This window comes from Coptis chinensis, chromosome 9 (assembly GCF_015680905.1).
Source record: "Coptis chinensis isolate HL-2020 chromosome 9, ASM1568090v1, whole genome shotgun sequence".
In the NCBI taxonomy this organism is placed as follows: domain Eukaryota; kingdom Viridiplantae; phylum Streptophyta; class Magnoliopsida; order Ranunculales; family Ranunculaceae; genus Coptis; species Coptis chinensis.
In genome coordinates this window covers 65935654-66007742 of record NC_141464.1, presented here as the reverse complement: position 1 = coordinate 66007742, position 72089 = coordinate 65935654, and the positions used below count along the sequence as shown (strand labels likewise).

The following is a 72089-nucleotide window of genomic DNA, read 5'->3' as shown; positions in this document are numbered from 1 at the left end:
GTTAATTGTTCTTTGAGGTTAGTTCAATGCAGTTACAGTAAATTTATAATTTCTCGTTAATTATTCATTTAGGTTAGTTCAATGCAGTTTCATCCATTTTCCAATGTTTCGTTAATTAGTCTTTAAGATTAGTTCATTGCATTTGAATCCAGTTTCCGATTTTCCATTAATAACTCTTTAAGGTTAGTTCAAAACATCTGCATCTAGTTTCTGATTATTTATGTTTTGAGGTTAGTTCTATGTAATTACGTACATCCAATTTCTAATTTGTTGTTAAGTATTCTTTGAGGTTATTTCAATGCATTTGCATTTAGTTTCCAATTTCCCACTAATTATTCTATGATAATAGTTCAATGTAGCTGCATTCGGTTTTTGATTTTCTGTTAATTATTTTTTGAGTTTAGTTCAATGCATTTGCATCCAATTTCCGGTTTCCCATTAATTATTATTTGTGGTTTGTTTGATGTATTTTTCAAGAATTTGCTTCAAATTTCTAATTTCCCATTAGTTATTCTCTGATATTAGTTTAATGCAATTGCATTCGATTTCTAGTTAATTACTTTTTGAGTTTCATTTATTCCATTTGCATAGAGTTTTTGATTTCCCGTTAATTATTCTTTGAGCTCAGTTATGTATTTGAATTCAGTTTTTGATTTCCTTTTAATTATCCAATGTGGTGTGTAATACCAACTTCTACTAATCCATATGTAGTGTCCTTGCAAGCATGATGTAAAAAATAAATTATGCTTGATTTATTATGTGGGATCATCGAAGATTATCCAGTTCCCGATTTCCCGTTAATTATTCTTTAAATTATGCATGACTCACTATGTGGAATTTTCAAAGATTATCTATGAACAGGTGTTGTTATATTAATTATTCTGAAAAATATTTGCAAATATGCATAACTATTATATATTAATATTATATTGATCACTCATTCAAATTTCTTATAACGTGAAAACCTCACTCTCCATTAAAAAAAAAAGAACTCTCCTTTGATAAAACCCTTCAACTTCATTTTGTCGTTTAATAATAAAAGTTTGATTGAAGTTTTGTGAGATTGCCTAATAAGGCGAAGTTCATATATATTAAAACTACTTGAATAACAAGGAGTTCACAATCATACGAAAAGAGATAAGATAAACACCATTTTAAATGCAAAACTGTACTTATTGAGACATTGCCACAACATATAACCCAACTATGTTTTAAGGTTAGTTCAATGCATTTGTATCCAGTTTCTAATTTCCCGTTATTTATATTTTGAGGTTAGTTCAATATAGTTGCGTGCATCTAATTTCTGATTCCCATTATTTATCTTTTGAGGTTAGTTTAATGCAATTGCATCCAGTTTTCAACTTCTCTTTAATTATTATTTGTGGTTAGTTTAATACATTTGCATCCAATTTCCAATTTATTGTTAATTGTTCTTTGATGTTTGTTCAATGCATTTGCATCCAGTTTATGATATCCCGTTAATTATTCTATGAGATTAGTTTAATGTATTTGCATATAGTTTCTGATTTCCCGTTAATTATTCTATGAGATTAGTTTAATGATATGTATTTGCATCCAGTTTCTGATTTCTCGTTTATTATTTGATAAGGTTGCATTTGCATCTAGTTTCCGATTTTCCGTTAATTATTGTTTGAGGTTAGTTCAATAAATTTGCATCGAGTTTTCGATTTCTCGTTAATTATTCTTTAAGATTAGTTCCACGCATTTGCATCATGTTTCTAATTTATAATTAATTTTTCTTTGAAGTTAGTTTAATACAATTGCATCCAGTTTTCGATTTCCCATTAATTTAATCTTTAAGGGTTATTTCAATGCATTTGCATCCAGTTTTCGATTTCTCGACAATTAATTTTTTATGTTAGTTTGATGTATTTGCACCCAAGTTTTGATTTTCTGATAATTATTCTTTGAGGTTAGTTTAATGTAGTTGTATCTATATTCCGCTTTTTTTATTAATGACTTTTTAAGATTAGTTTAATGCTTGCATTTGCATCTATCCAGTTTTTGATTTTTCGTTAAATATTATTTGAGATTAGTTCGATGCATTTGCATCCAGTTTTCGGTTCCCCATTAATTGTTCTTTGACGTTAGTTTCATTCAGTATTATATATATTTTAATATATTTGTCATTATTGCTTTTCTATTATTTTATTTATTTTATTCATTTTATATTATATATTTTGTGATGTTATATTTTGTATAATTTAATTTTCCACATGTAATTTGTTTTGGTTTGGAATATAATTTATTTAAGCCTAACATCCACATTAACTAAATCACTATTCCGCTGAATATGTATATATATTGCATTATAGTGTTGAAAAATTATAAATTAATAAATTTAATTGGAATATGTCGTAATTATTATGGTCAGAATTGTGATTTTCGGAATCATTAACTATGAAGAAATGTCTAAATCCCACAATAGATGACACATCAAATCGAAAGGATTTTAGAAAAATTGTTTTCGATGGAAACTATTGTTTTTAGCAATTTAGGTTTTTATCTCATATTTTTTTTTTTCTTCGTAATTAGCTATATTGTTTAGGAAAAGTTGGAGACGTTGTGAAACTCTAGATGTGATTGTTTTTTCATAATTAGCTATAGTGTTTAGGAAAAGTTAGAGACTCTGTGAAACTCTAAATGAAATTGTTTTCTTATTTATATCATACTTTGTTATAATTAGTAACAGAATTTAGAAAAAATTGGAGTCTCTGTGAGTGCTCAAAAAAATAGATGGGTGAGAGTATAATTATAATACTAGCTTTCGAACCCATCCTATAAACGAGTGTCGTTATATCTAAGGAATTGGAATATGTCATAATCTGAAATTGTGATTTTTAGAATCTTTAACTATAAATAAATATTTAAATCACGTAGTGGATGACGCACCAAATCGAAAGGGTTTTAGAAAAATCGTTTTCGGTGGAAACTATTGTTTTTAACAATTTTGTTTTTTGTCTATTTTTTTTTTTGTAATTAGCTATATTGTTTAGGAAAAGTTGGAGACTCTGTATAATTCTAGATGAGATTGTTTTTCCGTAATTAGCTATAGTGTTTAGGAAAAGTTAGAGACTCTGTGAAACTCTAGATGAGATTGTTTCTTTATTTATATCATATTTTTTTATAATTAGTAATAGAGTTTAGAAAAAACTGTAGTTTTTGCAAAAAAATAGATTGGTGAGGGTATAACTATAATATATATCTAAAGATAAAGATAAATATTTATTTCGTATTTTATCTCATATTTTTTCTTAATTAGCCAAGCCACGTGACACTCTAGAAATGCTTTCTCAATTGAAAATGATAGAACTATAATATATATATAAAGAAATCATAAAATAATATATATATATATATATATATATATATATATATATATATATATATATGATTGTACTCCGCAATATTTTCTTGATAGTTGATGGTACTGGGACCAGCGCGCCTTGCTTGGCCATTTATTAACAAATAACTGCCCCTTATATTTTATCTTGTCAATCTTGAACTCGCGTGTCTTCATACCAAATTTAACTGAATAGCTGAACTTAAGAGGGAGATATTCATTTATCAAGAAAAAAGGGAGCGCGACACTCTATTTGCTCTCTTAATTACTCTTACTCCTTAAGTACAATCTGTTTTTGACTGTCGATATATTACACATGTATTTTATTTCCTTGTCCTTCAGATATATCTTTCAAATGCACACTGACATCGACAAGTTGTATATGACAAAATTACAATTCTAATTTAGAGACTTAAAAACAGGGGAAATTTTGTTTTTCAATTACGCGGAGGTTTAAGTAGTAGTTCATTTACTTGTTGAGTTGTTGGCTTCATGATCTTGAAATATAAAAAATCCTTCCCCACGTTGATCGATAAACGCTATGAGCAATTTTTGAATTATTGATTGCAATATCAAAGAATGAATCCTCAAAAGGAGAATCATAGATGGATTAATTTTCTTTAGATTATTCCACATTTTTGAAACTAGATAGAAGCTTTTATTTTGGAACAAGGCCATCTGGTTCTCTGTACTTAAAAAGCTAAATCTTGACAAGTAAATTAAACTTGTCGTACTCTATCCTACATCAAGCTGATAGGTTTAGCCAACATTTCTTTGACACGTTTCTCGGCTTTCTGGTCTTGAACACCAAATCCATCACCATGTTGATAAATGCTGTGAGCAGTTCGTGCATTATTGACAACAATATCAATGAATGAATCCTCGAAAGGTGAATCACAGATGGATTTATTTAGCTTCTTCCACATTTCTGAGAGTAGCCCTTTTATCTTGTTGCGAGCAATTAGCTCCGAAGTATTATTTTCATGCATGTAACACTGGACTGCTGATGGTACATCACCTCTCTCCAGTTCCGCCTATATATATAGCAAACACAGAGATCAGAGAACTCGTAATGATATTTCGTTCAGAATAGAGAGAGGCTGTACGTACCGATGAAGTTGCCAGGTCATTGCAAAGTCGGAGAATCATGGAAGAGGAATATATGACATCCGGATTGTTTTCTAGGCTTTGTAATACATCAGTTGTTATAGGTTGCTCTGTTCCGAAAAATGCAATGACTGCGCTTACAGTTGTTGAAGACGAAACCCATGCATTTTCCAGGTATTCTATAAGCGACGGTGTGTATCCCAGTTTACTCCACTTAGCCTCCACCAACATCGCTTTACAAAAATCTGCCCACTGTGATAATAAAGAAAATAACACCAAATGACAAATTGTATGACGTATACTGATTAGAATATATGTGATAGGTGAATATATAATCAGATTAAATACCGCTTTAGTCAGATGTGGCAAGATGTCAAGACCCTTTTCTTTGTATGTCAAGTAGACAATGTTGTTCGTCGTGTTGAAAAGAGCTAAGAAACATATTATCATGTAGTCTGGCAGCTGGTCCACAGCCTTGAGATCCCACCTGAAGGAAAGTTCGGTCAGATACTAGTTACAACATTCTAAGTTTAAATATAATATATATAACGTAGAGACCAACCTTTCCACTGCTTCTGTGAAAAGCTCGAGTTCATCCAATGAACCATAGATATCATACATGTCATCAATTGTCAGTATGAGACAAACAACCTTAGTTATCCATTCCCTACAACAGTGGTACTGAGGTTTATAGGCTACTCCAACTGACGCTAAGAAACTTTCCACCAACCTGTCTCTGGCAAAGCCCAATTTATCTGATAAACCAAGATCTTTCCACCATCTGATAGACACACAAAAACTAATTAAGTATTGTAAGATCTTTCAATCATATATATAATACAACATGACAACATATATATGCTCTTACAGTTTTACCTTGACATATTAACAAGTTCTTTCTGGTGTGTGGCTTGCAACATATTGAAGTCCAGTATAGCAAGTTCAATCAAAACTGGATTCATTTTCTCTTCTCTCTGATATGCATCAATGTAATATCTAGCCTCTAACCTAGGCATTCTCCAATGCAGGGGAAGCTCCAAGGCATGTGTCACTTCTTCAGCTAGGCTAGGGTGTATATTTTCATTCAGAAGCTTCAAATGTTTCAGAGTGAAGTCTTTGGCTTCATGTAAAGTATTTTCATCTTCGAAACAAAGGTGAGAAGCTTCGTATAAACTTAACATTCCCTTCACATCCTGACACACGCTTTGTCTCAAACATCCATTCTCATCCTTGAAGTCGTTAAACACGTCTATCATTAACAACAACGACTTAATTTGATTAGAGAAGAAAAAATGTGTGTGAAATGGCCAGGCGTTTTATTTTCTACCAAATAATTAAACGACTTACTGTTGGAACTGAAATTAGAAATTCATACAAAAAGAGATCAAATATGAAATAAAAGACCACGGTATATTTATTGTAGGGAATTGAATCAAATATAAAATCCACTTTACCTTCTGAGACCTTGTGACCATGTTGTCTGAGAAGCCTGAAGTACAGAGCTTTGGAATGTAAATCATTCGCAATATATGCTTTATTGACAGATAGGGTGCCCAGTGTTATATTAATTTCGTCCTCAAAATGGTAGGCCACCCCAAGCCTTTGCAAGCTATCTATCAGTTCCAATATAGTTAATGACTGTACGGTGTCATCAACAAGTATATCTTTCACTTCTTTTTTGAGCTGCTCGATTCGCCTAGTGCAAGTCTTCTCCTACAAAGTTTCAGAACTAAGTCATTAATTAAGAGTGATGGTTCGTGAGAGTTTATTTTTAATACAGGTTGAGGTCTGCCTTAAACATTTCTTCAAAAAAAGAAGGTTTAGTCTGTGGTTTTGGTGTACGTCCTAGGCAAATTTTGATGAATTTTGTTAAATATGAGGCCATGATAGGCATTGCGCTCATGTCCTGGCATGACACTGAGGTTTTTAGTTTGATAGTGGCAGAACGGTTTTTAGTCACTTTGCGCGTCGTCTTTGGCAGGGAAATTGGTTATAGGGCCATCCACGGAAGCAACCAAAGCCCTCAAAACACACTTTTACCTATCACATAATTCCTCCAGAAGTCCAGAGTGCGACGAATAATTGTAATGTAGTGCATTAAAACATTAGACTGGAAGGAGTTAGTTGCAACTGCATATTGGAAGAAAGGAAACGAAAATGTATGACTATTACATGATCACCTTATGATCACCTTGCAGCGACTCAATGAAATCAGGATCCCAAATGTTCCTTTGATAATTCGCTGATCGCCTAAGTCGATCAGTCTTCAGTTCATCACTGCTAGCTTTATTGCATTTAATTCGACATGTCAACTTAGGACTTGTAAGAGTTCTCATATAGACGTGCTTTCTTTTTAGCGAGTGTGAGATACAGCCGGGCTGCAGGTAGACACAGACTTGAGACATTTTAATGAATGAAGACTGAGAATTAGACTGAGTTGTGACATCTGCAACTTCATACAAGTATATATAGAGAATTATAGGAAGAAGAATCAATATTGGATATGTTAAGAGATGCATTGAACAACTTAGGAACTAAGAATGGGACCATATATAGTAGGGCCATAGTACAATCAACGTCGTGAATCTGAACACTCCGTCATTTTAATAAGCGCACACAAAACTTGTCATGCATATAATACATCTTTCGAGTGGTACACTCTAATACTCGTTATTGTCATGGCATTAAACTAACTGACATTAATGGGACGATCGGTTTTTATCAGAAATTATGAACTCCATTATATTATTAATTAATGATTGTAGAGTAAAGAATAAACTAAGGGTGTGTTTGTTATGTTATGATGTATAAAACAATCAAAATAAAGACCCGGACGAAAGGAAAATAAACATGAAGCGTGTTTACCACTTTTTTCCATAACAAAATGTTTAGTAATGAAGTTTCAAATTATTACCCCAAAGATCTCGAAAAAGGAACAATCAAAAGGAAGGAAAAAGCAAAGGCTTTTTCATATATAGGGAAATTCAAATGGAAAAAAACTAAAGTTTTGAATGTATCTTTTTGTAAGTAAGTATAACAACTATGGTCACCCACATGAAAATTTTGATGGGGAAATTAGGTCTCCCCTGTGCACAAAAAAAAATCCTAATTGGAAAGGGGATAAATAAATACCACTTATATTTTTTCATTCTTCTACTACAAATTCATTCACTTACTACAATCAGACTATAAATTATACATAATAAATTAACCATAAAATAACTCCAACAACAATACAATTATTCCTTTCCATAGCTTTTTATTGCAAAACAAACAATTAATCATGATTATTCCTTTCCCTATTGGTTTTTACTTTCCTTTACAAAAAAAGATCGTTTACCAAACACATACCATTTAAAATTATTTCCTTTCCATTCCATTCCATAAACACAATCACCACCCATTTTTTCCTTTCCTTTTCCCATGAAAATAATCATCTTAAAATTTAACAAACACAATCAAAATCGAGTCCTAAAGTTGCCCCTAAAAAAAAAAAAAAAAAAATTTTGAAACCAAATGAGAATGTCATTCAAGAAGCAATTACTATCATTGATTGTTTGTTCCAAATTCAACCTTTTGTTAGGTGGACACAATAAATCAACAACCATCAAACTGTTTTGTTTGATTATGTCATTTTTAAGTGTTGGTGTAGAATTCCTAAAATGAGTGGTGGTGGTATAGTAAAAAAAATTTTGAGGGGCGGTAGTAAAATATTTAAACTTATTTTGAGGGGGGCTTAACATTTGGTAATTGTGGTTGTATCATAGAGTTGTTAGTTTTGTTGTTTACCCATGGAAAGGAAATGGGCTTTTCCATATGAAAATCATATATATGGGTATATATACCCATATGTGACTATTATTCCTTTCCATAGCTTTTGCAAATGTCTATTTTTATCCCGTTTACCAAATTAATTTAAAATTATTTCCTTTCCATTCCATTCCATAGGGACATTACACTAAGTGTTTATGATTTATATCTAATTTAGATGAAGAAAGGAGATGATTTTGGTTAATGGAAATAACTGTTCTTTTTTAGTAAGAAGATGCCTACGTATCCATCACTGTATAAGTGAGACTAGAATCAATCCAACGTAGTTCTGGAGTTGGCTTTTATAAGGGTTATAAACAAACAACTGAGAGGACACTTGTAGTGATATGGTCAAGTGTGCCACTAGGATGAGTAACATGTCCTCACTAGTTGCACGTGCGTGGTGGCTCCGACTACTAGACTACTTGAGCTGGTATATGGGGAGAGTAGGGTTAAGAGTGTAAAGATGGTAAGAGTGTAATGATGGTGCTGATTTGAGTATTACGGCGGATAAAAGCTGGATGCTAATGATGAGAGTGGCAGGTGATGATGTTATGAGACGAAGTCGAGTGATGAGTTATTGATGCTGATCTGATGTCGAGTGAGTCATTGACGAGTGCATGAGTTATTGAGTGTGGTGTGTGTTCGTATGTTTGGAGTCGAGCCGGTGTAGTCGTTGTGTATAGACTGCGTGCACATCGTATGCTTGCTTGATAGGATGTCCCTTATATAACCTTCTCTCGTTAACACATCATTGAAAAGGGCGTGCTGACGAGAAATCCGAAAACTGTAATCATATGACAGGACAGTTATATGAATTAGTGGTGAACGATTGGAGCAATAACTGCTTATAATTATTTTTTCGTTTGAAGAGATGGTTGTGGAGCCCAAGGTGAGTTAGTGGTAGTCAATGCGTTGGTAGAGTTGTGCATGCGCGATACTAATGTTGGACCATTGGATGAGTTTATCTGGGTCATCGATATGAATTTTGAGATTGAAACTTGGCGCTCAAAACGGTTAGGTGAAAGGTTTTGATTGGCTGTGGGTCGTTGATGGGAAAAATGATAGTTTTTCATCTAACGGCTGGGCTTCATCTGGTGACACTACTACAGAAAATGTCATTAACTACTGTTATATACAGTTGTAAAAGCCTTTTAACCATTGTTTTAAAACCGTGGTAACAACCACCGTGACAAATACTTCTAACAAAATTGTGGTATTAAATATATGTTATTTACCACGGTTCTAGAGAAAACCGTGGTATTTTGATTTCCAAAACCGTGGTTAATACTCTTTACGATTTACTACATTTTATGCTTACCGTGGCTTATACAATCTCCTTATACCAATGTTCTTACAAAACCGTGGTTTATAGTTTTTATATTTTTTTAACAAAAACCCATGATTATTTGATTTTCATCAAATTAAACCTGCAGAAATATTAACAACCTGCAACCACCTGCCCATTTTCAACATATCCACACTAAATTTAAAAACACATTGTGCAATATAAAGAAACAATACATAGTGCAACAAACAATAGAAACAAATTTAGACATCCAACACGCGACGTTGAATTACTAAAAGAATTTGATAACTTTTTCAAGTCAATGAATAAAGAACCATCCAAATCTACATGTTCCATCTATATATCAAAAGAGTTTGACAACACCAATATGCAAATGGTGAGATCAATCACCAAACCTTAACTAGAAAGGGTCAAAACCTAGCTAAGACATCTCTGTTGGCTCGAGCATTATATTCCATTATTGAACTCAAGAATTTCAAGTCGAACAACATCAAATTCATTTTGTATAGCTGTATATGTATTTCTGAGTACTTAGTTTGTCATCTGCACAATCAATCATCAAAAGGTAATAACTAAACAATGAATATTAACATAAAAAATAGGATGTTGAAGTGTATAATATGACAAGTTGTACCTTATTTTCAAAGGAATTATCCAAGCTTCCATTATTTCTCTCATAAAAGCTTCATCACGTAATACCCACACTCTATATCACCGGGTTGATATGGGTCCTAACTCCTAAGTACAAACAAACGGAAAATATTTTTAAGCATATATATCTATTTTTCCAAAGACAGACCATGAATGCATAAGATTTTCTTTACCATAATCCTCTCCACTTCATTAGACCTTTATGTCATTTCCTTTACGTCTTTGTATTGTCACGACCACACGTCAAAATAAGATCAATGGAAAAATTGATTAAACTCAAGTAAAAGATAGGTAATCTACTATGGATTACCTTTAATTGCTTGGATTTGAAACATAATCTACCATCTAAGGGTATAGATCTTCATTTTAACGGGTGAGTCATGAATGTATTTGTATATACAATAATTTGTTTCATACTTGTCAATCTTCCTGTACCTTGATTTATGATGAGTGTTGGTGAGATTGCCTTTTGATACTTGATTTATGAAATTGTTGGTGAGCGGGTTGTCAAAAAAACATTGATACTTTGACGAATGCGCGAGTCATTGAGCATGGCGAGTGTTCGTATGTTTGGAGTCGAGCCGGTGGAGTCGTTGTGTAGGATCTCTTACACAACCCAATGGTGTTTTTGAATATGAAGTGCCGGAAATACTATAAGCATGTACCCATGTGATTATTACAACCTAGATTTCCTTAATCAAACCATTTTAAGTAGAAATAATTATGTTTCTAAAATCAATTCTAACACAAATAGTTTTTAGATAAATATTTATGGAAGAACTAATACCAAACAACCAAAATACATATAAATTATTGATTTAATGACCAAACCAAAAATAGAAAGAGAAATTACCAAAAACTAAAAAGAATCAAAATTTGGCAACTCATTTCAAAAGGAAGGCTCCATAATTTTTGTTCTCATTCTTTAAGCTATTTTTTTGTTTGTTTATGTTTTAATGGATGATCTCATTTTGAGAATGAGATAATGGTTTCTAAAATTTTTTACCAAAGATTTTTTTTTTTATATCCAAAATCAATTATGGAACTCATAATGCATTATTTTTCATATAATGGATTTTCATAATAGTTGCCAAACAACCCCTTAGATCATGAGTTGGTTTTATATTCTAGGAACACAATCTGGTCTAGTGTCAACCATTATGATAATCCATTAGGGCATCTCCAATGGAGAGTGTATATATACACCTCCACATAAGTGCCACATAGGTGCCACTAGAATTTTATGGCCCCTCTTACACATTAATAGTTTTCATATCTAAAATGGTATCCAATGCAACAAAGTTTAAGAGTTTGTAAAATTAAAAAATTGAGAAAAACCGACGGTCAAAGTCCGTCGCAAGGGGTTTAACCAAAAATAAAAAATAAAACGCACATCACTTTGAGTAAGGTCTGTAGTTTATTAAAACTGGGCCAACCAATAAATGACGGTCTTTACCCGTCGCAAATGTTTCAATTCTGAAAAAAAAAAAAAAAAACAGACGTGAGTTTAAGTGACGTCCGAATTTCTTTTTAATTGGGACGTTACTTCAAGTAACGCCCGAAATATTTATTAACTAATAGCCGGATGAGAAATTCTCCCACTCCCTCTATTAGCTATTAGCTTATCACCTTGGATTTACACCCCCCATTGGAAACATGTCTTTGACATTTAAAATGTAAATTTTACACTTTAAACAATTTACACTCTCCATTGGAGATGCCCTTATATGACAAATAACATATGAGTTCTATAATTGATTTTGGATATAAAAAAATTTGTTTGGTAAAATTTAAATAAAGAGATTGTTAGCAAACAATTTCGTTAAATGTAAGCACTAACACAAATTTCAATTTAGGTGCAATGCATGTCATTAGCAGAACTAGTCTACTAAATACCTTGCTATTTGTCAGTAAAAATATTTGATGTTTTATACCCTTGAGATTTCGAAAACAAGTTACTGTCGAAGTGTCAAGTGTTGGGCACAAATTTTTGTGGCCAATTCTAGCTCGAGAGTGCGCAACAAATTTTTCTGGCCCACTGGAGATGCCCTACTGGTCTCATGAAAATTGAAACACAAATTTCCCCCTCTTGCAAATCTCTACTTTACCCTTCCAATAATGCCACGGCAGCATAGCTTATCTGCAGACTCTACGTTTCCGTTTCTCCTCGAAATCGAAAAATGAACCAACTTGGTTTACACTTTGCTTCATCTAGCAAATGCAAACTTCTGCAGACCCAAAAAGAGTTCACCTTTTCTCCACTAGCAAAGGTGAAACCTGTTCGATTACTTACTTGCCAATAATCTGTTTTTGTTTTTTGATATTTTTACTGTTAAATAATTGTAGGTTGCAACGCTAAAGTATGTGAAATGTACGAAGAACCCGAGTGAACGAGATGTACCATTAAATACCAATGCCAGTGGGAAGTAAGTAATTTGTTTTTTCTCATCAAAATTCTTATGCTAGGACTTCGTTGGATCTTAATAAGTGTTGATATGCAATTCCATGCAGAAACAGTTGTTATATAGTATTATTTTCGAAACAATAATTATTTTTTCGTGGTTTGAATAGGACTAATTAGATATTTAGATTATGAAAATTGGTAGCAGTTGCTACTTAGTATAGTTTGATTGCAAAGACTAGTTTCTGCATTTTTCATTACAAAGTTGGATATTTTTATTATTTACTTTATTTATTGTTTTTTTCGGTGCGAAATAAATGTTTTATGGTGTTGGTTTTTTTTTGTTAACTAAGAATGGGAGTGAAAAAGCAAGTTCTGAAGGCTGGAAATGGTCCAAAACCCGTTCCTGGTCAGAGTGTCACTGTCCACTGTACTGGATTTGGTAAAAATGGTGATCTTGGGGAAATTTTTTGGAGCACAAAAGATCCAGGGCAGGAGCCATTCACATTTAAAGTAGGCCACGGTGAAGTAATCAAAGGATGGGATGAAGGTGTCTTGGGCAAGGCCCAAAATATCGATATCGATCAATATATCGGTGTACCCAAAAACCGATATATATCGGATATATCGGATATTTCGGATATATCCATTTTTTTGGTAACCAGTCCAAACTATTTAAAATATCGGAAATATCGGATATATCGGAAATATAATATCGGATATCGGATATATATCGGAAATATATTGGGCAAAAGTCAACCGATATATATCGATTATATCAAATTCGACATTATAAAGTTTCATATCGGCCAAAAAAAAAAAATTCGGTGGATATATGTAAATATCAACCAAAATACCGATATATATATGGGATATATCGAATTTGGGTCCATGGTCTTGGGTATGCAAATTGGAGAAGTTGCTCGTCTTCAGTGCTCCCCTGACTATGCATATGGTGCTAGTGGATTTCCAGCTTGGGGAATACAACCCAACTCTGTTTTGGTGTTTGATATTGAAGTCCTGAGCGCACGGTGGAATAAAACTTGGGGAATACAACAATTTATTTCCAGCTAGGGTAATGCACCATGACTATATTGCTAAAGTTGGACCATCTAGAAATGTGTATCATACTAGTAATTTGATGCTCCTCAGGGTTTTTACCTTATGCATTAGTTTCCCGAGTGTTGCTCTGGAGTTGTAATGGTGAATTGGACAAGTTATCTGACTGCAAACTATGTATCACAATGATGTTATGCTTGAAAAAAAAATGTTTTGCTTTTAAGAGGAGATCAATTTTTCATTCATTTGTCACAATTGGATTCGATCGAATAGCTAGATTATTATTAGTTCTTAATTCAGAAATGAAAGCATTAAGAAGACACAGAAACTGGAACATAAATGTAAAGGCTTGTTTTGTGTAGAACCTTACAAATATGACGGAATAGGGAAAAAATGGTGGAAAATATTGTGTTTGATTTGAGCTCGGATTAGCACGAGCTGCCTACGTATTAAGTTCTCTGATGAAATTGAATCAAGTCAGACGTAGTTCCTCACTGAAATTGTGTAATAAAATGGTAGATGGAGAATGAAGAAGATGATAATGGAGAAGATGTCTAGGATTCTTCTCCCCTTTCCTTGGTAAATTCACTTGTGATTTATAGCACATGACTTTTAATGTGAGACTTGAATGAGCTTAAATGGAGGATAAATTAGTGCGTTACAGAATTATTGTAACGGCTGTCTTTCCATCTGTGAGCGTTACAAGACCTGGCTGAGATTTTGATATAAGAGACCTGACTGAGGTCTTGATATAGTTATGTGATGAGTTGTGTTGGACACATATAACCTAGATGCTGCATGCATATTGCATAATACACTATAGGAGTTCACTTGAATAATAATGCATTAACGTAGGTGTTGAAGCTTTCTAAGCAATGCAATCAACAAGCTGGCATATGCTAAAACTTTGTGTCTTAAGGACTACTCATTTCCCCACACTGCCTTGTGCGCTTGGCCGGAGTCTGAAGGAGAGCAGGATATTGCGTTCTTTCTAAGCGTTGCTTACTGATAAATTGCTAGAAGAACTTGGTGTCCATGTTGGTAAGCTGCTGGGTAGAGCTCAACTTTTTGGATTCGCGTTTGATGCTCATGAAAGAATTGATTAATTACTATTCCAAAACCGTATTTATTACTTTGGATTCGCGTTTAATTACTATTCCAAGTAATTGAAAACCGTATTAATTATTTCTAAGTAATTGATTAATTGGATTCGCGTGTCACGAGATGATTAATTAATTACTATTTGCTGTATACTTAAGTTCAAGAGACTCCGAAGATTCCTTATTCTGGATAGTAATAGCTTCAATTAATAGTCCTGTGACACGCTTCTTGGCTTCATGGTCTTGAACACTAACTCCATCTCCGTTCTGATAAAAGGTATGAGCAGCCCTTGCATGATTAATAGCAATATTAACAAATGAACTTTTGAAAGGTGAATCATAGATCGATTTGTTTAGTTTCTTCCACACATCTGAGATTAGACCTTTAATTTTGTCACGAGCAACATGCTCCGAAGTATTTGCCTCGTGCATGTAACATTGGATTGCTGATAGTTCATCACCACTCTCCAGTTCCGCCTAAATCAAATATCATTTTTCAAAGAGGTTAGAAGCGGAAAAGTCAACAAACATTCCAAAACCGTATAGTCTACTTACTGATGAAGTTGCTAGGTCATTGCAAAGCCGGAAAACCATGGAAGAGTAATATATGAGATCTGAATTTCTGTCTAAGCATTCTAATATGTCATTTGTTATGAGTTGCTCTGTTCCAAAAAATGCATGGACTAGACCTACGGTTGTGGAAGATGAAACCCATGCATTTTCCAAGTATTCGCTGAGCGATGGTGTGTATCTCATATAACTCCATTCTGCCTCCACCAACATTGCTTTACAAAACTCTGCCCACTGAAAAAAAAGAATAAATTCAGCTGTACTTCTTTTTGGTGCTCAATAAATTCAGCTCGAGACGGATTACAAATTTAAAATGAAAAAAATTAAAATTAAAAAGTAGATTAAACTGATGCAATACCGCTTTCTTCAACTGTGGTAAGATGTTAAACCCGCGTGCCTTGTATTTTGTATAGACGATGTCGTTTGTTGTGTTGAAAAGAGCCAAGAAACATGTTATCATATAGTCTGGAAGTTGTGCCAATGCGGCGAGATCCCACCTGAAGGAAGCTTTTCAGTCAGATACCAATTAAGCCTAATCTCTTGATTTAGATATGAGCCTCCGCAATATTATGTAGACGCCAACCTTTCTACGGCAGCAGTAAAAAGTTTAAGTTCTTCCAATGAACCATAATTATCATAAAGATCATCTAGCGTTAATATGAAACAAACAACTTTAGTTATCCATTCCCTACAGCATAGGTACTGAGGTTCATAAGCAAGTCCAACAGACCATAAGAAACCCTCTACCAATCTATCCCTTGCAAAGCTCAGTTTGTTGGATAAACCAAGATGTTTCCACCACCTGATAGACAACAAAACGAGTAAAGTATATGATCTACTCCAGACATAAATACCAATGACAAGAGTGCTCCAGTAATTCTTACCTAGACATATTTTTAGCTCTTTTTGGTGTATGGATTGCAACATATTAAAATCCAACTTAGCAAGTTCAAGCAGGACTGGATTCATTCCCTCTTTGCTTTGATATGCATCAATGTAGTATCTAGACTCTAACCTTGGCATCCTCCAGTGCAAGGGAAGCTCCAAAGAATGAGTCACTTCTTCGGCAAGGCTTCGATCTATATTACCATTTAGAAGCTTTAAATGTTTAGCTGTGAACTCTTTGGCTTCATATAAGATCTTCTCACCTTCCAAACAAAGGTGAGAAGCTTCATATAAAGTCAGCATTCCCTTAACATCTTGACACAAGCACAGATTGAAACTTCCAGTCTTGTCCTTGAAGTCATTAAACGCATCTACCATTGACATGAAATAAAGTAAGGGTAAAAAGGTTAACATGAGAGTGAAACCAATGTGCTCTGAGTTCTCCGAGGAAAAGAACCACAGACTGCGCAACATTGGGAAATGCTTAGGTGTTCAATAACGTACAAAGAAAAGAATGAGATTATGTTTTAAGATACCGCATGAAAGTTCTCTCTCTATCTATCTAGTTATATATAGTTGGCTATTACATTTAATGACGTAGCCGAAGCGATATTAAAAGTTCATTAGAACATTAAAAAAATAAATTAAAACATAAATTTATTGATAATATTGAAGACTTTATTAGAATTTTTGTCCATGAAACTCTTTATATAGAGAACTTCATCAAATCATCTTAGAAACCTATGTACCAAAACACTAAGAAACACTTTCCTAATCTATCTATATCATAATAGTAACCTTCTAAGACTACTAGAACTCACAAACTAGACTTCTAAACACTTTTAAATTGTACTTAAATAATAAAAACGAAAATAACTTGTTTTTAGTAAATTTGGATTTACTAAAAACAATTAGACAATAACCATAGACTCTATGCTGTACATCAGTTAACGTGTGAAGCAACGTTTTACCTTCTGAGACCTTAAAACCATGTTGTCGGAGGAGTTTGAAATACAGGGCCGTGGAATGTAAATCATCTTTAGGACATGCATCTTTGTTGATGCTTAGGGTGTCCAGTATTTTGTTAATATCTTTTTCAAAGTGGTATCCAACCCCAAGCCTGTTCAAGTCATCGATCAGTTCCAATTTAGTTAATGAACCCACTGTGCCATCAATAAGCATGTCTTTCACCTCTTCTTTGAGCTTTTCAACTCGTCTAGCGCATGCCTTCTCCTACAAAGTTGAAAAAAAGTTTTCCTGTCATCATCTTAAACTTTGGAATATATATTCCTTATGTTTGAATTGGTCATTACGACTAAACTAGGATAACGTACTCAAAGTTTACACCAACTTGTGAATCAAATTATAACAAAACATCTTCCTGTTTAGCAGAAGTAATTAAAATGCCAATTGAACAGAACACATAACAGTATAATGTCTCAAGTATATGTCACCACAATGATACAAACGGAGAGTAAGTAAATCAGGATGCCAAATGATACAAACGGAGAGTAAGTAATAGTCACCTTATAATCAGTCTGCAATGACTCGAGCAAATCAGGATGCCAAATGTTCTTTTGGTATTTCCCTGATTGTTTGAGTTGATTAGTTTTTTTTCTGTACTGCTATCATTACTACTTTGAACATGGCAAGTCACCCGATCACTGGTAATATACCTTTGATTGATACTGTTACTTGGTGGCAACAGAGTAGAACTGTTAGTGTGGGCGACGAAGAATTGAGACATTTTAGTCTTCAATGAACTTCAACTAATTATTATATATACACTTATATATTTGATGTATCAGAACTTCATAGAAGGTCTACTTATATATACACTTACGAAGAAGAAATATCAGTAGTATTCCATCAACGTGAGAAATAAAAATTCAAGCAAAGACAAAACGTGAGAAATAAATTCATGGTTAGTTGACCATTTCACAATTACGTGTTATCGTACACTACACAATGACGATGTGTAGCCTTCATGGAAATCGCCATGGAAATCACGTTAGGATACACCAAAATCTTCGATATTTTTTTTCCGAAGACCGGATTGCTGTACTGAGTACTGACTATTGTGAAATTCGGGGAGAAGCAGTGTTTAGAAAACCGGACAGGACCCGTGGTTGAACCGGGGTTGACAGGAACCCGTAAATTTTTGGTTCGGTATGGTAAAAACTGGAACTTTTTGTTGGACCCTCCCTCTAAGCTAAACCGGGGTTGAACCGTTAGTGTGGGCAACGAAGAATTGAGACATTTGAGTCTTTAATGAACTTCAACTAATTATGATACACATTTCATGTATCAGAACTTCATAGAAGGTCTACTTATACACTTAACTGAAAAATAAAAATTCCAGCCAAAAAACACGAGAAATAAATTCATGGTTACTAAATCTCTTCTTTTTCATGTCTCACTATCAGGTGTCATCGTAGATTACACAACTACGATTGATTCTACACATTAATTCTCCACCATTCATACAAATCACATTAGGATACACAAAAAAAATCGATCTTTTTTTACCAGAAAGTTTTAGAATTGGGAGACAAACAGTATTTAGAAAATCGAACTGGACCGATGGTTGAATCGGAATCCGATAGAAATCGGTAAATATTCGGTTCAGTGGTGAAAACTGAAATTACCGGTAAACCGGTTCGATTTTAAACTAAGAAAAACTGGACCACCAAAGTATAATTTGTTTTTCTTGAAAATTTGTTAGTGTTAGGGGTTGAACCTAAGTACTTAGCACCTAAACAAAGTAGTCCTCAACGTGCTATTATATGTTTCTTGTAGAATATTTCTATTTTGATTTATAATACCAATTAATACTAAATTAAAACATATATTTATTCATTTTTTTTATAATTATAAAATTTATTAAAATTTTTGCTAAATAAGTATCAATAGACCATTTCAACCCATTAGGACAAAGTACTTATTACCATTTCGGTTTTCAAAATATTGGGACGAAATTGTTTTTTTTTTTTTTTTGTCAAGTCTAGCTAGCAAGTTCGCAACCAGTCATAAATATGACAACATTTAGATCCGTGGCGATCTACCACTTAAACTGGCTGGCAGATAACCCAATCTAAAGCAAGTACTAAGAAGAATTCAATGCTCCATTTGAAAAAAAAAAGTTAAACTATTGAACTTGATTAATAATTTAATAGTACGAGGTTCCAACCCCACCCCCCTTTGCGTAATGTAGTATTCGATTTGGACTTCCTGTCACGTTATTGAGACAAGTTAAACCACACAGATGGTGACATGTGTCTGAACTCGGAATGACTCATTGGTCATTTAAACACGAGGATCATGAATACCTATTTGTGACTTTGTTAGCAAAGCGTGAATTTGTTGCACACGGAAGCTGTTGACACTCTCTGATATCCAACCACGTATCAATCTTATTTTACCACTAAAACCATCAAAAAATACAGACGTAATAGATAAATATCTTCAAGTTTAATTCTTTTTTTAACATGCTAATCTATTCTTGATAAAAAAATGAATTAAAAGATAAATATTTTCAAAACTGAAATTGGAAAAAGACAATAAAGAAAAGTTTTTCAAAACTGAATCCAAAAAGTAAGTCTTCAGCTTTCTAGTAGTATTCACCACAAAACACTTTTGTTTTTCTCCTACGTGTAGTTGTAGTTTTTCTGGAAAGACTAAAAGTCCCTTTCACCAAAAAAAATTTTATTATATAGAAACTTTGAAAATATAAGTGTGTGTAGTGTGATCCCATTTAGATTTCAAGCCTTATCTCAAATAAAGACAATTCATTTTGTAAATACTTGATATACTAAAACACTTTTAATATATATATCTTTTAATAATGAAAAGTGACTATTAACAAATCTATATTTACAATAAAGCCCATGGATCTTACAAGAAAGTCTTTTTCTACTATTATTTAAATTTAAGTCCTTCCACCTCACTTGTATTCACAATTAAACAATTGGGAATATGTTCTTCACTGTCACACCCATGTCTAATTGACCCAATGTGACATTCAACATTAATTGAGCATTAAGAAACTATTTCTTATACCGGCCGAGTTTGAGCTCAATTAGTTATGTCACAATTTTCTAATACATAACTCAGTAGAGTGGTAGATCCTTTATTAGAATACGTGATTCAAGACATCCTACATTTATTACCCAAAACGTTAAGTCTAGTCTATGAATATACATTAGTTTTTAACGTCTCAAATTAATAAATTTGAGACACAATGAATTTTCACAATTTCTCAAGTTTAGGGAATAATTGGTAGAGTGAGATTTGCATACTAACCTTAATAGTGAATTGAATTTATAGTGTGTTCTCACTTTGATCCCTCAGTGTCAGTCATGTAACTACACCAATATACAAACTTAGAGTCATACTCAAATGATTGAGATATCATCATCCTATCATATAGCAGTTATGTATATTACAGTCGTATAAGTGAAGCATCCGACTTCACCCCTAACTGTGAGCAAATAGATACAATCAAATCTCCCGCATATGACTATTCATATGTTTGATTGTTCTAATTCTATTACCTATGGAACTTATGATTTCATCATATGATATTAATTCACCCATATGTATAATAATAATATTTGTGTATTTAATCATCATGTATAAACAATAAATGTTTATTAGTTTTGTAAATGCCAAATATCCCAACAATCTCTCACTAACCTTCAAAGCCATTTAACAACTATTCTAAGACCCATATTATCTATATAAATGTTTGTATAAACATATAATAATATATAGTGTTTGGTCCTCATAGACTATTTCATTCCTAATGAATAGTGTATCATATACATATGAGATCAAAAACATAGTCATCTTACCTTCAACCTTTTTGTAAAACACAAGGTTCTTCCTCACATTAGTCAAAACTAAACGATTTGATTGTTTGATCAAAGTTTACATTCCAACTCCTTGAAGCTTGTTTAAGTCCATACACGGACTTTTTCAACTTGTAGGTACTGTAAAGCCTCCAAGTTCTAAAACGCGGTCTCTGCATCCATTTGCCAAATCACATAGTCATAATGAGCATCAATCACTAGAAGGACTCTAATGGACTTTTCATGGCTACTGGCGAAAAAAATTCTCATAATTGATACCCTCTTTTTGAGTAAACATTTTCTCCACCAGTCTCGTTTTAAAAGTCTCTACCTTTCTATCGGCTCCTATTTTCCTTTTGAATAACCACTTATTCTTAATAGGTTTAATATTTGGCAGTGGATCAACAAGCTAGTTCCCAGATATTGTTGGAATACATGGACTCCATTTCCGATCTCATTGCTTCAAGCCATTTTCTCAAATCAATGTCAAAAATTGCTTCAACTCTGTATAGTTCATTGGATCTACATCCTGATCATCTGATATAATAGAGAAAGTTTCCCCTAAAGGGTTAACTTTTCCGGAGGTCTAATTGCCCTCCCCACTATGATGAAGTATTGGAGTAGGTTCGTGTAAACTTCGAACTTCATTTGGAAGGTTTTCATCTAAAGTAGGAGTTACTTGATTGAACATAACCAGAATATCTGCCGGCCATTTTTTTTAATGACCATTTCACTACAAGGTTTTAGTTTCACAATATAATCTTCCTCGAGACACTTAACATTTGTACTCACAAACACTTGTTTGTTCTCTTGGATTATAAAATAAACCACCTCAAGTTTCTTTTGGATACCCAATAAACATACATACTTCAGTTCTTGATTCTAACTTGTCTGTTTCCTTTTAGTACATGCGCAGAACAACCCCATACATGTATGTGGTGTAAACTAGGCTTTCGCCCAGACCATAACTCCCTAGGAGTTTTAGGAACTGACTTAGAAAGAACCAAGTTCAAAATATATATCGTTGTTTCTTAGGCGTATCCCCAAAAAGATATAGGTAGAGAGTTGAATAACAACTCATCATGGACCGAACCATATCCAATAAGGTTATATTTCTTCTTTTAGCAACCCCATTAGAAGCTATATCATTTGCTTTCAAGCCATCTACTTCAATAAAACAATCAACACTAAATAGAAAGTAATTTCAACTACAAAGTTTTAATACATACAAATACAAGCATATTACGATATTGTTCTATAAATGCACCAACTTCATTTGAAAAATAATTAGCATTATAAGTCCGGCTCAAAATTGGCAATTGAAAACGCCTCAATTTATTATATAAACGAATATTCTAATTAGAACAAAAAAATAGAAAACTAAGACAAAATGGGTTGACTATCATTAAGCTACCTTTTCTTTACTTGATCAAAGAACCATTGCTTCTAAATAATAAATACAAATTACAGAGAGAACTAGAATTGTACATTTGAATGAAGAGGAGCACAAGGGGTGATGTTTTGAAATGATTACCAACTCCCACAATACAACGGATAGTTGTAACATAAATAGAATAATCATTTCAAAACAAAATGGCTAGGTCAATTAGTAGCATCCCTGTAGCCTCTCACAAACCAGACGGGTCATCGATCTGTCCTACATGGCCTGAAATATTGTAGGTATATTTTTCAACCAAAGCACCATCTCCTTGTCTAGGGAAGATTTATTCATAACGACATCTAGCATCGGACTACCAAAAACTTGAGGGGTACTCTTAAAAGACCATATTCTGTCTTTCGGCCACGGTCTCACTCGGTGCTTCTTCTCGAAAAAAGGGTATTGTGAGCACACTGATACAAACACACACACAAAAGACAACCATACTTCTGACGCTCTAAACATAACTCTACATGCTCATATATTAGCACTCCAACCCAACACCTCATCAGGGCATCAAAGATTTTGTTAGGCCATGCTTACGTTATATATAGACGTTCCACACCATTTAAAAGAACAAGTAACAGAAAAGCATTAAAGGTCCATAAATCCAGGGGAAATTGTGTTTATTTTTTGGGCTATTTAGCTTTTGGACCACTTTTTAATTAGATAATTTGCAGTTGGTCACCAATTGATCTTTTATTTGCGTTTAGGCCAAAATTGACGGTTGACTGCGTTAACCGTCTTATATATTCTATCTATAATTTTCTAGAAATGGCTAAAATCCGCTGCACATGCCATACACATGACTTATTTGTGGACCAAACACAAATATTACTATTAACAATATGACCAAATGCTAAAAATTCCAAATAATTATCAGACACTTGACAAGATCTAAGATTTGATTCAATGACCATATAAGAATCTTTTTGCGACCACAACTTAACCAACTTACATCTAGCACCTAAGCCAAGGTAATTAACATAGACATGCAAATACGACCGAAAAGTGATAGGCGGAAGCAAAACAAAATGCATATTATTTTTTGCATAATTGTACGAATTAAATAGTCTCGATTATTAAACATATTTTTTTGTGGTAGGAGCAAAATGAAACTTCACGAATATTATTATGAACACGTACGTTTGGGGTTGTAATAATTTAATTGCTATACTTAGAGGTTAGAAGGTGTTTGATCTTCATTAACTTTTATACTAAAATAATTGCGAGGTATTGTTCAAATTGGACTATATATCTCAAGCCTAAATTTGAACAAGATTCTTACATCTATATAAAAATGACCGTTTGTAGAACACCTCATACAATTTATTACCAGTGTTAGTCATGGTGTTGAACAATTTATTGTTGATTCAATCGCTATCATTAGGTATAAACTGGAATATAATAAAGATTGGTAAAAGAGAGTGAATATTTGAGTGACTAATTTATCCAATTAGAGAGTTTTTACTTTCAAGGAGACAGTGGTGAGCTTATGCTAATGGGAGAGGTGGAAGAATAGAGTGGTATAATATATAATATAATTTTTTTAAGGGTGAGTCTATAGGCGTAACAAGGAAATAATATTAGCAGCTAAAATTATTGTTTAATGGTACCAAGAACAAAAATTGTACACCCCAATTAGCGGCTAATTTTATGTCAATTTAGAGTTGGTTATTGTATTTAGGGTACGGTCAACTACCAATTACATGAAAGATGCATCATAATTAGAGCATACAATCAGAATTAGAACAAATTTAGGCCCTTTATTAAATGTCCAAGTCTTATCTCAAAATTAGGATTTGGCCCCAAACTTTAATCAGAATTATGGTTTGGTCCTAAGGGTAAATGTGTCAAACTGTCAATATATAAAATATAGATGAGCAACCGTAAATTTTGGCCCAAATGCAAATAAACGATCAACTGGTGACAAACTGCAAATTATCCAATTAAAAAGTGGCCCAAAAGCTAAATAGCCCTTCTTCTTCTTTTTGCTTTTCCGTTTTTTAGTTTTACTTTCCTGATAATTTAGTTTGGTGCATATGGAGATCACCACCCACTGCCAAATAAAATAGTAATTCAACACGCTAAAACTAACCATTCTTGACACCATAAATCTTAGGGTTCTGGAGCCATAAACTCGTTGGCGTGATGGCTTGTTGGCTTTTGCATAAAATGAAGCAATTTCAGGCATAAACTTGTTGGCATGATGTCTTGTTGACAATTCTTCGATTGGAGCAAGGCAAAGTAGACACAATAGCTCGATTATTCCATCTTTTCTTTTGACAATCCGACACAAAATTCTTGATGCAAACACGAACATCAATCAATTTTTTAGAAAACTTCACGTATCAGACTTTAAAAATAAATTTCTTTGGAAAATGGAGACATACCATATTTTCCTCCTCTTTAACAATTAACTCGTATTCGAGTTCGTGCTCAAGATAAGAAACATTGACAACCTCTTTAGCAACAAGTAATATTATCTCATGCAAATCAACATCTTCTCCTAAAACTTTTGCAACATTAATCTTCTCTTGAATATTTTTCTCATCCCCAAATTAAAATAAATATCTATTGTTCATTCTCCACAATTTGATTTGATACTAGAACAATTGTAAGCACTTGAACTTCATCTTTCTGGGGAGTAGAATATAATGTATTATACAATCACAAACTTCAAGAGTGGATGCAAAAAATACCTTTTCACATGGTGGTAGAGATGGAGATGACTTCACACCATAAGGGCCATTTTCTAATGAAGCAAAATTTTCATTTGTAACACATATATCCGTTAGTACCTTTCTAACGGACATAACTGTTAGGTTCTCTGGTATCCGTTAGTATAATTTCATTTTTTTTCCCCAATTATTATTACAAAATAGTTTTAATGTTTGGTGACAATTATGTCCGTTAGGAAACAACTAAAAAAAACATCCAGATGGGGTATACATGGAATTAACGGAAAATAATACAATTAAATAAACAAGAAATTGGGCTAGAGAGTCTCATTTAAAAAAAAAAAAAACAACTCTAAAGCCCTATCCATAATTTTTTTGGGTTTTAATACCCCCTACATTGTTTTTATTCAGCCATAAGTGTTTTTATAGAAAATCTTTAGAATCTAAGCTTTTGACTCGAGACCAAAAGCCACTGTTATTTTTTTTATAAATTATTCTCTTTTTTCACCCTTCCAAGATAACTACTTGTAGATAAGATAACTACCAGAATAATAAAGATTGAATAAGATAACTACTTTTAGATAAGATAACTACTAGAACAAAAAGAGTAGATTTTGGGTTTGAATAGAATTTAGCAAAAAGTGCCGTGTATTGCTCCAAAAGTTAAATTTGACACTACCTGTTTTCATCCGAATGTGGACGTTATAAACTTATACATTTTAAAATGCAGATGCACCATGTTATAAACTTATATATTTTAAAATGCAGATGCACCACGTTATAAACTTATATATTTTAAAATGCAGATGCACCACGTTATAAACTTATACATTTTAAAATGCATACACACCACACATTTTAAAATACAGATACAAAATGCATTTGATTATTTATTTTGTGGGTTTGATTAACTACTATTAAATGAAACGGGTTGGTTTAGAGTTTATTGTTTATAAATTTAGAATATAGGGATTAGGGTTTAGTGTCTTAAGGTTTAGGCTTTAGGCTTAGGGCCTAGTTTATAGGGGTTAGGGTTTAGTGTCTTAAGGTTTAGGGTTTAGGCTTAGGGTCTAGTTTATAAAGATTTTGGGTTTAGTGTCTAGTGGTTTGGAGTTTAGACTTAACGACTAGTGTCAAATGCCTCCACAAAATATTGGAGGCATAATATTTTTAGTTTTTTCATTACCGAAAAGCTAGTGTGCGCAGGGTGTACTCAGCGTATAGCATCTGGGCCACTCATATAGGCACAAGTACTGGTGTATTGCAGCAAAGAAGTATTGTCCAAGGGCTCTCATTCCTGCGCACTCATACACTCTGATGCACCCTAGATGCCCTCTTTTCATTATATGCATTTTTAAATGTGAAGGCAGGTAGTTATAAGTGAATTTTTTGTGTGAAATTTAATTTTTTGTTTTGTATCCCACTATGTTACTCGGTAGATAGTCGGTTATGTTTGTTTTCAAGTGAGGATATTTTCGTCTATTCCTGGTAAATTTGGATAATAGGTGGTTAGTTCCATATTCTGGTCAAATTGGGGTATTAAATTCTAAACAAATTTAAGAGGAGTCTTAGGACTACTAAATATTTATAACTAAATCCTCTAGACTAATTTTCTGATTAAATAAAACAGTTTTGCACTTTTGCCCGATGATTTCCCATGCTCGTCTCTCTCAAGTGTTCAAGCCTCCATCCTCTGTCAAACCCTCGCGGACGAAGATGGAAATGAACCAGGTACGATTTCTCTCTCAATCTCTTGATCTATTTTCTTTCTCTTCTACCTAAACCCTATCTAGTGAATTTTCGAATTTTTTTGTTTTCATTGTGCTCCAAATTAGGTTTATTTAATTGTCTTCCTGATGAATTTGGTGAAATTATGTTTTGTGTGGAAATTGTAATATTGGAATTTAATTATTTCGTTGGTTTGGGATTTGGTTGTCTAATAAAATATCAAATGAATTTCTTTATTAATTTAATAGTTTTCCTTGTTTTTTTTAAGTGAAATCCATTTTCAGATATGGGTTGGTTTATTCCCTGTTCATCTTGTTTTTTTTTTGGTGAAGTGAAAAGCTTCGGGGACATTGAACCTTTACTATATTGCTAAATAGCTCAACAAAAAAGTGCAGTAGTACTTATGGAAACATTTTCAGATTCTCGAGAGCAACTCTTTGGAGTCTGCTATGATTGAAAAGGTTGATAATGATTTTTAATAATGGTCTTGTCGTGTTTATTAAAGGGTTTTCAGTGTGTGCTTTCTACTTAAGAACATATACACTATAGTTGATAAGTTTCATTCTGCTTAGATGATTCACGCTTAATGCCTTTTTCAGCATGCTTTCTGAATATTTTTGTCCCCATCCTTGAACCATGAAGTGATCTACAAGACTATTCTACTACTTTAGCCTTGCCTTTTTCTGAACAAGCACCTTTGCCAATTAATTCTTATTCCGCTTATTCTTAATAGTGTTATTATGATTATGAAATGGTCTATACTAAGTAGGCAAGGAATTCAAGACAAATTGGATGAGAAAGTTATCATCATATATAGTCCGTTCAATGGGGTTTCCTTAAAGCCCTGAAATTGAAATTAAGGTATTTTACAATCTCTTCATTTTGATTATTTTATATGCACCAACGACAAAAGTTGTTGATGGCCGTCCTTTTACCGGTTATTGCCCCGCTTTTAATGGGGTTGTTTGTAATCTTTGCAGGTTATGAACACTAGTTCCTTTTATTGATTGTGGTTTTGGTTATTGTGGGATGGGGTAGTTTGTGGTGCTTTACTGATAAAGGTAGATATTTGTGTATAAATGATTCCTTTCTATGAATTGAAATTTGCACTTCAATTTTGTAATTTGGAACCAATGTTGTTAAACAATAAATTTTGTCTATACCTATTCCGTACAAGATTACAAGGTACATTATTTTCTTAAGATACTTGTAAACCATTTGCCAACAGTATGGAACCGAGAAGATGTATAGTGATTATAGGTGAGAAGACTAGAGCGTACTTTTGACAAGAGTGATTCTCCTTCCTTTAGGCTTTAGAAAGCAACTTCTTCTTCTCCAGAGCAAAATTTTCTAATCTAATCCTTATGTCAAAGGAATCCAAATTGCTGGTGATTACATAAATAGAAGAAGCAATAAAATGTTTTGTAAAGTGTCTGGCTTCTTTTGTCTGAGCAGTAATTTATGTTGTTGTCGTTACCATATAGGCTGGAAAAAAAAATAGTCTTAAAGGTTTACTTTTCTATTTATATATATTTTTTTTCCGTGATACTCATTACCTACATTGAAGTTTTCTCTTCATTGTGGAGTAGGTGATCTGTCATGAAGCTTTCACACATATGGAGGGTCAGAAAAAATTTGTTCAGATTGATCAGAATGATTTATTTCCTTATCTCCTTGTCAATATTGGCTCCGGTGTCAGTATTATCAAGGTACAATGCACATCGTTATCACAGTTTGATCTATAATCCAAGAGACATAGTATACTTGTCAACCTTGAGCTGCTTTTTAGGTGGATGGAGATGAAAACTATGAGAGAATCAGTGGAACAAATGTTGGGACTAAGGAGGCTTTTAACGAAATGCAAGAGGTACTTCTCTTATTGGTTCCTTTAAACTCTCAATTTATTTTTATTTTATTTTTTCAATTTTCTTCTTTAAATGCAGTTCTAGATTTATTTACTTTCTTTGATAAGTTAAAGAAGACTTTTCTCTAAGATCTTCACATCCATTTCTTGTTCTAACTTTAATGAATTGCTGGAGTTGAGTCAACGGGGAGACAATAGGGAAGTAGACATGCTTGTTGGAGACATCTATGGTGGCCTGGACTATTCCTAGGTATATGTACTATCTGTTTCCAATTCTAATCTCACTTTATTATTTTCTTAACTTAAAATGATATTTATATATAGGTGAAATTGTAATTTTGACTTTAGTAACCCATTCTGTTGGAGTGCTACCTACTTCAGAGTCTTGCTAAGGGGGTAAAATATTGATAACTCTTTTGTTAAGCAGATGAAAAAAATATAGCATACAATGAAAAATTGAGAAAAAAGTGAGTTGGGGTCAAAGTTAGTTAAGAAACGCGTTGAAAAATTGAACAACATAAACTTCTTTTTTGTGAAAACTTGAGTGGGCATTGATATGCTTATGGTTCCAGTTCAAAGTTTGCATTTTTTATCGGAGTTTCTTATAGTATGCAATTATTAGGAAATCAAGAACATTTAGAAGCCAAAGTGAACAAGGTTCCATCACCAAGCTCAAGACCGCGGCACACTGTATGGGCTGAGAGGCTGGAGGGATGACCTACGCCAACGAGACGTCATAAATTCTAGTCCCAAGTTCTTTTTCCTCTATGGAAGGGAAACTGGTTTTGTTCTTCCATTGAAAGTGGAATCACTTGCACTATAAAGCAGTCTAAAAATGTGAGAACTCTTTAGATCCAGCTTGTGTAGGTACAACACTTAGGTGCCACACTTTCAGTTTATGCTCCTATTCCAGGAAAACTTGTTGAAAGACTGTTTGGGATGCTAAGATATTTAAATAGGACAGACATTTATCTTGGTGTATCAAGTTTTGGTCCCACCTGCTGGCTAATTCTAGGTGTTGATGTCATTTCTCAGTTTGAAATAATAGGATACTAATGAAATAGTCAGCATAGGTGGTGTGGAATAGCTTGCTGCGATCTTAAGACATAAATAGCAATTCTGAATAATCCAATGCAGTTGACAAGGTTTTCAAATGTCAAAATCGTATTTAGAACATAGAGGTTCTGGAAGAATATAGATTACCACTCCTTTTCAATTTATTTGATTTTTTCAATTGGGAAGAGTTGGTAAAAGACTTAATTTAATACGAATAGCAATCCCATGTATTATACTTATATCATCTTGCTATGAATTCCTTTTCCTGGATATGCTACGGTCTGTTCTAATAGAATATTGAAATTATGAGTGACTTCATGTGATAGATTGCCTACTTGAATGCGCTTAGATTTGGACTGAAGAGGATATTGTCACACCCCGAATTTTGACAAAATCGAAAAAACAATATTTGTTCCCGACTCTTCGATTTTCAAGGTGTGATGCACTCTCCACTTCCAAAAACTCATAATCTATTTAATTATTCTAATAATTTGAAACCAATAAAAATTTTAAATAAACAAAAGTCCTCTTCATTTCAAAAATTTACAAATATAATTAAGTTACAAATTTTCTTTCAACAACTCTTTAATTATAATTACAACTGAAAATACAAAACAACATTATCTCAATTAAAATCTATTGCACCTCAAGAGAAAACAAAACATATCCCTCGAATGAGGCGCTTAACGAACCACAAGCAAAGAATCCACCTTCTTCAACACTAATCCTGTCAAGACTTATCAACTGAGTCCATTTAATGAACACACCCAATAAGCAAACATGCAAATCGGGTTAGCATTATAAACAATGCTGGTATGAGTAGCCCTCAAGTACAAAATATATTTATACATATATATATACACAATCCATAAGGCAGTTAGTTCCTCTACCGAGGTGCCTTAACTTCCAACGACTAATACAACATTCTTAAATACAATAATTAAGGCAGGTAGTTCCTCCACTGAGGCACCTTAGCTTCCAGTTCAATAATAATAAGACATTTAGTTCCTTCACTGAGGCGCCTTAACTTCAAAACCGTACTAGATCAATTGTATCCACTACACCATAACAACATTTTTGTGACATTGGGCTTTTCTAATTAGTGACGCCAAATTGGCGTCAGGACTCTTGTGACAGCATATTGGTGTCACTAAAATGCTAAAGTCGTCAGGAATTATTAGATAATTGTATCAATTAAATTTTGAGGAATTATACTAAATAAAGTGACGGCAAATAGGCGTAAGGATTTCTAAGAATACAAAAATTACGACCGAAGGGACCGTGTTTTCTCTAGTATAAATAACAACTCGAACACTTCTCTCAAATTAATTCCCATCTCTCCCCCGAACTATCTCATCTTCCTCTCAATTTCCCACGACTAAATCGTGTCTACCTCCAGAAAAATACAAAAATCCTATAAAAGAAGGATGACAAAACTCTAAAATCAATTGAAGTGCGCCAATTACTTTTTAAATTTTTTAAAGTTTGGGCTGAGATTGGTTGATAGAGTTTTATTGTTTCATTGATTGGTATCTGCAAAGTCGAAGATCTTTTATACTTCAAAGGTTAAATCTTTCTCACCCTTTTCATTTTATTTTTTAAAGTCATCACTTTTACCAAGTTTTGAATGGTATAAAAGGAATTACAGATGGGGTGTTTCATTTGGTTAACTTAATTGATGTTTACATCAAATTTGAATTGTCCAAATTGATATTCTAGCACACCCTGAGTCTCGTCTTAGGAAGAGTGCATGAAATCAATTTTCCTTTTTCTGGAAGATAGATGAAATCAGTGAGAAGTCATTAAATTAAATGTGAGGCACTTCAAATAAAGTTCAAAGATTTCATTTTTGTTCTTTTTAAGTGGCTAGTGGATTTTGTAAGCTTTTAAGTTTGAAATTGGTTGCCCCTTTTTTGGCTAAGAAAGTCTAGTACACGAAGCTTGCCTTCATACTTATTTAATTTAGTCCCTCTTTGCTTGGTGTTGCACTGAACTAGCACATCCTTGTATGTGTTAAGATCATTCCAATTATAATAGGGATATCTTGTTTCATCAACTCTACTTGTTAGTTTTTGCTAGGTTTAACTCTATTGTTATTTTCAAAGAATGGTTGCTTGGAGTCTTTGACGCAGATCAGGCCGTGGAGGAGGAGTTGGTGGTAGTGGTATTGTTATCTTCAATTCACAACAGCCATCACAACCAAATGCTACGGCCAAAATCTGTTTTTACGGAGGGATCCCATCACCCAGAACTCACTCAATTTCATGCTTGGACAGACCTGTCAATCGCCAATTCGAATCAAATGCAATCAGTTAAGCAATCATTGATATCTGGAATTGGATTTGCTTATGTTGGATTCTCAGGGTTTCGCATTCAAGCAGGAATTAAAGGTGAAGAAGAGCATGATGCGGCTTCTAACAAGCTTCCATCTGTTTCTCGCCAATTAGAAACAAGAATGTTGAAATTAAACTTTTTGCCAGGTATAAACATCTAATGCCCAAGTCTTGAAAATTCAAGTAAATATATTATTTACACAATGTATATTATATTGCAGAATTCTGCCTTTTGCTGGAGTGTAATGAGGTAGAAGAAATGCACTTCTGTTGGAACTTGAAATGAGGAGAAAGGGAATGCAAGGAGATTTCGGTTTCTAATTCACAGTGGTCTATCTATCGTGGGAAGAAAATTCTATTTGAAATCAGGTGTTTCTTTCCTATTTATATGGTCCTATAGTTTGAGAGGACTCTATGAGCTTTATTACTATTTCAAATTTTTATTGCATTGTTATTTAAGTACTATTTTAATTTAGACCTTGTTATTTGCAATTGCATGGGGGTATTTTGCTGTCATGATAACCTGTTCACACATTACACTTAGGCTTTTGTTGAATTTTAACAGAAAAGGTGATCTTTACTACTGTCATATATATACTTAATTACAGCCATTTGCGAAGGTTAATTAAACTATTTTCCCGCTCAGATTTTTGTACTAATAATAAACTATTTTTCTTTGTTTTTGTGACAAAAGCACAATTTTTTTTCAGTTGATTTTACTGTGAAGTAACCAGGTTTGTCTCTCATAAAAACACGATTTTTCTTCCTTCAAAACTTTATTATTGTGGTTTGCTAATTACAATCATTTATGAAGATGATACTTTATTGATAGTTTTATATGATGTGTTTTTTATTTTAAATTTGCCCACAGTATGTAGTTATATGATATTTTACGACGATGTAGTCCAAATAATAGTTAATCTGGAATATTATATTATAATTCTACGTGAGGGGCATTTGGACATTGAAAATAGGAAACTCACCGTGTCTCTTAAAATATCTTCCACCAAAAAGCTAAATAGGCATTAAGTTGTGGATGAAGAACTAAAGAATGTTGTCGTAGATTTTGCAATGGCAGGTATCATTAGCCTTTGGAATCTCTTTAAATTTGGCGGAGGGCCTAGTCATTCCTTTTTATTTTCATTTGTCTGGGCATTTAGCTGTAAGTATTGTTATGCTTGACAATGTAGTTAATGGTGTTTATCATGTCATGTCTTATGTACATGAACACCATTTTTTGTTGTTGTCGGATTGTAGTGCATGTAGTTAGGTTTTAATTACATGACTGAATCCATTTATTATGTTGTGTGTGGCCTCCCCTAGGTTGTTTATTGATTCTAAACAAGTGAAGATTCTGGAAGAGGTTTTGGACCTTTGTACAATAGTTATGTAATTAACAGTTTTATTCTTGCACACTTAATTTAGATACACAACCCTGGATGCGATGATGTGTAGCCTCGTACTATTTCTTATTTCAGTTCTATATCCATTCTTGCTTCTTTCTAACTCTGAGTAACTAACCCCTTTGGAACTGTGAGATGTCCTTTGGATGTAGCATTTTAATTATTCTCTACTCGCATTTTGAGCTTCCTCTTTCACTATCATTGCAGCACTCTAAGACACTCAGAAGGCAGTGCTTTCCATATCAAAAACTCCGTCTGAAGCACATGTACTTATTGAGGTAATTTTTTATTTACTACAAAATATGAATTAAGAAAAGCACTTTGAGGGTAACCGCCTGAAACTAGTTAAATTCTGAAATAATGTTATTTCAACAGTATGCAGTCAAACTGCACCTGGGCTCTAGCTTACCCATTTTGACTCGTACCCAGGGGAGCTTAGTATTGCCTAACTCTCTTGAGGCTCGGCGAGGGAATTCTGGTATGATCTAGACTCTGAATTTGTCACGTCGCTCCAATTGAGAAAGAAAGAACAAGGACTTGACGTTAGTCCCTTCACTGACATCAGGTTTGCTTCTTAATTCTAGGTGCTTTCTTCTTCATTTTTTTAGTTTGTTTCTGCTACTGTAGCGACTAGTATCTTACTTACTAGTTACCATTAGTCTGGCTAAGCCAATATACTTTGGCAGCAAGTTTGTTAATAGCGTTTGTGAAGCCCACTCTTTTGTTAATAGAGTTTCTTAATAGAAGTTTGTTCAACAAGATGTTGCTAGAAATTTTTTGGTATCTCTTTTTTAAGTTTTTTTTTGTTGTAAATATGGAGGCCCCGGTTCTTTATTGTTGTTTTGGGACTGGGAACCATTGTATTATTGCTTTAAGTCGAATAAGTATAATGCATGATTTTCTGTTGATCCTACCTAACGTAATATGTTTGTTTCCTTATCAATGGGTTCTAGTTAAGGCGAAGTTCATGTTGGTAGTTGCAGATTTGGGACTATTGAAATACTGGTTTGAAGGATTGGAATTTATGGCTAACTACAATATCGCTAAAATCTCTATCGTATTATCAAATTGAGAAATTCTAACTTTGCAGGCTTATTATTTCGGTGTTAAGTTGAATGATATTGTTGCAATATTCTCATTTCTTGTTGATTTGTTATTGCCTTTGGTGTGAGGTTTTAATCATGGATTCTCAATGACATAAGAATGTAACTTAAGCATGCATCAACAAGAAGCATAGCTATAACACCAGGATGCAGTAGGATGATAAAATGAAGGGTGCTGATAAATTAAGCTTTCCTTCTCAAGTTGTCCTTTTGTCTCCTAGTGATCTAGCTTGTGAATTCAGGTATGCTTTTCATCCTTCATAATACGCTATATAGTAGTGTAGGTTAACTAGTTATTAACTTCTTGCTCATGCCAATTATTTATCTGATTGTAGTTGTAGGTGATGAATGCAAATAAGATAGGAATAGAATGGTCTACAAATCCAAAAGCTTGCTTGGAGATCCCAATTTGATGCTCGTGCCTTTGTCACGCGTAAGATCAGTCACATCAATATGACAAACAAGCCCAGATGGCAAGATAGCAGGAGGCCCATCTTTGAGGGTTCCTGTAAGGCCGCAAGTACTTGACTTTCAGTTGATTGCACCAAGCTAGGCGACATCTCATCTAGTAAGTTTTGCCTCCTGAGAACTAAGCCTAGACTTGCACCTCATCTAGATAATAGTTCATATTGGGAGTTGTAGACTATGGACTGTTGAAAACACCAGCGTAGGTAGTTGTTCTTGTTTAGATAAGTGCCCTAAGTGTCCGGGCCACCTACATGTATTCACTTCTATTGTGGAGCTTGCTGGATTAAATTTCACTGGTGAACCAACGAGGACATTAAATTTCACTAGTTGTTATATTGGTGCAGTATGATCTCATGGGAAAGCTGCGATCATTAAAGCGCTATTTGCTTCTTGATCAGGTGTGTATGAATCAAAATATGGGATTGAAAAATGATATTTATTTGTTCCATTTGTTATATATACTTCAGTTATTTTTAGAATATTTCTGCTAGCTACATTATTTTTTTTATCGTGGATGTGTTCTTTAATTAATGAAGATCATTTTAGTATCTGTCCATAATTTTTTTCAATTCTTATTCATCAGATTATCTTAGATTTTTGTAAAGTTGTCCACCCTATCTAGTCCTAACACATCTCTACATATAAAATAAATACGAAAACCCACTATAGGGTTGTCTTGCTTGAATGATACACCCAAGCGAGTTACAGTAAACCTTGGATAGACTTTTGAAGAGTTATGAGATAAATAATAGGATTCTTTTGGAGAGTGCCAGAGTCGGGTTACGGTACCCTTTGACTTTGACTTTGGTTACTCTAACCGTCAAATGTTATGTTTTTTTGTCTGTTTTTGCCAACCACCATTCCATAGAAATGACAGATGATGTTGGCCTGTGACATTTCCTTAGTGAGAGACTTAACGAATCTAGATCCCCTACTATGGGCCACATATAAGGCATTAGAAAGGGTAGCATAAGAATATCAGAATGAATTCTTAAAGTTAAATTGGAATCCCCTCCTCCACCCTCACATGACCAATTATGTTATCATATCTTTTCAGTTGTTATTATTTCCATTCCCTACCTTTGACTGTTATTTTCATCTATTTCACAGGGTGATTTTCTGGTTCATTTTATGGATATAGCTCGAGAAGAGCTTGCTAAAAGGCTTGATGAGATTTTTGTCGAGAAGTTACAGGTTCGGTTTACTTCGTTTTTGCTAATTATGTTTTCATAGGCAATTCTTGTTAATACAGTTGTGTATCGAATGGACAACTTGGTTCTAATTTTTCTTTTAAATGGTAAATTAGTCTCTCCTGGAACTTGCTTTGCGGACCATAGCTGCTGCAGCAGATCCTTGTCACAAGGACCTCACGTGTTGTGTGGTAAAAGACTACCCTATAACATTTTTTGCATGTTTGGTATGGCATCCAGTTTCATTGGTTTCCATCTAATTTTGCAGGAAAGATCCTCACTGCTTAAAAGGTTGAGCACCCTCAAAGATCTTGATGTCAATAGACTTGTTTCGGATAGTAATGGTTTAGAAGAGCCAATAAGCGTTATTGGCCTGGAAACATTTTCTTTGATTTACAAGGTTTTTAATTAATCTTTCGGTCTCTCGTTTTTTTCATCGTGAAACCTGTTATCCCTTTGGTAAACCATAGTGTCTCATAACCCTTCCTTCAAGTCTGTGACAGATACTTGGAATTTCCGGTTTTTATGATCTTAATTTTAACTTATTTATTTTCTTTGTGTATATGGTTCTTGGATGGTGATGCAGGTTCAATGGCCCCTGTCCCTCACTATCTCAAGAAAGGCCCTCACAAAGTATCAGTTGATTTTTCACTTCTTGTTCCATTGTGAACATGTGAACCGCTAACTATGTGGGGCGTGGCAAAATCATCAGGTATGGCTCTGGCATAATCATTTAACCTCGGTCAGAAGATCTAATATCTGTTTGTATTTAATATAGGTATAATTTTGTAGGGAGTTCATACCCTTAAAACACGGGGAACTGGTATTACCCGGTCATCACTGCTTTGTTACAGCATGCTTAAATTTATTAATAGTCTTCTCCACTATTTGACCTTTGAGGTGAGATTTATTTCTCTTTCGTATGCTGTTTTTGAGTGATTACACTAGGAGAACCTATAGTTGGTCGAAAAGTACTGTCACGTTGTTCATTGGATTTGGTAAAGCGATGACGATTGGTTTTTATCCGCTATTTTTTTTTTGCTATTATGGTGAAGCCATACTTCATGGCTCTGGTCCTGAAACAAGTGTCTGTTTTTATATAGAGAAATTGGGCGATCAAAGTGAGTTTTCAATGTTTTTGCGCATTTACTTTAACTCTCTCTTGTTTTTAGGTTCTTGAACCGAATTGGCATGTGATGCATTGTAAACTACAAACTGCAAAGAGCATAGATGAGGTTTGATTTTGTTCCTATCAAGGCCGGTCATAAACCCCTCCCCCCTCCTCTCCAAACCAATGTCTGTCATCTAGTAATGATATTTTTTGTGGCAGGTTATCCGATGCCATGATTTCTTCCTTGAAAAGTGTCTGAAAGAATGTCCGCTTCTTTTGCCTGAAGTTCTCAAGGTCAGTCATGTGATATGTACCCTACTGTGTATATAATCAAATTCGTTCAGACAAATATATTCGAGTCCTTTGTGTATTTGTGCTTCTCGTAAGAAATGAACTAGTTCCCTCCCAACTGTTTCAGCTTTACACGTTTACTGTAACTTTTTAATATAAAATCCACCTAGTTCTAAATGAAACCAAAGAAATTGATTTTTCAAGGCTTGGTCTTGTCATGGCTTGTTCTTTGGCTTATCGTTGGTGCACCTCTCATTGGTTTTTGAGAGTCTAGCTAGGGTTGGATATGCACAAGATACATATTGAACATAAAAGCTAAGTTACATTGACGTGGATCCACATGTCTGTATCCAACGTGGCAAAATATCAAAAATTGAGGTATAACACATACAACATGTGTCTAACACGGATATGTGGATCGATAAACACGGATTATTCTTATAAATATGACGTGTCCACGTAACATATCATAAAGTTGTGAATTTCCTGGTCAAAAGTGTAGAAGTAGTTATTCTTTTTACTTAATTATCATATTGAGTGTATGTTTGAAATATTGTTGTATATATCTCTCGTTACATTTTAAGGTAGAAGTCTATCTAAACTCTTTTGTTAAATGAAACAGGTAATACTTGTGGCATTTGTTTGTTGCCGACCTTGAAGGATGGAGGTGATCGATATTGCCACTTGGTCACTTTCTAATAAGAAGACTTTCTTTCTAGCTAGTTGTAAGCATAATGTAATGTACTTTTTCGCTTGGAAAATTGAAGTACTTGGTGTTTACATGTGATTTGTATTGTACTTTTCGCTTAGAAAATTGAAGTAGGGTGTTTACAAGTAACTTGATAATTTTGAGTGATGGAATGAATGTTTTATTCTTGAATGGGATTGACGGTGTGATTGTGTATTTTATGGAATGGATTGTTTTTTAAAAGAGTTGTATCTTGGCTAGTTCATATAGTAACTGGTGGTCGCTAAGGCTAGTTGTATCTTGAATAATAATAATAATAATAATTGGTTGCTATACATCCAATTCCTGGATGTATAGCAACTATTTTTTTTTTTCTAAAATAAATTTTGTGACGCCAAAACGACGTCACAAATATTTGTGACGTCAAAATATAGTGACGCCATTTTGGCATCATTATTTTGGCTTCACAAATATTTGTGACGTCAAAATGGCGTCACAAAAATAATTGATGCCAAATTGTGACACCATATTTGTGACGCCAAAATAGTGTCACAAATTATTTGTGACGCCAAAATGGCGTCACAAAAAAGCTGTTTTGGTGTAGTGAGCATGAATAATTAATTCAACCCACCCTTCTGCCAAACTATTGTAAATGCAACATAAATTATAATAAATCATTTATTATAGATTTAACGTACACTTTGATATATCATCACAATTATTGTTTAGAGTTTCTTCAAGTGTCTCTAGAATCTCGTCGTCTCTATGTCTTACCTAGTTTCCCTAGCTATTACAATCGCTTTCCAACGCTGAACATGTACATCCACATGCCTCCCTCTCACATAATAAACCACTCCGTGCGTAGCTACCATAAGCCGGATATCGCATACTAGGTAACCCTCACACGAAAGCTATTATGTGAGTACTGCCACTATTCGGCATAAAATATCGTGCGTCTCATTCTAATTTTGCAAATGGAATAATCAAGCCATTATTCAGCTACGCCAGAAGGGCCATTCAGATTCATTGAAACGCTAGAAGGGCCAATCAAATTACTTACGCTAGAAGGGCCATTCAGATTTATTGAAACGCCAGAAGGGCCAATCATATCCCATACGCCCATCACAAGGGCCAAATCACATGAGTTGTGGTAGCTAGGTTCTAGAATTTTCGTTACGTAATTTATTCAGGTGTCATACATTAGTATCTCATAACTATTTCACTTTATCACGTGCATGTCAAATACATTATTGCACTAAGCCACCATATTTAGAAATATCATATCTCAATACATCTCATAACAACTTTCAATCTTTCACGTGCTAAATAAATTATTGCACTAAGACACAATCCCGTGGAAAATATCCACAAATACTATACTACCTCATAGTAGCATCTCACATATATAATAATGAAGTGTTTATATCAATTTCTCAAAGATATTGCATTCAATAGATATCCTAACATATGATATCATTTAACATAACAACAATTTTCACATACCACATAATGTCACAATTTCTCCAAACGTACCGCATAACCTTTTTTATAGCGTTTTAGGAATATTATGTCTCCTAAGATTTCTATCTAGTCACGTGTCAAAAATTGCACAGTATCAACGTCAAATCTTTCTTAGATGATGATGAACCAATTTATGCAGGCTTCCACACCATTTTAGTATTTGATTTGTCCATACAATTTACAACATAAAACGTAGCACAATTATACAGTCAAAAGTCCACAATCAAAGCCCAAAACCAAAACCCAAAAGTCTAAATATTTAAAGGCCCCATTTAGATCTATATTGAGTTATATGGACCGGCCCAAGACCAAATTAGAAACTGGCCCAAAGAATTAATAGATTTCGGCCCAACAGCAACTAAAAATGAAACTTAAACTAGCCCAAAATACTAATTGGTTCGCCAAAAAGAAAACCAACCCAATTGTTTTCGCCCAACCAACAAAATAGAACTGCCCAACCAAACAAAACACATTGGCTTTGGCCCAAGCCCAAGCCCAACCACACCAACAAGTCGTCTTCCTCACCGACTCCAAAGAACCTCCTCCACCACCACCACCGGATCAGCCACCATCCTCCACTCGCCCTCCCAACCTAACCGAAAATAATACTCACAACCGAAAACCCCTACAACTTTAATTCCATCAAAAACCTCAAATCATTTAATCAATCATCCTCATCAAAACTAGATCTATAATTATCGACGCCAGTAACAACTTCTTCAAGCTTCAATCTTACCCCTTTCCAGCACCCATTCAAACATCAATAACCAATCACAACAAAAAAAAGTTCAAACCAAACAATCAGGACGTTTTCTCTATTTAGGCTTGGCGATGCCATTAATGCCTGATGCAAAGCTTTGACAGCCACACCAAATTTCAATCCCGACAGCAACCAACCACCGATTCTAAACCTGACATCCTCCATAAACCAACAATCCACAATCAATCAAAAACCACAACTACCAAAGTTCAAATCATATAATAAAATAACTATAATGGGCGATTTCGGGGGCTTTAGCAGCCATTGATAGCCTATAAGCTTCAACAAATAAAATTCCAGAGTTTTACAGTCGGCCAAACAATATGCTAACCCTTAAAACAATTCTACAGGATGAAAACATCAACAGTAAGCAGAACAAAATATATACTGAGCGAAAGAAAACTCTGAACATATAGTTTCAGAGAAAATAGAAAAACTATAACTACTCACCTGTATCGCGAAAAAGTATCTAGAAAATATCACGCGAGAAAACCAACCCCAAGCTAGCTAGAAGACGCACGAATCCGCCATGAAAATCCATATGACCCAGCAATAAAAATACTTCCTATATTCATTTTCTCTTCTTCTTCTTCTTCTTTTTTTTTTTCTAAAACAAACACAAAACATTTCCATATTTTCTCCCATAAATTTCAGAATTATTCTTTCCCTATTTCCTTATTAATAAAATCTTTGTACATTATTTTAAAACTTAAAAACTTTCATATTAAATCATTTTCAAACCAAACAAACTATTTTCCCTCTTTTTTTCAAAAAGTCAAGCCCACATTTAATAGCCCGTTGACCAAGAAATAAATATCAAATTCCGAAATACTAAATATTTTTACGAAATAATGTAAAAATAATTTGGGGTCTTACAGATATTCTTTGGCGGATTTTTTATAAGGGGGCATGCTTATACCATGGACACCAGGTTATGTCAAACAAAGAGGAAGTGGATGTCATTAAGGGGATAAAAGTTTTTGAGTTGTAGGTAATCATATAGCTGAAGAACCAATTTGTTTATGTGTACTTATGTTTTTTTTTCCACTTCTATTTAGTAATATTTCAAGTTGTTCATCTGTTAAAGGACATGTTTATTATAAATTTAGTTTGTTCCTTATTCATGTCAACACAAGCATATAAGGCCCAACAGGGGATATATAAGTCCATACGAACTTATGAGCTATACACGAGGTATAGTTATTGATTTGTGCTTTTCTATCTCAGTATTCTATCTTGTGTTCATCTTGTAAGTTGTTAAAGCGCATGATACATTAGTTGATGAATGAGAAGCAATACTTTTGTTGCAGATTTGTTAAATGCTTAACACTTTCTAGTTGTGTTATGATGCCTTAATTTTTCTTTTGCATTATGCCATTAATTGTTAATTCGAAAGTTAAGTTCATTGGAGAGAATGTTAAGGAAATATATGACAAAATGCTTAAGTTAGTTGAAGGGAAATATTCACCTCATAATAGTGAGGTCATGGTTGCTTGAAAAAGTACGCTAATCGAGATGGCATTGCATTTTATTTTTTCCAAATTTTATGGAAGACATGGAGATTTGTGAGCTAAATTCCTCTAATTGACTATGGTATGCTTCTCAAGGTATATATCACTATCTTTTGCTTTATTTATGTAATAGTTAGATTATCACTTTTATTTTCTTAATAGTATCACGCACCATTTTCTTCTTAAACCTAGTACAACATTCATCATCTTTTAAGGTTGGCTTCATATCTATATGTGATGTATTGTTATAAATGACAAATTATATGAGAGCCACTTTCTATTAAATGACGAGTTAGACTTGCTTGTTAAGTGTTTTATACTATTGTGTGTATGTAGGTCTTGTGGAATCGACTTTTAATGGAATTACATGCAACAATCGACATGAAATTCTGGTTTTGGGAATCTCTGAGTTTTATTCAATCATTGTACTATTTACCATTTGCTAGTTGGTTTTTGTACAATTTGGTATAACCTGTGGATGAATAGAATGTTTTGGTTAAATACATGAGTTTTGGATGAATAAAATACACTAGAAGTATTGTTTGAAGTTCATCATTGAGGTTATAGTATATATATTTATTAAATTATTTGAATGGTAGAGTTGGTGTAATTTGTGGATGAATATAAGTGGTTTTAAATTGTTATTACTTGGTTGATTTTTATTTATTTTTTATAAAAGTTGTCTATTTTGTAAGATTTGGTAGAGTGTACAGTGGATGCCAACCCAAAGTCACGTGGAGTACTAACTGTTTCTTGTAGGGGGTGCAAGTATCCCCAAAATTAAAACTGATTTTTTTTTAAAATATATCAACCATTAGTAACGGATATTTTTGTTACAAATAATAGTTAGTAAATAGCACGTCCATTACTAACGGATATATCCGTTAGAAATTACAAATTTAATCGGCTACCAACAGCTATTATTCACAAAAGAATTTTAGTAACGGATATAACCGTTACTAAAATTATTATCAGTAATGGTTATATCCATTACTAAATTTGGCCTAAGTGAGAGTGACGCCCCAAAGCTAACGGATATAACCGTTAGTAAAAATATAAGTAACGGATATAACCGTTAGTAAACGCCTTTTCTGGTGTAGTGATCTTAGTAACATAAGCTCGACTTTCAGAAATCACTCTTTTACTTGTGTCAGAAAGTCATTGTCTTTGTTCCTCTTGTTGTCTTTTTTCTTTTTCTTGTTGCAATATACAATAATTCTCTTCATTTTCTTGTTGTTCAGCAACTCTTTGTGCACATATTTGTTCTTCTATAATTCTTTGTGCATAAAGTTGTTATTGTCTAATACTTTCTTGACAACGAAATTCATAATTTTGAAGTGCTTGAGAATATTTTTTATGAGCGGCTTGTAAGCGAGACAACTTGTAAGAACAATCAAGATAACCTTTTTCATACCATAAACGATCATAGTAATCATGGTGAGGAGATTTATAATACTCAAAATTAATATCTCGAAGTTAGTCTTATAGTTTATATATTTTTGTTTCGATAACACAAATTCGAGCATGAAGTTGTGGATATAACTGAGAAATTTTCATACAATTTTTTTTGGGGTGGTGGTGGTGGTTTAATGAAAACAATGGTTGATAAAAATTGTTGGTAGTAGGGTGATGGGAGTGGAAGATGAAAAATGTGGATGATAGAAAATCAAACCTGAAAATGTAGAGGTTGCACTATGGTTGGTACGTTAGAATTGATTGAAAATTCCTACCTTTGACTTCTTGTTGTGATCTTCAATAGGGAAATATTATATCAACACTATGGGTGGTGAGACACAAATCCTTCAATAAAAATCTTCAATCCCAAGATACTCTGAACATAAGAAACCCAATATTTACGTCTTGGGAACATTCTTCAACTTCGAACTAGATATCAACCCTAGAACGCCGTCAGAATCTGATACAAATTGATGTAGTGGAAGCGATATAAATTGTTCATTAGAACATAAAATAGATAAATTGAAACATAAGCTTATTGATAATATTGAAGAGTTCATTACAATTTTCATCTATGAAACTCTTTATATATATATATATATATATATATATATATATATATATAGGGATACAGCCACAAGTATCAGAGCCACATTGTGGACACAAAGTGAATCCAGACCACCGATCTCGTGCATCAACAGAACTGATCCTATGGACATAGTCCATTCTTCTCCAAAAAACGAAATTCCAGAAAAACAAAATTTCAGAAATCAGAAAAACAAAAAACACGAAATAGGGGTGGGATAAAAAATCGAATGTTTACCTTCTTCTCCAAAAAAATCAGTGTTTACGAATCAATCTCCAAAAAAAATCAATGCGGCTACACTCTCCGAAAACAATTAAGGTTTGTGTTTACCTTCTCTCTTTTAATCTTATCTCCAAAAAATAAGTGTTTCACTCGAAAACAATGTGCTAATTAACCATTGTTGTGTTGAATTAAGGTGTTCATTGACGAATCAATCTTCGTTTCAAGCTTGGTTTAAGTCGGAGCAACCTTTATTTTCACAGGTTTGTTTCTTCCATTCAAACAAGATTTTGTTGTTCATAAATTGGGATTTTGCTTCTTTTTATGGAACTAATTGGTTGCTATGGGTTTGTTTGATATTTGTTTTCTTTATAAACATTTAAGTGGGATTGAATTATTAATTGAAGATATTTTGTTTGTTTACTTGATTGGATTTATAAGAGATGAATGATTCAAAATAAATAAATCATTAAATCAAGCAATGAAGTTATGAACGGTGAACTCTGTCAAAGTTCGGTGAACTCTATCAGAGTTTTGAACTCTTTCGAGTTCGAGTTTTGAACTCGTCAATTTTGAACTCTTTCGAGTTTAGAGTTTTGAACTCTTTTCGAGTTTTGAACTCGTCGAAAGTTCGTGAACTCTTTCAAAGTTCGAGTTTTGAACTCTTTCGAGTTCGGTGAACTCTGTTTTTGAACTCTTTTCGAGAGTTCAGAGTTTTGAACTCAAGTATAAGAGATGAATGATTCAAAATAAATAAATCATTAAATCAAGCAATGCAGTTATGAACGGTGAACTCTATCAGAGTTTTGAACTCTGTTAGAGTTCGGTGAACTCTTTCAGAGTTCAGAGTTTTGAACTCTGTCAGAGTTCAAAGTGTCAGAGTTCGGTTTTTTTAGAGAAGGTAAACACTGCTTTGAACTCTGTCAGAGTTTGTGTTTACCTTCTCCAAAAAAATGCTGGTCTAATTTGAACTCTTTCAGAGTTCAGAGTTCAGAAAAACTGTTCGTATTGTTCTCTGCCATTTTGAAAAGGGATTGAGAGTTAGCTGATGCCAACTTCTAGGAATTATTTTCTCAAAACCGTGGCATGTACTCGACATTTTGATGTTGTTTTTGGTGTTTATCTCATGCATGTACTCGACATTTTCCCTCTCCTACCTTTTTGAACTTGACTATCTCGATCGTTGGAGATGTGTCCTATCCAAAAAGGTCGTTTGCTGCTATTGTAGGAGGCTCAAAAGTCTCATCCAAGATTGGTGTGATAGAATCATTGCTAGAGAAAGTTGATATTCTGCTGTTAGGTGGAGGAATGATCTTCACATTTTACAAGGCACAAGGAAACAAAGTTGGATCCTCTGACAGCTTAGTTCGGTTTAATATTGTAGCTTGGATCCTTTGAAAGCTTGGACCCTCTGACATTTTATATTGTAGCTTAGTTCGGTTTTAGCTTAATTAGTTCTCTGACAGCTTTTATATTGTAGCTTAGTTCGGTTTTAGTGGTTGGTTGGAAAGTGGTAGCTTAGTTCTTTGATATTGTAGCCTAAAATTGTTCGGTTTGATTGGTTTTGTGCTTAGTTCTCTGACAGCTTATATTTAGCTTTTATTCTCTGACTTTGGTTGACTTTGGTTGAGAGCAGGATTCATAGGCTGTTCTATTTAGTTTTGTGAGGAAAATGGAAGTTCATTTCGTTATGTGAAGTTCTGTCAGAAATTTTGTTCATTTTAACCTGTCAGAAATTCTGTTATGTGATTCAGAAATTCTGTCAGAATGCCATCTATTCCCAAGTCCAAAGCATGAATGGGAAAGCAACCTCCCAACCTCTAATATGAACAAATTAAGCTATATCCCATTTTAATTTTCACACAAACAAGAGTACAAACATTTACTCCAAACGCTTAAGTTGTTGGCACGCCACGCCATTGACAAAAAGCAATACACTACACTTCTACCCTGCTTAATACTCTCATTTTATTTTTCCTTTCTCAACTTATTGAGTGCCTTATTGATGCGACAACTGAGATTGCATTTTCTTAACAAGCACTTTAAATTACATCAGAACTCCAATGTACATTTACCTTATACTGAACTCAAATGTACATTTACCTTATACAAGCATTACAATTGATTCTAATTCTATAATAATATAGCTAGAGAAAACTAAAATGCTCATTAACTAAGAAGCCACAACCTCAAAGGCAAGACGAGATGTTTGCTTCAATTGGGATTGACGGAGAGCCTCTTTTTGGGCCTAACACAACATGCCTTGATCAGCAGATAGTCTTCCTTCACCACACCATAATGAGGGAGCCCACCAATGGGAGTAATATCTTTCTCAGTCCTGATACAACAGAAACAAGATTCAGGGGTTAGTGAGAAAAGGAAAAGAACGAGACTAAAAACCATCGTCATAACTCTGCTCTAGCTGTAATGTCGGCAACTTTTATACCATCAAGACCAGAAACTTTCTCTAAAATCGATAACCTGCAATCATCTAAACGTTCCCCACCAGGATGGTTCAAAATATCCAAATTATTAGTCTATAATCTGATCTATCCAAATATTGTGGACATATATCACAAAGCAATGGTTTGCTATACCATAAGTATGTTGCTCAGAGATTCATTGACTACTTCAACAACTCATCTACTCCTATCAGATATGGGTTATTATTATCTAATTAAAAGCAAAATAGAAATGCACATTTACTATTCCAAGATAGATAAATTAGAAACATATTTCTGTTTCAGTAGTTTGGGGGCTAACTTTTTGAAGTAAAACCTTGAAGAAGTGAAAAGAACAATCCTAAGAATCAGTTAATATTTCCATATGAACATTTCTAACAATCACCAAAAAAATATAAACACAAACATATCAAACCAGAACAGTGGGAAATTAAGCGAAATTTCAAATTTTCTCACTTGAATATTTAAAACAGCAATGATCATCTGCGATAAGCTTCAACTTAACGGATTCTCTGTCAAACACAAACCAAAGAAACTCTCTTTTGAAAATGAATAAGAAGCTCATAAACTCAACTAAAGAATTTACAGACACTCATTTCAAAATTTCTCACCTTAATACCAAAACAAAAAACAATCCAATACAAAAGGCTCCACAATAATCTGACTTATATACCCTATTTCAAATACAAAGAAACAAACAAGTAGCCCAGAAACTCAAAAAAAGAAGCTCTAAACTAGTAAAATAACAGACACCATCCTCAAATTTCCAACTCCAAATCATATATTAGTAAACTTTTTCTCACCTTAATAACTAAAAACAACACCAGCCCAAGTTCCAAAAACTTCACTGCAATCTTTTATTTAGTAACAATACGTTAATAGAAAAGTACCATCATCGATCTTTGATTTAGTAAAAATCAAGAAGAAGAGAAATAATCAAAGCAGATTAGTGAATTTTTAGCGGGTACAAAATCTGGAAGCGGTGTGGTTTCCACCCATGAGGGCTACACGAGTGGTTCTTATTCTTGACCATAGAAGTAACAATTCTTTCATTCTCTGGGCCTCCATTTTTGTAACCTCTATCATAGACTTATTTTCTTGATTTTTCTTTATCCCACCATTATTAACAAAAAGAAGAAATCAAGAAAATGTCTGACAAAAAGATCTTACAAAGGAGGAGAGAAATTACCTCAAAGAAGCACACAGTCGAAAGAGAGAACCCACTCGTGAATTTTGGAGAGAAAGTGTTTCAGAGAAAATTTCGCTCGATCTAATTTTGGAGAAGAAGGTTCGATCGATTTTTTGTTTATTTCGTTTTTATGTTTCAAAAAAATTTATTTCCCGAAATTTCATTTATTTCAAATTTGGCTATCAAAGACTATCTCATATCCGTTGGATTGGTAAGAGATCGCTGGTGTGGATGACCACATGCCTAGAATGTGGCTACAAAGTGAATGTGCCTCTATCCCCACCCATATATATATATATATATATATATATATATATATATATATATATATATATATATATATATATATATATATATATATATATATATAAAAAATAAAAAATAAAAAAATAAAAAATAAAAAACCTCCATCAAATCATCTTAGAAACCCGCTAAAACACTAAGAAATACTTTCATAATTTATCTATATCATAATAGTAACATTCTAAGACTACTAGAACTCACAAAACTAGACTTCTAGACATTACTAAATTAGGGCTTAAAGAATAAAACGAAAATAACTTGGATTTACTAAAAAACAATTAAACAATAAACATATACTATATGTTCTACAACATGTTTTGATATAAGTGACCTGGCTGAGGTCTTGATATAGTTATATGATGAGCTGTGTTGGACACGCGTATAATATACATTGGTTGTGTATATTAGTCCCTCATATAGCTCCCTCTCATTAGGTCATTCCAATTATGTGGGGGCGACCTGATGAGAGAGTAATTCCATACGTGGGAAGCACGCGGGGCAAGAAACTAATTAAAGATGCAAGTCATTCTGCTTTGACAACTACTACTATTGTTAAGGTGATTGGGATCAGTTTTGGTGCCAAAAGAATATGTTGATGTTCCCGATGGTATTGAGCCTCTAGCAAAAGATTGAATTGACATGAATTGAATTTAACTCAGAAGCTCTTGTTTGATTGATCCTTGAAGAAGATATTGATCTTGCAAGAAATTGAATTGAAATTTCCAAATAGATTTGGAGTGTATAGCTTTCGATGATCCGATCCATTTGCCGATCGTCAAGTTGGTTTGGTGATTCTCAAGACCTAATTGACCCTAGTGGCATAGGTTCTCAATTAGTCAAGATTGTAACTTCGAGAGAGCCGCTCGATTCAAATTTTTGTATTGAATTGATTCTAGATGTATAGGTCAGCCTTCAATTAATGAGAAAATTGTAACTCAAGGGGCTGCTTCGATTCAAATTTCTATACTTAATTAATTGATCATAGAAATATAGGTCCTCAATTAGTGAGAAGATTGTAGCTCAAGAGAGCATTATGATTTGTATTTCTACATCAATTGATACTAAAAGTATATATAGGTCCTCAATTAGTGAGAAGATCATAGCTCAAGAGAGCATTCTCGACTTGAATTTCTACAATTGAATTGATCCTAGAATTATAGGTCCTCAATTAGTGAAAAGATTGTAAACTACTATGTCCGAGTAGTACCAGATTTGGAGATCGCGCATTTGGATATTGGTTGATAGTTAACCTTCCGGGGTATTACTATAGTTGATAGTTGGCGGATCAGTAAGCTAGCCCCAATTTAATTTGGAGCTTGACCGACCAGAAAAAATGAGCTAGCACCAAGGAGTTAGTACAAAATAATTATTACACATCAATATCAATTGTAATAATTTTTGGAGATATATGTTGTATTGAAATGACTGACATGGCCAAATGGCTGTAGCTAGCCCCAGTTCAGAAATGGTTGAAGCTAGATAGCCTAAGTTTGAAGATGTTGTAGCTAGCCCCCAGTTTGGAGGTTGATTGACCTACACTAATCGAACTAATACTAAAAAGGAATTAGTACAAAATAAATTAAATGATAATTCTGGAGATAAATCAAGAATTGAGCTAAAAAAGTTGGGTTATATGTTTTACAGCCCAGTGTGATGTAAGTAGCTTGCAGCTAAGAAGCAGGGCTCTACTTTACAATTGGAGCGACCTGCGGTGGATTAGGATTTGATCGATGTCACACCCCGAATTTCGACAAAATCGGAAAAACAATATTTGTTCCTAACTCTTCGATTTTTTAGGTGTGATGCACTCTCCACTTCCAAAAACCCATCATCTATTTAATTATTCTAATAATTTGAAACCAATAAAAAATTTTAAATAAACAAAAGTCTTCTTCATTACCAAAAACTCACAACTATGATTAAATTACAAATTTCCTTTCAACAACTCTTTAATTATAATTACAACTGAAAATACAAAAAAACATTGTCTCAATTAAAAACTATTGCACCTCAAGGGAAAACAAAACCTATCCTGAAATGAGACGCTAGCGCAAACTACAAGCAGCAACCAACCTTCTTCAACACTAATCTTGTCAAGACTTATCAATTGGGTTCATTTTATGAACACACCCGATAAGCAAACATGCAAATCGAGTCAGCATTATAAACAATGCTGGTATGAGTAGCCAAAAATACAAATCATACTTATACATATATATACACCAACAATACGACAGTTAGTTCCTCCACCGAGGTGCCTTATAATTAACTACAACATTCTTAACTACAATAATTAAGGCAGGTAGTTCATCCACTGAGGCACCTTAGCTTCTAATTCAATAATAATAAGACATTTAGTTCCTCCACCGAGGTGCCTTAGCTTCAACCCGTATTAAATCAACTGCATCTAATAATAAAATAGCAAAACTGCAACTTACTCTATACTTACACTGGTGTAAGCCTAATCACAGAGTGGGTCACACCTGCATAAATAATCAATTCAACCCACCCTTCTACAAAACCATTGTGAATGCAACATAAATTACAATAAATCATTTATTATAGATTTAAAGTACACTTTAATATATCATCACAATTATTGTTTAGAGTTTCTTCAAGTGTCTCTAAAATCACGTCGTCTCTATGTCTTACCTAGTTTCCCTGGCTACCACAATCGCTCCCCAATGCCGAACATGAACATCAACATGCCTCCTCTCACATAATGAACCACTCCATGCGGAGTTACCCTAAGCAGGATATCGCATACCAAGTAACCCCCACACGAATGTTATTATGTGGGTACCGCCACTATTCGGTATAAAATATCACGTGTCTCGCTCTAATTTTGCGAACGAGAAAACCAAGCCACTATTCGGCTACAATTGCCCTACACATGGGTCAATCAACATCTTATCCACCCAATCATATCACATACGCCCAACACAAGGGCCAAATCACATGAGTTGTGGTAGCTAGGTTCTAGGATTTTTGTTACGTAATTTATTCAGGTATCATACATTAGTATCTCATAACCATTTCACTATATCAAATGCATGCCAAAATACATCATTGCCCTAAGCCACAATATTTAGAAATATCTCAATACATCTCATAGCAACTTTTATTCTTTTACATGCCAAATAAATTATTGCACTAAGCCACAATCCCTTGGAAATATCTACAAATATTATAAAGACCTCATAGTAGCATCTCACGATATATATAATAATGGAGCTTTATATTTATTTCTCAAATATATTGCATTTAATAGATATCCTAACATATGATATCATTTAAATAACAATTTCATCATACCACATAATGTCACAATTGCTCCAAACGTACCGCATAACATTTTTTTTTATAGCGTTTTAGGAATATTATATCTCCTAAAATTTCAATCTCATCAATGTATCGAAATTGCACAAGATCAACGCCAAATCTTTCTTAGATAATGACAAACCAGTTTATACAGGCTTTCACAACATTCTACTATTTGATTAGTCCATAAAATTTAATATATAAAAAATGTAACACAATAAACAGGCAACGAATAAATAAATAAAAGCCCAAAACCAAAGCCCAAAAAGTTATAACAACTTAAAGACTCAATCGGACCCATTTTAAGTTATATGGACCTACCCAAAACAAACTTGAAACTAGCCCAAAGAAAACACTAATTAGTCTCGGCCCAAGCCAACTAAACAACCTTAAGCCCAAAAGTTTATAACCCACCCACTTGGAAACATAAAACCAGCCCACATAAAAATGAAAACCAGCCCCGGTTGTCTTGAAATGATAAAGATGAATGCATTTCAGCTAAAACGTATCGGTAAAATAAGCCCGAATATGCATTGACTATTGCAAATTTAATGCGTCACTCGTAAGGATCACTTTCCACTTCTATTAAATCGATCGGATGCTTTCGAGCGTTTAGCCGGTCATGCCTATTCGCTTTCTTGATGGTTATTCGAGGTTATTTTCGGATAGTCAATCGACCTGGCGATCAAAGAAAAACGGCGTTCACATCCATTTGGTACATTTGCATATAGGCGATGCCTTTTGGCCTTTGCAATGCACACGGGTACTTTCAACATTGCATGCTTCATATTTTTGTGATATGGTTGAGCGGTTTATGGAAGTATTCATGGACGACTTCTCAATTTATGGAGATTCTTTTGATAAAACATCTATCAAATCTTGAAAAGGTCTTTACGTTGTGAAGAGAAAAACCTTGTTCTTAATTGGGAAAAATGTCATTTCATGGTTACTAAAGGAATAGTTTTAGGACATATCGTTTCAAAGAGGGCCGGAATCGAAATCGACAAAGCTAAGATAGAAAAAATTGCTTCACTTCTATGCAAAAGCTTGATTCGAGACATTGGCGTTCTTAGGACCGCGGGTTTCTATAGGAGATTTATTCAGAGATTTCTCAAGGTTGCTAGAACCTTTAACCAATCTCCTTAAAGATGCGCTTTTTGATTTGGTTTCAGTTGCAAACAAGCCTTTGAGGTATTAAAACGCATTAACTACAACTCTATAATTAAACCACCTAATTGGTCTAAACCTTTTGAATTAATGTGTGGCCAGCGGCGACTATGCTATTAGGTACTAGGGAGCGCCGCCGAAGATAAGCGATTGTCATTTACTATCGCGGTAAAACCCTTAATGAAGCTCAGCGTAACTATACCACCGAGAAAAGTTTCGCCGTTGTATATCGCGTTAGATAAGTTCGTCCTTACCTAGTGGGTTCTCAACTATTGTCTACTTGATCATGCGGCGCCGTTATCTCTTAGCGAAAAAGATGCAAAACAAAGGTTGATCCGATGGATTCTCCTTTTTGCAAGAGTTTACTCTTGAAATTAGAATAAAAAGGTAAAACAATGTGGTTGCAACCATTTGTCAAGACTTGTCGGTGGCGTTGATATTGATCTTGAACCTATCGTGATTCCTTTCGGATGAACACTTGTACTCTATTTTTTTTAGTCCCGAGTGCGGACATAGTAAATTAGCTTGGGATTCACAGGAAGTTCCTTTATCTTGGTCTCCGTAATGGCCGGAAAAAGTTTTATCCTTTGTGAAATTCTATTTCTGGGATGATCCTACCTTTTCAAGTATTGTTGGACCACTAATCGCCGTTGCATTCCCGGTTTGGGAACACAGCGATGTGTTATCCTTACGCCATGATCAATCTTGTGGTGGTCATTTTAGTGGTAAGAAAACTGCGGCCAGGTTCTCTGATGTGGTTTTATTGGCGACACTTGTTTAGAGATGCACATGGCATTGCAAAGCATGCAATCGCTTTGCCAGCCGGTTAGGGTGCATTACTCAATGATATGATGCCCTTAAATCCCATTCTAATTGTGGAAATCTTTGATGTATGGGGCATCGACTTCATGGGTCCATTTCCAAATTCTCATGGCTTCTATATACATACTTGTAGCGAGTTGACTATGTGTCAAAATGGATTGAGGCATTGGCATGTCGTTAACTAACGATCATAAAAGCGATGCGTTTTGTTTGTAAAGAAAATATTTTCTCTCGATTTGGTGTTCCAAAAGCTATAATTAGTGGCGGGGAAAACATTTCTAAAAAAATTTTGAATCATTAGTAAAGAAATATGGAGTCACTTGTATGAAAGTGGCAACTCGTATCATCCTCAAACCCGTTGGTCAAGTAGAAGTCTCTCGAGAAATAAAATCCATTTTGGAAAAAAGCGTCAATCCGTCTAGGAAAGAGTACGGTCTCTACGATTATCGATGCCTTGTGGGCATCTGAGCGGCTTTTAAGACACTATAGGGATGTCTCCGGTATCGCCTCGTTTTTGGAAAACCTTGTCATCTGGCGGTTGAACTTGAGCACCGTGCTCATGGGCCATCAAAAGCCTCCGATTATAACACTTTGGCGGTGAAAAGAAAATTATAGTTAAATGAGCTTGAGGAAATTGAATGATGCCTATGATCTCTCAAAATCTATAAAGCCAACATGAAAAGAGTGCGTGACAAGCACGTATATGCGAAAAAGAGTTCAAAGTCGGTCAAAAGTTTTGATGTACAACTTCGAGATTACACATTTTTTCGGAAAATTAAAAACTTCGATGGTGCGGTCCTTTCAGCTGTCTCTTTGTCACCCCCTTATGGGGCTATCTCTGTGAAAAACTTAAATGATAGTAGCGAATTTCAAGTAAATGGCCAAATATGTAAACATTATCATGAGTTCTTTCTCTCCGGATGTCGAAGAGACTCTTCTAAATGATCCGATCTAAGCGGACTAATAGATTACATTTGGTGTACTTCTTTCCATGTATTTAAGCGGGGAAAAGTATGCCATTAGGGTTAGGGTCCTCTTCTATTTTCTTTTCTAAAAATCCCAGAGTGTGTGGTTTACGCAGCCTTAGGAACCTTAGTGCCTAAAAAACTACTGCCGAACTTCGGTATAAATGTCTTCGATGTCGAGCAAGCGTGCCTCGGGGAAAACAATGGGTACCAAAATTTCAACTCCTTCTTTCTCCTCCGCTTTTCTATTCTCTTCCTCATGAACTCGACTCGTCATTTGGTCCAAATCTCACCGTCTCGAATTGGTAATGGTGGTAGTACTTTTGCTTTCGAAAGTGACAAGCGAAAAGGATGGGGTGGTGTATGGTATCAAACTCGCTACGTCGAGGTCTTGATCTTTTATCGAGATGAGCGGTATAAGGTATATTATTGTCGACACCAACTCAGCCGGGATAAACTTAGGTCGTCGTCCGTTGCTCCCCACGGGTTGGGATTAAGTCTTGAGGATCGGCGTTAAAGACTCACATTAAATCTTGAGGATCGATGTTAAAGACTTCGACATGTATATACTCCCTTTGTTTTATTAGTACCGAGAATGGTGCCCAAAGAGAGTCGTGATATGCACCATGAATTTCCTAGTTAAATGCGGGCAATGGATTCCACCGAGGCCACCCCGGTCCCGGTTTTCTATGTGGTTGTTTTGAGGCGGTTTGAGTATACCATATGTACTAAGGGTAATATTATTATTAGACCATTGCCGCGTTGGTCGAGGATGAATGCCGAATCACGAACCACAGGCCCCAAAACATAAAGGATAAGCCCGCGATCCGGCTGGATTGGGTTTGCCCGAGCCGACATGAAAGTTACTTTTGAGTTAAGCTGTTGTGATATGTTGTTTTATTTGGATTTCGGTGTTGTTGACCGTTCTTTCCGACTTGTACATTTGTATATAAAAGTGTAAATAAATAAAAACCAAAGATTATTAAAAAATAAAATAAAATAATGTTTGAATGTGATTTTTCATATTCTAGTGGATGGCATTTTTAATACTGATCGTTTCGATATCTCATCCGTTCAATTTGGAGTTGAAGCGAATCCGAATTTCCGTTTGAAATTTGAACATTTCGGGACATAAGAGGAATTTACGTAATTCATTTGTACTTGGGCCAAAATTTTAACCCGACCTAAAATCAAAAACCTGGGTACAAAGCCACGCACGCGGGGCACCAGCGTCCACCCATTTCTTCTTCCCAAAAATCGGATCTTGGTCCCCCCTATCCGGCTCGGCGGCGTACCGGCCGATGATGAATTGGGACGCGCCGGGACAAACTCCACCAAACTTAACCCCGCTTCCTCCGGCACCACCTCCTCCACCTCCTCTTGCTATTTGCACCATCAAAAGTTAATTTTTACCCGCTATGGCGGCCGCGAAGAAGAATTACGGTTGAGAGAAATTTCACAAATCTCATAATTAGGGATGTTTCACCCATTTTTCGATGAGGAAATTGCTAGTAGAGATGGGGAATATCTATTACATCGAATCCCAGCTCAATATTCTGAAGAATTGGTGTTGAAATTTTATAACAATGGAGGTTTCGGGGTGGCGAATTTTGGATTACGGTTGCGGATGGGTTGGAGCGTGAACTTCACGCCGAGTTGATTTGAATACTGGCAACGGTTCGATTAACTCGATAGCCCGACCACTGTTATTGTCGGTATCCGACCACGAGGGATTTGATGTTTGACACTTCTACCGAGGGGAGTACAACGCTGGTTCGTTCGTGTACCGGCGTTAAGCTCGGGCGTAACCAATTAGGCGTCAACTCATTCGATGGGCGCCTGGCGTCATTGGAACTTCAAAGGCGTTTGGCGTGAACAAGACTTTCTTGCACCCTACTGTGGATCCTACAGGAGAGGAAGCACACTTTCGTATGGTCCATTTCACGGGCCATATTCTTACGACCCCGCGTCAAGCGGTCGGCTCCTCTTTTGTGTACTTGTTACTTTCGGCTTATGCTTAACTTAGGGTTCGATCTGCTACTCCTTTCATTGAAACAAGGTCTTTCGAGAATTTTTGGAATTTTTGAAACTTGTGTTTTAGACCATTGGGACCCGGTAGCTAGAGATGACATTGAGCATGATAACATACCTCCTCCTCCTCCTTCACCACCGTGACTTTTTAATGAAGATACCATGCGTAGAATCAATACTCCTATGGATGCCTTGAGGAACATGAATTCTAGTATCTTGGCGAGGATGTTTCTTCACCAGGAAGAGATGATTACTTCCCGAAATGACTTCCGGCAAGAAATGAGAAATCGCCAAGGCCAATTCCGGATAATGATGATGGCAAATCGGCAATTCAAAGATCGATTCTTTCCGATCATAGGCCACATTCGGACCGGTCATTTCGGCTGAAGTTAAATGCGTGGCGAAGGCGTAAAACCGGGTTCATCTTCTGCTAACGGGAGGATTCATATAGTATTTGTTTATTTCCTTTGGTTTAGAAATGACTATGTCATTTATTTCCCTTATGCATTGCATTTTATTTTTAGTGCTAAATTATTATATATCGGTTGATTTCTCATAATTTTGTATCTCGAACGGTTTGAATGAGAAATTATTTATCGAATATAGTACCTTCAAAAAATATGAGTTTGCTCCTTGATTCATTGGGCCTACTCTCAAAGCCCAACGGTCGGAACCAACGGATGATCAAACGGTCGGATGCCCAACGGTCAGAAATTAAGTTATAAATACACTTCTCCTTTCGACTTTCACTCATTCCCTTCTCTCACTCTTCACACATTCTTCTTCACAAATTTTTCTTTTTTAAACATAATGAATAAAATAGAAGCGATGGGAAAAATAACGCGAATGGGCTATCACATTAATTGTGATAACGGTGTTTATAATTATTCTCTTGTTACTCATGCACAAATGATCCGAAACATCTAGATCTATGTAACCGTTTTCTTTTCTTTTCGATTTTCATTTTGTATATTAGTATGGTGTGTTAAATAATTCTCAAACATTTATGCGGTTCGCATTAAATGGAGAAGTTCCATATTAAATATTTGTGTATATTAGTTGTCTTTTCCTCTCTAAATATATATATATATATATATATATATATATATATATATATATATATATATATATATATATATATATAATAATAAAAAAAAAATAATTAATTAATAATAATAATAATAATAATAATAATATATAAATAAACAAACCATAACAAAGAAAGGCCATCCAAAACTCACCAAAATAATTAATGGATACACATAGTGTTGGAGAAAATCGCCATACGCTACAAGGTACACATAACACTTGTCACACATGCACTTTCGATTATTCTATCCATATTCTATTCTTGAGTTATGATCATAATTTCTGAAATTACGTGTAAGTTTAACTACCCCTCGTGAAACTTTTCTCCATATTTTCTAAACATTAAACCATCTCATTAATTGTATTTGGATATCGACATGACAAAGACTTCTTGTGGATCCCCTATGATCTTTGTTCATAATCACATGGGTCATTAAATACACTTGGACTCAGTTGGTATAGCCTCATAGATTGCCTATAAATCTCTTCTTTTTTAAGCCATTCTTATTCATACAATTTTCACTATCCTTCCCTCGATGAATGGCTCAACCAAGAAAAATAATGGCAGAGAAAAGACTACCTAAAACTTTCGAAGAAGGCCGGTTTTTTTCCTTATTTTGACACTGAAATCATACGTCGGCGGATGGGCGCCTCTTCTATATCATCCAGCCACTAGTTATTCCCTTGGTGGTTTTGATGTTCTACCAATTTAGCGGATATGAAGATGGAAAATTCTACTTCAATGCCTATGGACAACGATTGGAATTGAATAAGGAAATGATCTCCGCCATACTTCAAATCCCACTAAAACCCGGGAGTCCCTTGTTCAAGAGTCATCATTCGATTCAAGAAAAACTTTCTTTAGCGAAGCTCTCAGATCTCATGGCGGCGTCGAAAATACACATCACATGGTTCTTCAACGCTCTTTGAAACGTAATCAACGTGTTGTGCTCCAATGGTTGGGACATAATGTGGTAGGTACATCACACAATCTCCGAAGTCACAAAGCCTCAACTTCACCTACTTTGTATTTTGCAAACTCAAAGAGATGACTTTTGTCCGATCCAACACCTCGGGAACGTAATCACCAAGAAAACAAGAAGGTCGGCCAGCTCTACCCACTTTGGTTACGCAGATTATGATCGTTGGGGTTATCCAATAATTTCTCTAGAGACACCCCTTCAAAGAGCATATATAAAGGTACTTCAAACAGATTACTCCGTTGGTTTTGGACCCACGATACTCGATAGATGAAGCGAGAACACCCCAAGCTCAAATTCGACCATTTATTTGATGAAAATGCCATCTTTGAATATTATTAATCCCATGGAAGGCATTAAACTTCTTCATCGGGGTTTGAGGGAACTACACGCCGTCGAGAATATCATCATCCACAACTCTTGGGATTTCCAAGATCGTCAAGCAACGCATGATGTTGAACGGGGAGGAGATCTTGGAAAATCATTCTCAATTCTTGCAAAATCATGCTCTCTAATGGAAAATCAAACTATACTCTCGCCCGACCAAGGGGACATTCCGATCGATTTCGGCCAACAAATAGAAGACCTAAACAGTTTGGTGCAAAATATGCATCTCCAAGAGCAATATAAGAATCCATGATATTACTAAGTCAATAAGTATATAATCATCTATGTTATTACGTTTTTCCGTCTTACTATGTATTTTGTCTTATCTTTTTGTCTTCTTTTGTATGCAATGCTTAATAGGATTGTCATCATTTCCATTGTGACTAATATAATTTTAACATGTGCTACAGGAGGGTCTATTTTCTTACATTTCATTTTTCCATCCAGTTGCCGGTATCGTTACCCATTTCTTTACTTCATCCACCATGGCATCTTCATCAAACATTGCATCTTCATCATCCATGGTACCTCCCAAACTCATTCCTGAGCAATCCTTTCAGTCTATGATGGATTCCAATGCCTATGGCCATCTCTTCCATGATTACATCACAAACATTGGGTGGTCTTCCCTAATTCTTCAACCTGACCAAACTTATTCTCCGAAGTTTGGCTGCATACTTTTATGCTAATATGGATGACACACCGGATTCAACCATGCGCATGGTTTCTACTTAGACGGGTTCACAATCCGAAGTTGGTGACACACCTCGTATCTTTTCGAACAACAACTTGCTCTATATTTGGACCTTCCATACCACGAACCCGTCGCTGCATCTTGGCGAAGACATCTATCATAATTCTTACCGTTCCTTTCGGTGGCAAGCATTTAGCGACTCTTATGGTGATGGTCTTGAGATCAAACGAAAGGAGATAGCCATGTGCCATGGCCGAACATCACCATTCCATTAGCAAGCATGACCATGAACATGGGGATTGCCATGTTATTTGTACTCCCTAAACATTATGGGAGATTGGCATTTTTCTATTGCCAATGAGGTCGCTTACGTTGTATTCAATTACTAGCTCGGGGTCATGCATTATTTAACATTTTAGGTTGTGTTATCTCCGGCTGAAACGAGCTCGCGACTTTTAGGATCGGTATATACTTTTACCCGGTCACCGCTTGCCGGATCATGAAGACACATTTCCCACGGTTTGCGGCCACTTTTCATGATGGGTCAAGGTAGATTCCATGTGCCCGACAAAGCGAATCATTAAAACATTGAGGTTTAGGTCAATGGAAGCATCCCGCTTCGATACCTGAAGCATGTTCGATGTTACCCAAAGGACGAAAAGATGAAGACCAATTTGAGGGAATCCGGAGACAAAGAATGGGCAGAAATTTGGCAGACTATTATCTATTGGCGCGATGCTAAGGAAATGCATTTCCTTAAAGAGGACGCCAGACCTTCACATCCTACTGGATGGTAAACTTGAGTTTGCCATTGTACATATATCTAGCTAAACCTTCTGTTTGGTGTGCTATGTATCGTGTGCTATGTTTAGTGTGCTATTGAACATTTTCTTATTCTTTCTGAATAATATATTATGATCTCCAACCTTTTTGTTCCAGCAATCTAGCCCTAATTTTGCTCACGGTTCTCGTGTACTTTCTCTATTTAATTATTGATCCTTCGAGGACTAAGCATCATTACGTTTGGGGTGCTTTAAACCTCAGTAGCAAAAATTAGGCATCTTGTAGCCTATATATAGTTTTATTTTTCATATTAATAATTGTACTTAGTGACAAAGTCTTGTTTCCTTTTCAATGATGAAAATTGTCTAGAAATCTCACATTAGTATCCCAATTAGGATTTGTTTTAAGTAACTTTAGATAATAATGATGCAATAGTTTATACATCTTTTCATGAATATTCATGTATTGAGTATCATTGATTGTACATAGCATTAAGTTTAAGGAACCAACGGTTAGTTACTTAAACTATAAATCTGTGAGAATCTAACCAAAAGCCTTGATATGAGTGATTTGTGTGTGATGACACGAGGAGTAGTTTTTCGATTAGAGGAAATTACGATCTACTTACTTGATCACCACCCGAACCCCCTAGAATTTAGGCCTTCTTTGGATCGACATAGCTAAAAATTCTTACCCACTACAAATTTTACCGCTAGTCACTCCAATCGAAACCGTTCATCAAACCTTTCACTTTCACCAAAAATTCCTTACCCATTTATTAAACCAAATAAAAGAACCTACCTAAGTGACGATGAGTATGAGAAATAGGATGAAATGTGGAAAGAATAAAGAGAAAGACTTGTCCCAAATATAAGTCAGTTACTTGCTTCAGAAAAGGAAAATAGAATCATGTTCTTAAGCCTTATATATATATATATATATATATATATATATATATATATATATATATATATATATATATAAATCCTTAGTATCCAGAGGCTTAAGAACAAGGTTGGAAAAACTCAGTTAGAAGAAGGAAAGGAAACAAGGATTTCTCTAGTGTAAATATATGAAGACCCTATTCTCTCATACTCGTAAATTTTGATTATCCATTTCCATTTTCTTGTACACTATCACCTAAGCCCCACAATACCTAATAAAGACCTCTAGCTCAATTAGGAGTAGGGTGGTGTGATAATAAGTAGTAGACGTGATTGATCGACATCGGCTCCTCTGACTGTCATTGAGATGTAAGGAAACGTGTGCCCACTGCATTTGCTGGCGGAGTTAACAAAACCTGAGTGGTAAAATTTTGAGTAGAATTGTGTTTGACACATACACAGCGAGAACCCATTTAGGTACAGCTCTCCAAGGGATCCGAAACAACTCGCTAGTATATTTCAATGAAAAGTTCACCGTATGAATAATCATATGTAGATGTTTTAATTATTGAATACATATTAACTTGAGTTTCAAAGAAATCAATCCTCGTTCCCTGCTAAGGAGATGTATGGATATTTGAGATCAATTTAGGAAACGAGTTTACATCGAAGTCGTTGTAGTATAAATGAAGTTTGTGAGTATCTTTTCTCGAAAACTCTCCGCGAGGGCTATAACTCGTCCACTAGGGAATTCCTAGTGGTTTAAAGCCTTGTTGCATATGGTCAATGCAACCGCACTCTGCGAAACGAGAATTAGTTAGGACTACACATTTTTGGCCACTTTTCTATTTTAGTGTCTCTTCTTTGCTTGAGGACAAGCAAAGTGTTGTTTGGGGGTAATGTGATAAGCACCCAAAAGTGTATTATGAAACCCCATTGAGACATATAAATTTGGTTAAATATGTGTTTAATAATCATGAAATAAATATGTTTTCATACTTTTGCAGGTATTTGCAGTAAACATGGAAATATTGGTTAAACCTGAAATAAAGCACGAGGAACGGCGTATATATGAATTCTTCCAAATCCACACAGAAGCATCAAACTTCCAAAGCTCCTACCTCTCGAACCAGGACTCCGAATGCGACCGCGAGAGATGCTCGACAAATCGGGCGATGAACTCTACGCATAGGCGGGAAATTATAACACGCCCAAAATACCGGACCGCCATCTGCATTACGGACCCACTACGCGGGCCACAAGATTGATGAGTCATCAATCATGGAGCATGTCAAGACAAAGATAACAAATTATTGGTGCAAAGTTGACACCTTGCATGTAATAAATTAGATTAGGTGTTAATAGTGAAAAAAAGGCAAGGTGTCACTTTGTTTTAATGTGGTAGATAAAAATGAATCAATGTGATTTGATAATTCACGTGGGAGGAAATGAGATTTCTCTCAAATGGAGAAGAAATTAGACAAGGGTGGGGGACACTCCATTTACTCCCTTGACTTATTTTCCTCACATGGCATTATTTTAGTTCCTTAGTGAAAAAAATGAGAGGTTAGTTTTTAGTTTTATTAGAAAGCTTGTAATAGTTTTAATGGAGGAACACTTGTTTCTTCTAGAAAATAAATAGAAGTGAGTTTGGTTGTTCATCTTTCTTCTCTCTCTCTCTCTCTCTCTCTCTCTCTCTCTCTTTTGTTTTTCTTAGTTCATAAATCCTTGTCCCAAGGATCATGAGCTAACTTCCCTTTTGGGGAGTTAATCCAACTCATGTGAGGGTAAACCAATTTTTGTTGGTTTGGTAGGTTTAGGAAGAACAACTAACTCTACATCCTATCCCAAAATGGTAGTTGGTGTAGAGTTTAGTTAGGAATCAAGCAATGAGCTTAGAGATAAGTCATTGTTTGGTTTCACTTGCTAGCATGTATGAGCTCTTTAGTGAGCCATGCATGCTAGGGATCAAATCTATTTTCCATTAGGGACTTGTCTATGAGTCTAGGAAGAGTCAAAACCTTTTTCAAATCAACACTAATGATAGTTTCACATGAGGAGGATTAACTCTCCACCTTCTCTTTCAAATCTCTATTTCGGTATTAAGTGAATATTTTCAACGTTAATGTTTTCTTAATGTTTATGTAGGAATTAAAAATCTAGCTTAAATATTATGACCTTACTCCTTAGTTTCCCTTTATTGTAAATTCCAATTTGTAGTTGTTCTAAGCTTTAGTTTAGTTCGAATCTTTATTCCAACTCTACGAAACGAAGATCGTGAGTAAGGAACCTTGAGTGCTTTTGCATCAATTCTTAGAGATCAAAACTCTAAGTAGTAGTAACAAGCATTTATCATACTTAACAATTCCATTATTTTTGGATAAAGTTGGGAATTGTTCAGTTAAAAAGGCGTCTTTAGGTATGTTGGTTTTACGCCTAGTAGTGCACAACTCTTTAAGAAACTTAGCGTGATTAGGTAGCTTTTTAATAGCTTCGAGAAAAGGAAGGTTTATCGTTAGATTCTTGAAAACGCGTTCCTAATCTCCTCAAAGTTTGTATCCCCGGTTAGCATGGCTAATTTTTGAGGGGAACGGTGGTTTAGCTCTATATTTAGCGTATGGCTCGACTTTGATGTGTAACCTTGGCTTTCGTTTCTTAGGTTGTGGTTTAACCGGTACCTCATCGCGGTAGGCTCTTGAGTTTCTATTTCGGTATCTAGTTCGATATCCGGTGTAGAGTATCTTGATGGGGTAACTATAGGCATAGTTACTTTGTTATCAACCACTCTTCCCGAACGGAGAGTGGTGATGGCATTCAGGTCACCGACTATTATCATTTCCGTACTAGTATTACCGTTTACCTCAAAGGCTGTGTTTGTTGTTTTAGGGTTTGGTATAGCTTGTCCTGGAAACACGCCTTTTGGTTGGGCTTTTTCTTGGGCTAGCTGTTGTATGCCCTGATTTATGGATTGTAAGATCTGTTGGTTTGATTGAGTCATTGATTGGAAAAGTTGTTGGGTAACTTGTATAAAGGCGTCGATACGGTCCGGTTGTGTAGGTGTAGTAGTCACAGGTGGTGCGACTGGAACTATCTCACGTTGATTATTTATGGGTGGGTTTTGATAGTTACTATTGTTAACTGGAACGAGACCTCTATTGGTATTATAACTATTATAATTATTCTGACCTTGTGCTACACCTTGTCTAGGTGGAGCTTGATTATAGTTGTTTGCTTGCCTAACATTTTGGTTATTAAAGCCTAGAGTTGTAACTTGTTGATTGTTTTGCCAACTAAAGTTGGGATGTTGTCTCCATGGGGCATTAGGAATAGGATAGTTATTAATGGAGCAAACATTATCTTGCTCTAATTGTTGTTGTTCATAGGCGAGAGGACAATAGGAGTCGGTGCTTTCGGGACTCAAACAAAATTACATGGGTTGGAGTTGACATTCATGACGGGAAATAGGCTGTTGTTGAATAGAAATAGCCTCTACTTTTTAGTTAGAGATTCGATTAAATTTTTAAGTTCGGATCGGGTTTCATCTCAAACATACCGCGCGCCTTAACTGTTGAAGAAGAACTAGCGAGGGGGGGATATCATCACTCCCCATTGTTATTAAGCGTTTAGTTTGTTCTTCTAAAATTTGTAAGCCTCCGGGCTCCTTTACTTAGGAAACTACCCCCATTCATTATGTCAAGGACTTCTTTATGGTGATGTTGAAGTCCTTTGAAAAAGGCACGAACTAACGTGTCTTTTGCTAGGTTATGGTGTGGACACTCTATAAAGCGGTCGGTGAAACGATTCCAAGTCTCGAGAAAATGATTCATGAGGGTTCTGGCTGGAAGAAATGAATCTTGGAAAGCATCTCATCCGTCTTTAGGGGTGGGTAAAATGTTCCATAAATAGTCTGAACAAGTTTAGCCCACGAGTCCATGAGTTAGGCGCTTTGGCGCTTAACCAAGACGCCGCCTTTATCGGGCTAAGGTGAAGGGAAATACCCTCCGGTTTAATTTGTTCCGCACCAACCGTAGGATGATGGAATGTTGTAAGGACTTGTTCAATCCTACGTGTGTTGGTAAGGTTTTCATGGCCTAAACCATGGAAAACGGGTAACAAATTAAATATGTTTGGGGATTCAAAATCCCCACTAGGTCTGCTAGAACGATGCAAGATTTAGGGTCATCGCCAAAGCTTTGTAGAAGTCGGAGAGAGGAGTCTCTCTTTCTTCACCATTATGTCGTATGGTTGGTGGGATAGTAGTTAGAGGTGTTGTGATTGGTATACTCGATATGTTTGTTTGTTGACGGTTAATTACGTTCTCGGTGTTTTCTCCCACCGGACCTTAATCTCATGCAAGTCTAAGTCTAAACACGAAAACAATCCAAACAATCTTGATATTTAGTATGAACCTCTAACGGAGATCACGAGGTATGGAAGAAAGGAATACCTGATAAAAGCGTCCTTGCTTCGCTTATGAATAGCGTCTTGTTTACGTGTTCAAATTGTAAATAACAAGTTAGAACACCAAGAACTAAAAAAATCGGGTTCAAAACAAACCTGTAGAAATCCGCAAAATTTTTGCTTAGAAGCGCGCAGTCTTTCGCATAGGAAGCAAGGTCGGCTCCTAGTCCATGAAAGAAGCGAAGGGGTCGCGCTTTGTATGGTAGTCGGTGCTCGAGGTCCGTCCAAGAATCGAAGGCTGGTCGCTGACTCAATATGAAGCGCGGTCGCGGGTCCCTTATAAGGTGCGCCTTTATAGGCGGTCGTCGCTTATATATTTTAAGCGAAACTTTTCAACGCTGAAATGGACAACCACGATGAATCAAACAAGGGTGGGTGGGTTTAATGGGACTTAAAAATGACTAATTCTACTATGAAAACAATGCTAAAGTGCAACTAAGATGGCAGCGGCGCCATTTGATAATCCATAAAATTGAAGTAGTCTACCTACGAAATGAACGATGAAACTCAAAACGTAAGTAAACTAAAACTATCTTATGATGCTATATGTTTATCAAAGTTTCCTACTCTCAATTCTATCGAGATAGAGTGGAGTAACAAATTCGTTCCACTCCTAGTGCTCTAGCATGTAATTGTTTTCTAATCTAATTAATCAGTCTTAAGTCAATGAGAGCTTTACGAAGGTGATATACTACGATACTTACTGAATTTGATTACTTGAATTTAACTACGAATGCTATGGAAATATGATTGTGTTTGAATCTAGATAAAGGATTAGAGGGGAATTGAATCCACCTTGAATCCAACTTAATAGCCTAGCATAGATTCTTGTATCTCGATTCTTACGTTCTTACGGCAAGAAATTCGAAGTTCTAATCCCTAGTGTTCATGGCATTTCTACCGAGTACTAACTAGCATGTGAGGTCGTCCACCCATTCTCATGGCGAATCACGACCTTCTAGATTGGAATAGATTCTACAATGCTTCTACACTATACCACCAAGTTTTCATCAAGGCTTCATCAACCCCTCTAATGGAGATTTTAGCCTTGAATCATTCCGCAATCATTCCCATATAAATCTAAACTACACATATTATCAAGATTCGAAATTTACTAATCTAAACTAAACAATGATTAAATTCTAATTAACAACTAAGAAATGGTACCAATCAACAATTAAAACTAGATCTAATAGATTGAAATAACACAATTCAAAATTGATAAAATAACTATTTTATTTATCTAATCAATCAAGAACAATGATTCAAAGACTTAATCTAAAACAAGAATTGAAAATGGAACTAAAACTTAATTTAATTAATGAAAACAGATCTAGAATTATCTATATTATTTTAGGTCTAACTAGCTACTATTAACAAAGAGCTAAGCTTTGGTTTTTATACTTTCAGATCCAAAAATCGTGCATGGGCTTGGAGCCATGTTTTGGGCCAGAGAATCAGGCCCAAAACCCAATTCTTTCAGTCTAAAAAGGCCTCTTCAGCTGCAGTTGGCTTCAACAGACATTTCGTCCACTTTTGCTCCTTTGATTGGGTCAAGGCTTAGACCATTGGAAAGCTCTTTCCGAGCCGGTCGTTTTGACATAAGGTAGGCCCCATTCCGAGGTCTGAGTCCAAAGATACGGCCATCGGAAGTTCTAATTGTGACTTTGTCTTTTTCGCCCGTGTTGACTTTTCAGCTTTTGACCGGGCTTTAGGAAGGCTTTGTCTTCTTGAATCTAGGTCTTTAATCACGGAACTCCTTAGTAACCGACCTTTGCTCCTTTATCTCGCTAAAGTGGCACATTTCTGCACATAATGGACTTTGAAACCTGAAATACATAAAACACGTGTCGGTGTTAACTCTTAATTATTACTCACATAATTGGTCTAAAAGTATGACTGTTACAGGGTTAAAACTACAGTTTTGGGCTCTTATCACAAATCACATAGTCATAATGAGCATCAATCACTAGAAGGACTCTAATGGACTTTTCATGGCTACTGGCGAAAAAAATTCTCATAATTGATACCCTCTTTTTGAGTAAACATTTTCTCCACCAGTCTCGTTTTAAAAGTCTCTACCTTTCTATCGGCTCCTATTTTCCTTTTGAATAACCACTTATTCTTAATAGGTTTAATATTTGGCAGTGGATCAACAAGCTAGTTCCCATATATTGTTGGAATACATGGACTCCATTTCCGATCTCATTGCTTCAAGCTATTTTCCTCAAATCAATGTCAGAAATTGCTTCAACTCTGTATAGTTCATAGGATCTACATCCTAATCATCTGATATAATAGAGAAAGTTTCCCCTAAAAGGGTTAACTTTTCTGGAGGTCTAATTGCCCTCCGACTATGATGAAGTATTGGAGTAGGTTCAGGTAAACTCGGAACTTCATTTGGAAGGTTTTCATCTAAAGTAGGAGTTACTTCAGATTGAACATTACCAGGAATATCTGCCGTCATTTTTTTAATGACCATTTCACTACAAGGTTTTAGTTTCACAATATAATCTTCCTCGAGACACTTAACATTTGTACTCACAAACACTGTTTGTTCTCTTGGATTATAAAATAAACCACCTCAAGTTTCTTTTGGATACCCAATAAACATACATACTTCAGTTCTTGATTATAACTTGTCTGTTTCCTTTTAGTACATGCGCAGAACAACCCCATACATGTATGTGGTGTAAACTAGGCTTTCGCCCAGACCATAACTCCCTAGGAGTTTTAGGAACTGACTTAGAAAGAACCAAGTTCAAAATATATATCGTTGTTTCTTAGGCGTATCCCCAAAAAGATATAGGTAGAGTTGAATAACAACTCATCATGGACCGAACCATATCTAATAAGGTTATATTTCTTCTTTCAGCAACCCCATTAGAAGCTATATCATTTGCTTTCAAGCCATCTACTTCAATAAAACAATCAGCACTAAATAGAAAGTAATTTCAACTACAAAGTTTTAATACATACAAATACAAGCATATTACGATATTGTTCTATAACAGACCAACTTCGCTGAAAAAATCAATTAGCATTATAAGTCTGGCTCAAAATTGGCAATTGAAAACTGCCTCTGAATTTATTATATAAACAAATATTCTAATTAGAACAAAAAAATAGAAAACTAAGAAAAAATGGGTTGACTATCATTAAGCTACCTTTTCTTTACTTGATCAAAGAACCATTGCTTCTAAATAATAAATACAAATTACAGAGAGAACTAGAATTGTACATTTGAATGAAGAGGAGCACAAGGGGTGATGTTTTGAAATGATTACCAACTCCCACAATACAACGGATAGTTGTAACATAAATAGAATAATCATTTCAAAACAAAATGGCTAGGTTAATTAGTAGCATCCCTGTAGCCTCTCACAAACCAGACGGGTCATCGATCTGTCCTACATGGCCTGAAATATTGTAGGTATATTTTTCAACCAAAGCACCATCTCCTTGTCTAGGGAAGATTTATTCATAACGACATCTAGCATCGGACTACCAAAAACTTGAGGGGTACTCTTAAAAGACCATATTTTGTCTTTCGGCCACGGTCTCGGGGCTTCTTCCTTGAAAAAGGGTATTGTGAGCACACCGATACAAACACACACACAAAAAAGACAACCATACTTCCGACCCTCTAAACATAACTCTGCATGCTCATATATTAGCACTCTAACCCAACACCTCATCAGGGCATCAAAGATTTTGTTAGGCCATGCTTACGTTATATATAGACGTTCCACACCATTTAAAAGAACAAGTAACAGAAAAGCATTAAAGGTCCATAAATCCAGGGGAAATTGTGTTTATTTTTTGGGCTATTTAGCTTTTGGACCACTTTTTAATTAGATAATTTGCAGTTGGTCACCAATTGATCTTTTATTTGCGTTTGGGCCAAAATTGACGGTTGATTGCGTTAACCGTCTTATATATTCTATCTATAATTTTCTAAAAATGGCTAAAATGCCCTGCACATGCCATACACATGACTTATTTGTGAACCAAACACAAATATTACTATTAACAATATGACCAAATGCTAAAAATTCCAAATAATTATCAGACACTTGACAAGATCTAAGATTTGATTCAATGACCATATAAGAATCTTTTTGCGACCACAACTTAACCAACTTACATCCAGCACCTAAGCCAAGGTAATTAACATAGACATGCAAATACGACCGAAAAGTGATAGGCGGAAGCAAAACAAAATGCATATTATTATTTTTTGCATAATTGTACGAATTAAATAGTCTTGATTATTAAACATATTTTTTTGTGGTAGGAGCAAAATGAAACTTCACGAATATTATTATGAACACGTACGTTTGGGGTTGTAATAATTTAATTGCTATACTTAGAGATTAGAAGGTGTTTGATCTTCATTAACTTTTATACTAAAATAATTGTGAGGTATTGTTCAAATTGGACTATATATCTCAAGCCTAAATTTGAACAAGATTCTTACATCTATATAAAAATGACCGTTTGCAGAACACCTCATACAATTTATTACCAGTGTTAGTCATGGTGTTGAACAATTTATTGTTGATTCAATCGCTATCATTAGGTATAAACTGGAATATAATAAAGATTGGTAAAAGAGAGTGAATATTTAAGTGACTAATTTATCCAATTAGAGAGTTTTTACTTTCAAGGAGACAGTGGTGAGCTTATGCTAATGGGAGAGGTGGAAGAATAGAGTGGTATAATATATAATATAATTCTTTTAAGGGTGAGTCTATAGGCGTAACAAGGAAATAATATTAGCAGCTAAAATTATTGTTTAATGGTACCAAGAACAAAAAATTGTACACCCCAATTAGCGGCTAATTTTATGTCAATTTAGAGTTGGTTATTGTATTTAGGGTACGGTCAACTACCAATTACATGAAAGATGCATCATAATTAGAGCATACAATCAGAATTAGAACAAATTTAGGCCCTTTATTAAATGCCCAAGTCTTATCTCAAAATTAGGATTTGGCCCCCAAACTTTAACTATAAATTATGGTTTGGTCATAAGGGTAAATGTGTCAAACTATCAATATATAAAATATAGATGAGCAACCGTAAATTTTGGCCCAAATGCAAATAAACGATCAACTGGTGACAAACTGCAAATTATCCAATTAAAAAGTGGCCCAAAAGCTAAATAGCCCTTCTTCTTCTTTTTGCTTTTCCGTTTTTTAGTTTTACTTTCCTGATAATTTAGTTTGGTGCATATGGAGATCACCACCCACTACCAAATAAAATAGTAATTCAACACGCTAAAACTAACCATTCTTGACACCATAAATCTTAGGGTTCTGGAGCCATAAACTCGTTGGCGTGATGACTTGTTGGCTTTTGCATAAAAGGAAGCAATTTCAGGCATAAACTTGTTGGCGTGATGGCTTGTTGACAATTCTTCGATTGGAGCAAGGCAAAGTAGACACAATAGCTCGATTATTCCATCTTTTCTTTTGACAATCCGACACAAAATTCTTGATGCAAACACGAACATCAATCAATTTTTTAGAAAACTTCACGTATCTGACTTTAAAAATAAATTTCTTTGGAAAATGGAGACATACCATATTTTCCTCCTCTTTAACAATTAACTCGTCTTCGAGTTCGTGCTCAAGATAAGAAACATTGACAACCTCTTTAGCAACAAGTAATATTATCTCATGCAAATCAACATCTTCTCCTAAAACTTTCAAGAACATTAATCTTCTCTTGAATATTTTTCTCATCCCCAAATTAAAATAAATATCTATTGTTCATTCTCCACAATTTGATTTGATACTAGAACAATTGTAAGCACTTGAACTTCATCTTTCTGGGGAGTAGAATATAATGTATTATACAATCACAAACTTCAAGAGTGGATGCAAAAAATACCTTTTCACATGGTGGTAGAGATGGAGATGACTTCACACCATAAGGGCCATTTTCTAATGAAGCAAAATTTTCATTTGTAACACATATATCCGTCAGTACCTTTCTAACGGACATAACTGTTAGGTTCTCTGGTATCCGTTA

At 34.8% G+C, this 72089-nt stretch overlaps 3 protein-coding genes and 2 long non-coding RNA genes across 13 annotated transcripts; 3 read left to right on the top strand and 2 right to left on the bottom strand.

Moving 5' to 3' along the window:
* Positions 1-3928: 3928 nt before the first annotated feature.
* LOC147477440 (alpha-terpineol synthase, chloroplastic-like) lies at positions 3929-6896 on the bottom strand. Its single transcript, XM_086582854.1, has 7 exons — positions 6652-6896; positions 5926-6184; positions 5348-5720; positions 5034-5252; positions 4820-4958; positions 4475-4723; positions 3929-4398 (listed from the first exon to the last, which is right to left on the bottom strand). Exons 1-7 carry the CDS (start codon positions 6874-6876, stop codon positions 4105-4107), a joined length of 1758 nt encoding a protein of 585 aa, XP_086438980.1. The 5' UTR covers positions 6877-6896; the 3' UTR covers positions 3929-4104.
* A 5449-nt stretch (positions 6897-12345) lies between these two features.
* LOC147477439 (uncharacterized) lies at positions 12346-13198 on the top strand. The gene is made up of 3 exons (XR_015208293.1): positions 12346-12511; positions 12588-12667; positions 12996-13198. It is a non-coding gene; the product is annotated as an uncharacterized LOC147477439 (long non-coding RNA).
* Positions 13199-14427: 1229 nt separating this feature from the next.
* Positions 14428-20963, bottom strand: LOC147477438 (alpha-terpineol synthase, chloroplastic-like). Its single transcript, XM_086586012.1, is given in 8 exon segments — positions 14428-15278; positions 15357-15605; positions 15730-15868; positions 15955-16173; positions 16256-16271; positions 16274-16719; positions 17068-17489; positions 20952-20963. Coding segments are annotated over 8 exon segments (1848 nt in total). The 3' UTR covers positions 14428-14933.
* Positions 20964-26822: 5859 nt separating this feature from the next.
* Positions 26823-30376, top strand: LOC147477437 (uncharacterized). Of its 4 annotated transcripts, none has more exons than XR_015208743.1 (7): positions 26823-26956; positions 27687-27814; positions 27934-28014; positions 28543-28662; positions 28743-28820; positions 28993-29067; positions 29440-30376. It is a non-coding gene; the product is annotated as an uncharacterized LOC147477437 (long non-coding RNA). The 4 variants fall into 4 exon arrangements; XR_015208745.1 differs by having other exon boundaries at positions 26829-26956; positions 27723-27814; XR_015208744.1 differs by lacking the exon at positions 26823-26956 and having other exon boundaries at positions 27530-27814; positions 28998-29067.
* A 1752-nt stretch (positions 30377-32128) lies between these two features.
* Positions 32129-38711, top strand: LOC147477436 (gamma-tubulin complex component 2-like). Of its 6 annotated transcripts, none has more exons than XM_086584882.1 (14): positions 32142-32353; positions 32428-32575; positions 33817-33887; positions 33985-34954; positions 35048-35280; positions 35525-35578; positions 36291-36374; positions 36487-36561; positions 36639-36770; positions 36957-37082; positions 37163-37270; positions 37543-37605; positions 37701-37775; positions 38395-38710. In XM_086584882.1, exons 6-10 carry the CDS (start codon positions 35534-35536, stop codon positions 37053-37055), a joined length of 435 nt encoding a protein of 144 aa, XP_086441008.1. In that variant the 5' UTR covers positions 32142-32353; positions 32428-32575; positions 33817-33887; positions 33985-34954; positions 35048-35280; positions 35525-35533; the 3' UTR covers positions 37056-37082; positions 37163-37270; positions 37543-37605; positions 37701-37775; positions 38395-38710. The 6 variants fall into 6 exon arrangements, 5 of the variants coding, with proteins under 5 accessions (XP_086441011.1, XP_086441008.1, XP_086441007.1 ...); XM_086584881.1 differs by having other exon boundaries at positions 32428-33887; positions 33985-34174; positions 34782-34954; XR_015209484.1 differs by having other exon boundaries at positions 32129-32353; positions 32428-33887; positions 36644-36770; positions 38395-38711.
* Positions 38712-72089: the final 33378 nt, after the last annotated feature.

Bases quoted from the DNA above. Each gene is read 5' to 3' on its own strand.
- LOC147477440 (XM_086582854.1), bottom strand. From the start codon at position 6,876: ATGTCTCAAGTCTGTGTCTACCTGCAGCCCGGCTGTATCTCACACTCG. The intron at 6,185-6,651 runs GTGATCATGTAA...GAAACTTTGTAG, and splicing joins CGCTGCAAGGTGATCATAAG to GAGAAGACTTGCACTAGGCG. The intron at 4,724-4,819 runs GTATTTAATCTG...TTATTATCACAG, and splicing joins TGCCACATCTGACTAAAGCG to TGGGCAGATTTTTGTAAAGC.
- LOC147477436 (XM_086584884.1), top strand. From the start codon at position 35,534: ATGGGAAAGCTGCGATCATTAAAGCGCTATTTGCTTCTTGATCAG. The intron at 36,375-36,486 runs GTTCGGTTTACT...ATGGTAAATTAG, and splicing joins TTTTTGTCGAGAAGTTACAG to TCTCTCCTGGAACTTGCTTT. The intron at 36,562-36,638 runs GTAAAAGACTAC...CTAATTTTGCAG, and splicing joins AGGACCTCACGTGTTGTGTG to GAAAGATCCTCACTGCTTAA.